Raw genomic sequence first — 72,089 nt, 5'->3', positions numbered from 1 at the left:
GAGACGCAGCCTCCGCAGAAAGAAAACTTCTCGTTGGGAGTGGCATCTCTCGGATGACGTCCCTGACAGATAAGTCTTACCCCTGCTCACGCTCACGGGGCCCTGTCTGGATAGTCCACGCCTGCTGCTGCCCTGCCATGGGCTCCCAGACCTTCTGCTATGTGGTTCTCTGTATTCTGGCAGCAGGTGCGTCCTCAGAATATTCAGCTTGCTCCTGTGAAGTTTTCCTATTAATGACTCCCTGTGTTTCTCTTATCCTTTCTGCCAATTCCATCTTCTTTTGTAGAGCCCACCGATGCTGGGGTCATCCAGACACCCAGGCACACAGTGACAGAGAAGGGACAAGCGGTCACTCTGAGGTGTGAGCCAATGTCAGGCCATGCTGCTCTTTTCTGGTATAGACAGACCTCGGGGCAAGGACTGGAATCTCTGATCTACTTCAACAACCAGGCTCCTATAGACGACTCAGGGATGCCCAAGGATCGATTCTCAGCCATCATGCCTAATGCATCGCTCTCCACTCTGAAGATCCAGCCCACAGATGCCAGGGACTCTGCCGTGTACTTCTGTGCCAGCAGCTTAACCACAGCACTGCACAGTCACCCCCTCCCCATGCAGAAACCCTGGGGCTGCCTTCTCTCTCCTGCTCCCAGCTCCCAGCCGTCCTGGAAGGCTCCCCTGTTCCTCCCTCTACATGGAAGATAAGTGGGTCTGAAGCATGGCAAAGACAGAAAATATCACAGAGAAATAACTTAGGAAATGGACTCCAGCGGTCCCTAGGAAATTGTCTCAAAACCTGCCACACACGAAGATAAAGTCCTCTGGTACTCACACTGCAGGTTCCCCTGCCTCCCTGTACCCGCCATCCCCATCTGAATATAGGAGCTCCCGATGATGGCTGTGACTGCCACACTACTGCGCCCCTCCAGTCCCTTCTCACTCTGAGCTCGGAACAGAATTCACCCCTCTACCAGCTTCCCAAATTGTAAAATGAAGTTGTTTACCATGATAGTGGACATTCCTGTTTAAATGCTAATTTCAACCTAACGTTCATGTAGGGATTTTTCATCCCACTTAAGGAACGTCTCCACTGTGGGTACTGCAGGCAGTTTAATGCTTTACACGTAATTTCCACTACCAGAGTCAGAGATCCATTTGTCGCTACCCTGCACATGGAGAGCCTGGTGCTAGCTGAAGGTTGTGTGGGCTCAGAACACTGATGAGGATTCCCTGAGGGTAGCTGCCGGCTCTGGAGCAGTCAACATGGAGCCACAGGCCTGTCCAGTCTCAGCTCGTTCTCTTTCCTTCTTGATCTTGACACACAAATCTATTTTTCTTCTGATTAATGTTGGAATTTCTATACTGCATGCAGTTATAACTTCTCTTTTCTATAGGCTTACATACTGACTGCTACTCAACCTCTAACAGGAAACCGTTGCCAACTGATACAAAAGATGCCTGTGTTTTGATTGGCCAAGAGGATGCAGGTTTACCTGAATTCTGCCACACAGCCTAGTTTCACTTTTCACGATCCTGTTTTGCTACTGATGGGCCCTGAGTTTCAAGATGAAAACAGTGCAGGCTGAAATTCCTGCAAGATGAAAACCCACTGACCTCCCATGTGGAGGGAGGAGCAGGGGAGCCTTCCAGGACTGCTGGGAGCTGGGAGCGGGAGGGAGAAGGCAGCCCCAGGGTTTCTGCTTGGGGAGGGGTGACTGTGCAGTGCTGTGGTGAGGCTGCAGGCACACAGGTGCACGGCAGAGTCCCTGGCTTCCTGAGGTACTCAGCATCCGTGTGTGGTTTCAGTTTGTTCCTGGTTCTCCTGGCTCCCCCCTGCTGTTTTCAGAGCATTTGCCTTCCTCCTAATTTCAAGCCCAGCTCCTTCCTTTACATAGGACATGAAGTTAGTGCCCTGAATGGTCACACTTAACCTCTTTTCATTGGAACCCTGTTCTCATCCAGTCTCTCCCACCCCTACTAGCCTGTCATCAGTCCTGATGGCCATGCCATTGCAGGGACAGTCTACACAATGTTGGCCTCTTTATTTCTTGACTCCCCCTCACTTCTGAGAATTCTTCCCTGAAATCCTTATCAGACTCCCTTCCATGATTATAGCAAGATTCTACTGAACAGATAACTGTCCATCTCCCTCATAAGCAACTTTTCTGAGGGTAAGGATTTGACATTTTCTCCAACATTTGTATTAGACAAAGGAGGTATTCAATACATATATTTTGACTAAATGGACTTAAAGAGACAAAGACCAAATAAAATTGGCCACCATTCTATAATGGGTGCCATGGTCAACATTCTTCTAACCAGTCAGCTTAATAACAACACAACCACATGTCGGGGTTCTCAGTAAAACAATATGGGATCATTTGACTCTGTTTCTCCAGTATCTCCCAGTCCCCCTGGCTCTTTTAACTTTGTTGTTGTTTGAAGAAGCCTTTATTTATTCTACTAATGTGTTGCAATAATGTTAAGACACACTTTCCAACTTTTGCGTGTTCAATGACTTTCAATTGATCACAGGATACAAGTCCCACTTGGGAATGATTTCTTGAATTTTAAAAGTCTGGACCATATGTTTCATAGTATTCGTCTTAGTAAGTAGTCAAATACAACTCAGCCCCTGGCAAAACATTCTTACGTGATTTAATGTCTCTCTACTCTCTTGTTGATATCACCTTCTCCACTCTCTCCAATCCTTCTGTTGAGAGCTAATGGCACTGTTGACTCCACTTTGACAATGGGGCGTAATAGATACTTATTTTGTGAAAGGAACAACCACGTAGATTGATCAGGACATTGCCCATCGATGGTACTATTTTTAGATCATTTGAGCTCTGCTTGCTCCTACAGAATTCTACAACCCACACCACCTGGAATCTTCTGAGAGACTTTCCTCATCAAAATTTGAAATATTTGTTTGTGAAAGACTCAATTGAGAGGATACAAACAAATGTTACAGAAGTGGAGAGAATTGGTAAACCACATGTACAACAAAGGGTTAGTATCTGCAATACTGAGCCAAGATTCACAGAACTCTTAATAAGTCCATAGACTCATAAGCAGTAATCATTGGTGGTTATTGGAAACCAGTGAGTTTTGGGGGGAGTTTGTCATACGGCATTATCTGAGTTCCTGCTTGGGTGTCAAGTGTTATGAATAATTTCTGATGTCGCTGAGTGACTTCCAAGTAATGTCACTAGCTTTTGCTGAAGAAGACTCTTCAGCTCTGGTCATTTTCAGACATATAAGTACAAATTTAATAATGTTCTCACCAAAAATGTAACGCAAACATAAAATTTAATAATGTTTTTCCAAAATAATAAATAAAGCAGAATTAGAAGTTCATTGGGTGCAAAAATAGTTTTTGAAAACCATGCACACTTTTCTCTGTAATACACATTTTCCATGAAAGGGAAAGGAATTGCCCAAGTCCAGAAAATAAATTTTTAGGAGAAGAGGAAATACATTCAGGTTCAGTTGCTACCAGAGAGTATAGTAGAAAAGGGAGGTTTGCTTTAGTCGTTATTAAGGCAGACGAGATTACTGGGCCCAAAGAGGCCTAGCAGGGATACAGATGCGGGGTCAGATGGCAGACAGGAAGGATTCCCCAGAGGACAGGATTTGGGCTATGTTAAAGAAAGACTCTAAAAATCACGACTGACTGAAGGGTTACATAGGTCAGTTTTGTCATGGGATGCCTGGAGAGATCAATTGAAAATACATCATTTGTGATCTTCAGCTTTATCCAGTGCCTGCCTAATCCATTGTTGAAACTATGACCATTAGGAGCATCTAAGGTGAAATGGGACACAATAAAAGGGAAGCAGGAGAAAATGATGAGAACAACTTGTAGGTGAAATTGCTCAACAAAGAAAACAGAAGATAATCAATGGCTTTAATAGTGTTTGCTTAAGAAACCCAGACACCTTTCACTGGGGAAGATTGTGGGGATAAACTATAGCAGAATATACTAGAAAGACCAATAACATGGTCCAGAATAAAAGCTTAAAATTAAAGACGCTGGGGTGGGTATTGTGGCTCAATGTGTTAGCTGTTGCTTGGCAAGTCAGCAACCCATACTGAAGCGCCAGTCCTGGCTGCTTCTGGTCCAGCTTCCTGCTAATGTATCATGGGATGCAGCACATGATGGCTTCAGTGCTTGGGTCTCTACCACCCACATGGGAGACTTGGATGGAGATCCAGGTGCCTGACTTCATACTGGCTCAGTTCTGGGTATTGCAGGCATTTAGGAAGTGAACCAGTGGATGGATATTACTATCTCTCTCTTTCTCTTCTCTCTCTCTCTGCCTTTCAAGTAGATGAAAAAATAAATATTTAATAATTAAAGAAAGTATTCAATGCCATTAGATATTGTTAATATGCCTTGTGTTTGAGAAGGAGTAGGACAAATTTTAAGATGATTTTAGAAAGTTCAATTTGATCTAAAGAATTAAATAACATCAGAGGAAATAAAGTGAGTAAATGGGTGTCATTTTAGTGGAAATAAGAAGCTGTGATGAAAATAAACACATTTAAGAGTTGAGAAGAGAGAGTAGTTGAATTTCTAAATGGAAATAGTCTATATTCAAATTTGGGGCTTCTCTGGGTGTTGGCATTTTATTATTGGTGGTTCATTATCATGTCAAACAAAAGCCTGGGAGTTAGACTGGGGATTCTAATGTCCATATGAGAGAGGTGGCACAAAGAATCTGCAGTCACAGCTCTTGCATTTATCCCAGACCCTTAACAAGGTCTCACTCTGTGCATACTGAAATTATTACAACCAAAGACCCAGAAAAGTTCTTAGGAAATTGGATGTTTGGTCAGGCTTTGGATTATAGAAAAAAAGAGAAAAACAGCAGGAAGAAATTGCAACTGCAAGCTATGTCTTACATTGTATGGAAGGACATTTTACAGTCATGGAGTGGAATGGAAACCATGGCAGTTAGTCCACAAAACTTCTCATAGTCAATCTCTAGTTGTCTCCTTCAAGACAAAAAAGGAAATGACACCCTTGAGATGCTCCCATGCATTCAAGCTGTCAGAACCAACTGAACATTTTCTCATTTCTCACAATTCTGCAGCCTTCTGCTTTGTGCATTTTTCTCTAACATCTGTAAAGACCCTTAGTCGATTGCTCCTGAAAATTTAATGCATATATAAACCATGACCTTGCTAAAAATGCAGTTTCTGATCCAATCAGTCTAGGGTAGAGCCTGAGAGTTTCGTTTTTAACAAGATACAGTTGATGTCGAAGCTGCTGGCCCCTGGATCCTCAGAGTGGCCAAGCCTTACACAATATCTGCAGTAAATTCTGGACATGCTGCTGCTCTTCGTTTTGCCTAGCCCTGCACAAATTTGCTGTAGACACTATTTACCACACATATCTCTACATTCCACACTTTATGACATCAGTTTTTCCAAATCCAGGCTCTAATCTATTCTCTAAAAAATATATTGACACAGCATAAATAGAAGTTCTGTTTCTACAGTAAACAAAGTAAGCGCATAATTGCATTCTGAAACTCATTTCTGGAAGTCTGAGACAGCATGACTATAAGAATAAAAGTGTGTTCAAAAGGGTCACAGAGCGCCTATGTACTTGTTTCTAGAAAAGCCGTCTTGGACTGAAGTCTTTTATTTAAGGTAATAGACATCAGGTTGTAAAAACAAAACAAAATAAAACCTAATCTATCAAATTTCTGTTCCATTTCCCTTGATAAAATTTTAAAAATCAGCTAGCAGGACTGCAAACATGTAATTTGTGAATCTGAAAATACTTAGACGGGTCACCACTGAAACGCCTCGGCACCGTGCATAATAGACTCACAGATTTTCACACCTGAGTGAGGTGGTATTTTTTAACAATCTATTTATTTTATTTCCAAGGTTTCTTCCAGTTCATCAAATTCTCTACATCTTATTTCAATCTTATCTTTAATATCAATTTCTCACCTCATCAAGCCTAGATCAATAGCAACAAAACCAATGAGAATTTTAAAAGATATTTATAAAATATCTAGAACATAAGAGAGTAACTGTAGTATATACTTATATAAGAGAGTAGGATAGGAAATGAATTTGCCTTGTCAGCTATTTTAAGACCCTCAAGGTCTTTTCTCAAACTCCAGAAAAACATAATTTTAATCCAAACTAGTGCATGAATATGAAAGTAAGCCCACTTGGGAACTGATATTTTGCCATATACTGGATTACTGCAGATCTGCAAGAGAGCTGTGTTTCAGAAAGAACCAAGAAGAAAACCTACAGTGTATAGGGAATCTGTGCCACAGGAACTGGATAGAAAATTGCCACTCCTGAAGATCTGGGGTTATTTAGGTGACACTATAGTCTGTTTCCTCAAACATTTGAATGGACACTGGGCATGGAGACAGACAAGTCAGATGTAAAGGAACAACAGAAGGAGCTTGAAGCTTTAACCACTTTGTCCCACTGGTACTGTGATGGTGTTAAGGATACAGGTCTGGTAGGATCAGAATAAGAATGAAATAGTTTCTAAGCCATGTTGTGCCTCATCCGATGGCACAATTTGCCCAGAATATAGTCTCCTTCTATGTGATTTTCTGCTGACCACAAAGAGGCATTGAGTTATCATGATAGGCTTGAGTTGTGGAGAATTTTTTTTGATACTCTGAAAAGTGGATATAAAGGAATTTCTGGGTTTGCTTTCTGTATTAAGGTAGGAATAAGCTGCCAAACTAGCTCACCCATCTGTGATGTGAGCAGCAAAATACAAACTGGAAGTGAGATTTTACCATAAGCTATGCATGTGTGCAGGAACCTCTGAGCTGACCAGGAGTGAAGCAGAACACGGAGCAGAGACAGGGACAGCAACAGATACTCAAAGTAGCAGCAAATGACGCAGATGTCTGCTTCCTAGCTGACCCAGCCATGCTCATACCCTCTTGCTAAGTGGAAAGCTGTGTGTCACATGGGAAGGAGGAGTGACCCTTGCCTGGTGAAGGCAAACAGGCAGGTAAAGCAGTAGGGATCTGGTGTTCTGCAAAGCCCCAGCTCTCGATCCAGAGGTCAACGTCTGGGACAGACAGATGCCCCGTTTGTGTTCCGGCCATGCATGGGTCCTGGGCTTCTTCACCATGTGCCCCTCTTTCTCCTCAGAGCAGGTGAGGCCTGGGCAGAAAGGAAATGTTGGACTTAGACTGTCTGGTCCTTAATTCTGTGTCTTTCATTCCATGGCAACGACATTTGTCTCTTTCTTAACTCTGCCTCTAAGTTCTTCTTCCTTCTCTACAGGGAACAGAGGCCATCCAGAAGCCAAGATACAAGTTGACCAGATTGCTGTAAAATCGGTGACCCTGAGTTGTCCTCAGAATCTCAATCTGAATGCCATGTACTGCTATCAACAGAAGCTGAGCAGGGCTCCAAAGCTGCTGCTCTACTACCGCGATAAAGAATTTAAGCAATGAAACACATGCTTCTGAAACGTTCCAGCAGCCTAATCAGCACCCACTCCCCAGGTGTGGGAGACAGCTGTGCACCTGTGTGCAGCGGCAGTCACAGAGCTGGAGCGTGACTTCCCTTCTGTTTATAAACCTCTGTTTCCAGATCTAAGGGCTTTCTGGAGGACCCCTCAGTCCCTTCTTAGAACAATAGGCTGTCTGCCTCATTTATAGACAAGAGTTGGTCATAAATCTACAACACCCCTGAGAGTTATGCCACGAGTGAAGAAGTGGTTACATTTGCCTGATACTCCGTTTGTGGGATTTTCCCAGGATCACCTTAAAAACTCACTCTGTCCTTTTCAGTAGGACGCTTCTTTCTCTTTCTCTCTCTCTTTCCCTTCCATCTTCTCTTCCTCCCTCTCTCTTTCCCTACCCCTCCAACCTTTCTCTCTCTCTCTCTCTCTCTCTCTCTCTCTCTCTCTCTCTCTCTCATTATTTTCATTTAATTTAGAGGCTTAAAAACCACAGGGGATGTTATCCTAGGAAATGTGGAGACCCAACACACTCAAGACTAGCATTCAACAAACACACAGAATGAAATATCCCGGGAGAATTCACATGTTTCTGCCCAGACTTACCTCCCTTATGGAAGGATGGAAGTGCCCATGCCCCAAGATGAGTATCTCTCAAAAGAAAACCACTGGAGGGGAATCATTGTGGAGAGGTTTAAGTCAGGGCTTGCAACACCAATACCCCATATCAGAGCACCAGTTCAAATCCCAACTGCTCTACTTCTGATCCAGCTAACATACCTGGAAGGGAGCAGAGGATGACCCAAGTGCTTGAGTCCCATCACCTGTGCCAGATATCAGGATGGAGTTCCAGGCTCCTGGCCTTGGACCAACCGTGGCTTTTGTGGTCATTTGGGGAGTGAACCAGCAGGTGGAAGATATCTTTCTCTATCCCTCTCACTGTCACTCTGCCTTTCAAATAAATAAATCCTTTTAAAAAGAAGCATCATGGAAATATATATTAATCTGTGCATGTCTGGATTGGAGGTGTAAATGGCATAGAAAAACTAGATTAAAAATATTGATAAGAGTATATTTGAAGATGAACATCACGAAGTCATCACATAGAAGAAGGTAATGATGCCAGTAAGATACAAAAAGAAAAACTACAGCAATGAGGAAGATGAGAGGCTCAGCTTTCTATGAACAAAGTAAATAAAAGTGCTAGCAAAAATATATTGCAATCCATTAAAAAAAGGAGGGGTAAGGGGAGCTGGCACTTTGGCTAAATGGGTTAAGCCAAGACCTCCAAGACTAGCTTTCCATATGAGCGCTGGTTTGAGTCCCAGCTGCTCCACTTCAAATCCAGCTCCCTGCTAATGAGCCTGGGAAAGCAGAGGAAGATGGTCCAGGTTCTGGGGCTCCTGCACCCATGTGGGAGACCCAGATGAAGCTCCTGTCTCCTGGCTTTTGGCTGGCCCAGCCCTGGTTGCTGTGACCATTTGTAGAGTGAATGGGCAGATGAAAGATCTCTCTCTTTATCCATGTCTCTCTCTGTAACTCTGCCTTTCAAATAAATAAATCATTAAAATGTTACAGGCTGTCCTAAATGGTCACATGGGAGTATAGAATTTTATACAATTTCATATCATGATGAGTACACCTGGATGAGATCGGTGCTCTGGAGGCAGAAATGTAGGAGTGAGCACGCTGTCTTAAAATGCACAATTCTGCACATTTGAGAAGGAAAAGCTAAGAAAACTAAGACAGTCCATCACAGAAGATATTGATGATAATTACTAACATTTACTAGAAACGTTTTATACACCAGACTAAGTTTTTTCTTTGACTTCTTTTATTCTATTTACACATCATAGTACCTGAGAAACAATGAAACTTTGTAATATCTCTTGTGCAACTCCTTATTTTTATTTTTTAAGATTTACTTATTTGTATATGTATTTATTTGAAAGGGAGAGAAAGAGAGAGATCTTCCAACCACTGATTCACTTCCCAAATGCCTGCAGTGGTCAGGGCTGGGCCAGACCAAGATCAGGAGTCAGGATCTCCAATGGGGTCTCCTCCTTGGCCTGCCCAAGTGCTTGGACCATCTTCCACTGCCTTCTCAGGTGCTTCTGCATTTGCTGTATGTCCTTAGGATAAATTTCAGAGACCTCAACGGGCTTTGAAAATTTTCCTGCGGTCATGGCTTTTCTCTGGGCAGAGCGTGTTCAGAGCTCCCCACACTGTCCTAGAAATGCTCTTCCTCCAATAAAACTGGTGACAGAAGCAGGTGGTCAGTCTGTGCACTGCCAATGCCAGCCCTTGCTGCTGCTGAACTTCACCCCACTGCTATAGCATGCCTGTTCTGTGGGCACCAGCGAGCCCTTTCTAGGATTTCTCTCTTATTATCATGAGAGAGAGAGAGAGAGAGAGAGAGAGTGCTACTGTCTACTGGTTCACTCCCCAAATGTCCATAAGGCTCAGGGCTGGCTCAAGGCTGGAGCCAGCATCTGGGACCACAACCCAGGTCTTCCATGTAGGTGGAAGGAACTCAGCCAAGGGTCTGAATTAGCAGGAAGACGGAGTCAGGAGCCGGAGACATGGATACAAACTGTGACAACATCTGGAATTCTTTGTGAGCTCCTTCCTCCCTGGTAGCTCCCTATGCAAATTCTAGCTGCCTCAGCTTCCTCTAGGCTTATTTATTTATTTATTTATTTGACAGGTAGAGTTATAGACAGTGAGAGAGAGAGAGACAGAGAGAAAGGTCTTCCTTCCGTTGGTTCAGCACCCAAATGGCCGCTATGGCCGGCGCACTGCGCCGATCCAAAGCCAGGAGCCAGGTGCTTCCTCCTGGTCTCCCATGTGGGTGCAGGGCCCAAGCACTTGGGCCATCTTCCACTGCCTTCCCGGGCCACATCAGAGAGCTGGACTGGAAGAGGAGCAACTGGGACAGAATCCAGTGCCCATGTGGGATCCCAGCACCGCAAGGTGGAGGATTAACCTAGTGAGCCAGGGCACTGGCCAGCCTCCTCTAGGCTTCAAGCCTCTGTCTCCTAACTCAGAATTTCCCATGCCTGCGTCTCCCCTTCACTGATGGTGGAAACTGTTCCGTTTTATCTTGTTTTATTGGAATCAAAGTCCTGTGTTGCTTGCTTTGCAATGGTTTCACACAGTTGTTTCATAAATTCTATTTTTAATATTGATATCATTTATCTGAGAGAGAGGGAGAGGGAGAAGGAGGGGGAGAGGGAGGAGGAAAGGGAGAGGGAGGGGGAGAGGGAGGGGGAAAGGGAGAGGGAGGGGGAAAGGGAGAGGGAGGGGGAGAGGGAGAGGGAGGGGGAGGGGGAGAGGGAAGTGCAGAGCGGGAGAGGGAGAGGGGGAGGGGGAGGGGGAAGTGCAGAGGGGGAGAGGGAGAGGGGGAGAGGGAGAGGGAGAGAGATCTTTCCTTTGCAGGTTCATTCCCCAAATGGTCACAATAGCCAGAGCTGGGCCAGACCAAAGCCAGGATCCAGAACACCATGTGGTCTCCCATATGGCAGCAGGGACTCATGTACTTGAGCCATCATCCATTGCCGCTCACTTGCATTAGCAGGGAGCTGTCATGGAAGTGGAGTAGCTAAACTCCAATCAGCACACTGATATAGGATGCAGGCAGTTTAACCTGCCGTGCCACAGCACCTGCCCCCACAACTTCTATTTTTGTTCCTGTACAGAACAGGACATCAAAGACTACAGGATTCTAAGAAGTGATCATAGCACGGAGAAGCTGCTAATAGCGACAGGCAAAGCTTCAGAGAAAGCCACCTGCCTCCGCTCTTTCCCTAATTCTGCCATGTGCCCAACATTCCCCTGCTTTGTGGTCCTGTGTCTCCTTGTGGAAGGTAAGCCCCCTGCTCCAAGCCTTTCATCCGTGTTATCAGACCTCACTCACGGGCTCAGTCTCCAACTTCTGTGTGCTTTTTTTACAGGCTCTTTCAATGGCGAAGTCATCCAGACTCCAGGGCATTTGGTTAAAAGGAAAAGGACAGAAAGCAAAACTTATTGTCTCTCAATCAAAGGACACAGTTTTGTGTTCTGGTATCAACAGATCCTGCACAAAGAGCTCAAGTCATTGATTTCCTTCTAAAATAAAAACGTCTTTGATGCAATAGATTTTCCCAAGGAGAGATTTTCAGCTGAGTGTCCCCATGTAGCCTGGAGATTGAGCCTGCAGGGCTGCAGGAGTCAGCTCTGTACCTCTGTGCCAGCACTCAATCCACAGTGCAAGACACTGGCTAATCTCAGTGCACAAACTCAGCCAGGCCCCCTCAGGAAGCAGGTGAAGTGTTAGGTTGGAAAGAAACAGCAGAAACAGGGCTAGCTTAAGCTGAAGGAGAATTTTTCAGGGATGGAGAACTTTTATCCTGCCAAAGGCAGTGTGGATATCTGCACCATCATTTGCGGGCCAAATAAAGTTATCAACTTGAAGGTTAGCCTGCTACAGATTTATTGAATTTTGAGCCCACCTACCGTTGCCCTGGCAGGGCCAGGCCAAATGATTCTGCAGGTCTTCTACAGCCAGACATTCCCCACCCCTGCTCATCCCACGGAACTCCAAACAGAGAACACAAGACTTTCTCAGAAACAAACTGGAAGGAAGTCTTGGCAATGGGACATGGCTGATTTGACAACTCATTTCTTTTCCAATGGTTGGCCTCCTTATTCTCTCATCTTATTAATTATCTTTTCTGCTTCTTTGACCTCACAGTAATTCAAAGATTATGCTTCACACGTCAGCCCTCTTGGCATGTTGAGACCAACTTGACTTTTATCATGCTAGATGACAACCCAGAACACATATACAAAGTCAACCCTGTTTTACTCAGAAACATACGCCTGGAAATATGGACATTATCCACGGAGGCTGGGTTATTTTGAACAACTTGGCAGCTGGAGACCTGCCCCTCTGGCCTTAAGGGGTATGATTCCATGGAGAGGAATCCCCTAATTAGGGTACAGGACGTCTAATAAGTCCAATCACAAGTGATGAGTGAGGGAGAACTAATAAATGTGCTAGGGAAAGGGAAGGGATTGGAGAAGATACCAAAATCTTAGCTCTTAGAACACTATCAGGCCAAATAAAGGCTCTGGGGGATCTCTTTTAAGGAATTAAATGCAGTGACACAAAAAGCATGTTCATTTTGCGTGTGATAACTTCAGGTCCCACAGATTCACTAAGAGACCTCTACGGAGCTGAATAAGCCAAGATTTGTGTATCCTCAGGAGGAAAAGCATGCCGGATGTGTACACAATTAAAAAAAAATCTCAGGTATGTGATTGACATGGTCATGAAGGAGAATGCATTCAGCGGCTGGCGCCGCGGCTCACTAGGCTAATCCTCTGCCTTGCGGCGCCGGCACACAGGGTTCCAGTCCCGGTCGGGGCACCAGATTCTGTCCCAGTTGCCCCTCTTCCAGTCCAGCTCTCTGCTGTGGCCAGGGAGTGCAGTGGAGGATGGCCCAAGTGCTTGGGCCCTGCACCCGCATGGGAGACCAGGATAAGTACCTGGCTCCTGCCATCGGATCAGCGCGGTGCACTGGCTGCAGCGCACCGGCTGCAGCGGCCATTGGAGGGTGAACCAACGGCAAAAGGAAGACCTTTCTCTCTGTCTGTCTCTCTCTCACTGTCCACTCTGCCTTTCAAAAAATAAAAAAGAATGCATTCAGCATCAATGCAAGCCTAAGGAAGCATCAGGTACTGACCAAGCAGGTGGGAGACTGCAATGAGAGAAAGCAGATGCAGAACTCAAAATACTTCAAGTAACAAGTGATGATCCATTCTGTGAACAAAACTGGTTACCGCCTACCATTAATCGGATAAATTTATATATTCTCTCTAGCCTCACCTGCTCTAAAGAGAAGCTCATCTCAGTTGTCTTACTCCCAGAATCTCAAATTGACTTCTTTTCTGGGGGTGGGGAGAGGGTGGGGGAGCAAAGCTTCATTCTAACCCTTGAAACAGAAGCTCTTCCTGGCTTGTGTAGTATTACGCTTTCCCATTTCAGGTTCCTTTCTAGAAATGGAGTGTCCCTAGGGTTTCATCCTTGCTACCCGCCCTACCTCCACCCCATGCTAAGTTCAGTCTTGCCCTGCACCCATGCATTCTACCCTGAAGGCTGTTCTCGGTGGCTCACGCCTTTGCCTTCCTGGTACTGCCAGGAATGGAGCTCCTGGTTTCCTTTCCAAAAGGAAACAGCTCAGCTGAGTTGGGGAAGCCCAGAGAAATGATTCTCCTGAAAGACCTGCTGGGCACCCTCCACCCCACAGAGCCCGGGGACCCAGCTGTGCACCGAGCCCTCCCACCTCTGGAGGCCATCTCCAGCTTTTTCCTGGAGTGTTTCCATTCTTACAAAACCATTCTCCTAAAGACTGAAAGTGTGCACTTACCTAACAAAAGATCCGCTGTTTCTTTGCCTGCTTGATGTTTCTGAAGCATATGGCATACTGATCATGCCCTAAAGTCTAAAAATTTTTATTTTCATTCACAACATCCTCAATTGGATTTCTTATTTCCTCTCTATTCATTTTAGTTCAGTTATCAGAATCTAGTGATTAAATATTTGATTTTCCAGGATAATTCTTGTTTGATTTACATTTCAACACCCTGGTTTAGCCTTTTAAGAAAAATCTCTGCTAAAAAAAAAAAAAAAAAAAAAAAAACACCTTTAGATGCAGTCTGAGACAACTCCCCTTGGTATCACCTGATGTGTAGATTAAGCAGAGTTAGAGTTCCAGAGTCAGGGTTTCCGGGGGTGAGTGATAGGAATTCGGATAATTTTACCAGGTCCCAAGTGTTCTCTGCTCATCTTAGTTTCTGGACAGCTGCCAGGAGGACGTTAGGAGGTTAATGACAACAGCAGCGCTCCCGCCCTGTTCTATCTATTACGTTGTTCTGCCTTTTCCCTTCAGTCTCACCCTCTCCTTTTCCCTTGTCGACTTCCACTGATGTTTTCTCTGATCTCCAACTTGCCTGAGCACCTGCAGGTGGATTTAGAGCCTCACTTAACATCAGCCGTGTTACAAAGCAAAGAGGAGATTAACACCTGGACCAGCGACTCCCCTCCTCTTACAGAAGGGGCCCTGAAGCCGGGAGTGTCGCTGGGGATTGTGTGGCATGGCCAGGCCCAACCTCACGGGACCAAGGGGTCCAGGAACATCCATTCCTCTTTGCTAGTGCACATCAGAAACTGTCGCTGGCGCAGCAGCTCACTATGCTAATCCTCCGCCTGCGGCGCCGGCACACCGGGTTCTAGTCCTGATTGGGTTGCCGGGTTCTGTCCTGGTTGCTCCTCTTCCAGTCCAGCTCTCTGCTGTGGCCCGGGAGTGCAGTGGAGGATGGCCCAAGTGCTTGGGCCCTGCACCCCATGGGAGACCAGGAGAAGCACCTGGCTCCTGGCTTCAGATCGGCGCAGGGCGCCGGCCACAATGCATCAGCCGTAGTGGTCACTTGGGGGGGTGAACCAACAAAAAAAGGAAGACCTTTCTATCTCTTTCTCTCTCCCTCTCTCTCTCTCTCTCTCTCAATGTCTAACTCTGCCTGTCAAAAAAATATAAAAAAAGAAACTGTCACTAGCAAATCTTTGTCCTGTCCGATCCTGCTGTGGACACCCGGCTTCTCTGCTGGGTGACTGTCCCCTATGAACACGCAAGTTCAGGTGTGCACAAGAAACACTGCAGAGGATGCTTTCCTGTGGCTCCCTTTTTATCACTACAGCTTCTGCCTCCTCCCACAAGATTCACAGAACCTGGAGTCATCCAGAGGACCAGCCACAGCACCACAGAGGTGGTGCAGCAGGTGATTCTGAGGTATGATTCAATTTCTGCTCACATATTCACTTCCTGGTGCTGACGGAATCTGAGACCAGAAGTGCAGTTTCTGATTTTCTTCCAATACCAAAATACTACAGCTGAGTCAAGAATGCCCAAGAAATGATGCCCAGCTGAAAAACCTTCTGGAAAACCCTCCACTCAAAGACTCATCCCACAGAGCGGGGGACTCAACAGTGTCTTCCTGCGTCGACAGCCGTGGCACCCTTCTCTCGGGGGTACAGACCCTTTGGCTTCTCTCCTCCCTCTGACCTGAATACGACACCTGAAAAGGCCCTCTTCATCCTGTTGCCGCAGGAGAAAGAAGCACACCTACTATTGTGACTGCTGCTACCAGGAGCAAGCGAGACCATGAATGCTGTCTTCAGGGTGTGCTTTGGGACACAGGCTCCTGAAGCTAACAAACCGCACAGACACAGGCTTTCTGTGGATTATATTTTAGAAATGAAGACCCCCAAAGCCAATATTTAATGTAGGGACCAGATTTCTGAGGTTCATATTACCTTATCAAAACACCAAAACATCTCTAGTGTAGCTCCCTTGCCAACCCTTCCTTCAAGTCACCTTGCAGATACAACAGGAAGGAGGAGGGAGGGGTAGACCGAGGGAGAGAGGGAAGGCGTGAGGGTAGGGTGGGAAGTGTCACTAGGGTCTTGAAAGTGTATATATGAAATTTGACCCCTTTATATAAATAAAGAATTCAAAAGGAACTTTACTTTTGAGTACTAGGCGTTTACTATCATCCTAGGCATTTACTATCATCCTTTTATCACAGATCTGCCCTCGAGGGCACTGATCAACAGGAGCCACAGCAAACAGCCCCTCTGCAGGGAAGGATACAGAGAAACACGGATGACAAACCCAGTCCAGGCTGTTCCAGGAAACTCAGTTCTTGGCACAACTGTGCAGGGGAGCATGCAGCCTGACTGGTGTGAAACACTCCGCGGTTCCCTAACCGTTCTTGCAGCCCCAGATCCACAGACCGGAATGGAAGTCAGGAAACCTGATTCCTACTCCAAATTCCGGCTTTCTAGAGCTTGTTTCTAGCCGGCAGACTGCTGCAAGGGCCCTCACTCCCGGGGAAGCAGCACTCTTATCTCCAAAACTGGAGACAAACCATTTGGTCTCTATGATCCGATGTGACTATCACTATTATAAGTTATAAATATAGGCATATGCTTGTCATTCAACTATGCTCTTCTGATACGTGTGAACCACCACCACCTGACGGTATCTGAACACAATCAAGCATGTCAATGATACAGACCCAGAGGCCACCTGGTGGCAGGGGCATCGCAGGCCATCCCTGTATTCCACAACCCTGAGGCTGATGTGAAAGACGCTGCGTCAGAGAAACGTCACGCACGTCCTGCACTCACCCAGCTGCTGGTATAGGGGTGCACCTGTAAATCAGCTCTGGAGGCCACTCCTTCCCGCCCTCAGGCCAAGCAAAACAGAGCATGGCTTGGAGTAAACCAGTTCTCACCAGTGGCAAGACTTGGAGCCAAAACATGTGCGAATTAAGATATTAAAATCCACACAAACTGTATTTCTGACTTTAAAGAGAGTAAATATGTAAGTCCTCTGGGTGAAAAAGGACACTCTTCAAGAGGAAACAAGTACGATGGACATGAGGCCTCCACTTGCGCACACACACACACACACACACACGCGGGGGCTGCAGAGTTCATGAAAATTGTTCATCACCTTTTAATTCCAGTCATCCAGTAACCTTTTGAAACCCTGCTAAATATACACATATTTTATTTTTTCACTTAAAATCTGTTTATATAAATCTGTTCAGAAATCAGAAAAGCACATATGCTATCAGGCTGTGGGTCTTGTTTCTTGGGTCGGGGTTAGGATTAGAATTAGCAGCAGGGCCAGGGCAAGCGTGGCTCCTGGAATCCAGGGTAAATGACAAGCTCCTGGGTGCGGACAGGCGGCAATGGGTCCAAGGTCGAGCCGGCCTGTCTCAGTCAGTTTCTGTTTTAGACAACGTAGCACCAGAGTCTGGGCCTCTTTCACAGGAGGCTGGCCTCAGATCTGTGGCCTGTCTCTGTCACGGTCACAGCTTCCTCTGGCCTGTGGACTCAGATCTGGGAGACACATCACCGTGGCATGTCTCTGTCATGGTCACCCGCTTCCTCTGCCCTGTGGACTGGTGCCCGCGGGAGCAGCAGAGTCCTGGCCAGGTACGGCACACCCACGCCATTCTGGTCCTGACGCCAAGCTCTCCTCTGGCTCTGCTTGCAGCTTCTGCTTATCACCTTGCAGGCTCCCTGGATGCTGGAGGCACACAGACCTTGGGCCAACCGATCATATGCCCAGGGGGTGCATGGCATGAAGCTCACGAAAAGCCCTTTGCAGGATCATAACAGCCTGCTCTAGTTCACATAAACATCAATGCTAGCAACTATCATTGCAAAATGGAGAGTGAATGGGGACTCTGCACCTCCATCCATTTTGCAGTAGACTTCTCGGTTGCCCCTTGGTTTCACCTGTGTGCCAGCCCTATGAGCCTATGGACTCTGCTCTGTCGTATCTTTACAGGCCACATGGTCACAGTCCTACAGGTCCTCTTCACTTTGTGCAGATTTCCCAGCCTCACACATCGAATAGCGGAAGCGACTCCGCTGCCCAGATTTCTCACGCTGGGCCCTCCTCCCTCCGCATCTCCTAATGATGATTCCCTTTCCTCGCCAAACCACCTCCAGCACCACTTCCAAGAACAGGCACTGAGACACTGGGGAAGAGGCTCAGCCACCCGACAGAAGCTGCTCCAGAGGGCAGATCCCTACGAATTAGTCCTTGTGCTTGCCGGAGCTTTTCTGATGCCCGTCTCCGTTTGCTGGAGCCATGCAGCCCTCACATGCTATGCAGCTCTGCTTTGGGACTTAGGAAAGATCTTCCCCTCAGGCGTGAGCTATTTTGGGAGCTTGGTTTCAGCCCTCCATGGTGGAGTGTCGGGTCCTATTTGTCGACAGCTTTCCCTTTCTCTGCAGTAATCTAGTTCAGAAATTCGACTTCACATTGTCTTCTACCTGCAACTGAGTTTTCTTCTTATTCTCTGTCTCTGGAACTAGATCTTGGGTTTCTTCCCTGTATTTAACTCCCGGTTCTGACTGTGTGCCCAGAACCCCATCATCTCCAGCACCATCTTGCTTTCCAAGGACCCGCCTGCGTCCACGGTCTTGGGATGCTGCAGGAAGACATTCAAGTGCCCATTGCCTGCCCAGGTCTCTAACTGGTACCTGCCATGAGTTGCTGGGGTAGTACAAGCTGAGAATTAAGTTTGTAGGCGCTATACAATTGCTGGTTGCCAATTTAGAAAGTTCTTTTTAAAGAACATAGGCTGTGGAGTTACAACATGTGGGCTCCAATTCTGGCTCCTCTACTCAGAAGTGATGTGAACAAGAGCAAGACCGAGGGCCTCTCTTTGCCGCCGTACCCTCACTTGTGAAAAGAAGACACTAGCAGCCTGCTTGATGGTGTTGGGTTACATGAAATAATTAATGAAAGTCTCTAGCACAGTTTGTGGAAACAAATGACTAGTGCAGATAGGTTCCATAGTAGCGGCTATTATTATCTAGTACTGTCCAGCAGTGCTATGCCCCGGTTATTTGCTGGGATCCATGTCTTATTCCCTCCTGGGCCACTGATGGAAGCAGCTCTGGGACTGGTTATTCTGTCAGTCCCCGCAGGTGCTCAAACCAACTTGACTTCAAATCAGGAGTATGCACTTCCTTTGCTCACTCCCTCCAGGAGGGAAAGAATCCACCCAGTGATTTCATCCCGCCTCACCCAATTCACCAGTGCCTGGCAATATCCGCATAAATGTCAGAATTAAGATAGTCGGTGAGCATATGCTGATATTTTGACCATATGCTACATGGGACCAGTTCCCATGATTGGGACTAAGAGAGAATTACCAAGGTGGATATGATCCCCATTAATTGGATCAGAAAGGATAATTTACTCAAAGTCATGATAATTAATTATCTTTGCAACAGACATGTAGTGTATCATCACAATGGTTATGTTAAGCCGGCTTGGCAATCTCCCAGGAAACATTATAATAAGCATTAGAGGGAGAATAAACTGGGGAGGGGGGAGTCTCTCAGTGAAGTCCTGAGCTTAGGCACTGCACAGATGGTATCTCATTTCATCCTCACCAGCAGCCCCCAAATATTTCACTGATTCCCATTTAACATACAGCAAAACTGAAGTTCACAGAGGATATGCACAAGGTAACACCAACTGGGCTGGAGAGCAGGCATTTGAAACAAGGAGGGCTTTTAATGGGTTCGATTTGCTCTGCTATGACCATGTTGAATTAAGCATGGGAAAGGAGTTAGAACAGCAGAGATGAAAAGCCCTGAGAGGCAGTAGGGCATCCTGATCTTGGGCTTTCCAGCGGTGGCTCAAAGCCCTTCCTTGATGGCTTCCTGACTGCTGGCTGAGAAGGCTGACTTGTGAGAAAGAAGTCACTTCCAAGGATTTGTTGTCAATGCACCTGACCGTCAAATGTTTACTCACAGCAAAAATAGCAGTCCAAAAAGATTCTGCAAGTCACTCCCACGACTTCAGCTACTCATAGGTACAGTCACCTGGTTGCAGTAGTAAGTGGTCCTGGCCTTGGGCTACGGAGTGGAATGGGAGTCGACATCAGTCTCAAAGTTCTGGAGAATGTTTCTCACCCCAGATCCATCAGAACTCGGAAACCCACACCACCATAGCATTCAGGCAACTTCTCAAGGAGAATGACAAAGTAAGAAAAAGAGAAAATAATCTATACTTTCTTGAAGATAACCTGCTTAGGAATTTCAGGCAACATAAATTCAACCTTGAGTAAGGAAAGTTTCATTAAAGAATTATTAAAACATAATTCCATATCATGTCACCATAATTCCACATCAGGTCCTATAATAAATGTTATTAAAATGCAAAGAATAATAAGACATATCCTTCTAGAAACTAATGACAAATTCTCTCTCTCTCTCTCTCTCAAACATAAGCAGTAAAGACTATGCCATAGATGATAGACATAAATAAAGTACTCTGTGTGCTCAGGTGGAATCCGAGAATAGTTATGGAAAGTAGTGTTTTAATATGACCCTAACTAATCCTTCAGTTTTGGATACTGGAACTGAAAAATGATGTTGTAGGCTGAGGGAAGAGCAATGGAATAACAAGGGTGGGAAAGTGCACATGGAAACATTAAAATTGAAATGCAATGTGAGTTTAAGTGGGGGTTATGCCAACAACAGAAGCTTAAAAATCAGACTTCAGAGAACAAAAAAATTATTTTGATTTCAAAAATAGCCCCTGAACTTTTTTAGCAAAAGCATGAGTCTGTCGTCTCTGCATACTGGATGAAATTACCAACAGCAAAAAGATGCACTGGATGTTGATATGGGAAAGACAAAGGCAGGACACTGCATCTATGGTTAGCAACACTGCTTTGTGCTCTTATAAACTTGTCAAAATGGAGGTGTCTACCCCAGCAGTTAAAATGCCAATTAAGATCACAGCATCTCACATCTAAGTGTCTGTCTGGCTCCTGACTCCAGCTTCCTTCCAGTTCAGACCCAGGGAGGCAGCAGTTATGGCTCCTGTAATTGGGTTACTGTCTCCCACATGGGGGACCGGGATTGAATTCCTGGACGTGCCCAGTTCTGGCCGTTGCTGGCATTGGGGAATGAACCAGTGGATAGGAGCTCTCTCTGTCTCTCTGCCTTTCAAATAAAATGAAAATAAATAAACATTTAAAAAACTGTCCAGAGGGTTAAACTCATGTCAAATGTTCTTACCATAAAAAAAGAAAAATAAATACCAAAATTATCAGCATAAATTTATTAAAGACAAAAGGAAATTAATGAAACAGTCTAGATGGAAATTATGAGAGTCTGAACTGTAGCAACAGCAGCAGAAGTAGAAAGACAGAAGTGGGTTCTTGAAGTATAGAATGAGCAGGATATCTCACATTTATCTGTTGTAAGAGTGAGGGAGATTAGAGAGATTAAGATGACCCTTAGATTTCAAGATTAACAATATAACCAACAAACGCAGATTAAATAAGGTACAACAAAAGAGAGTACAATTCAGTCCAGGTCGTTTTCGTATTGAGTTACGTTTGATACACACACATGTCTATCCTTGAAACGAAAAGAAACTGCCTGTCCTCTACTGCCCTGGCCAGTGGCCACAGCAGCTGCTGCCCCACACACATGCACACGCACACAGGGTCACCAGCAGAGGTGTGCGCCTCAGCAGTCCCTCCATGTCTCCAGCAGAGGGCAGAGGCAGATTAACAAAGCAGCCTAGTCTAGTTGGTCAAAAAGGATTTTACTTTACTGCTGGCTGGTTACGTAAATCCCACGTTTAGAACCACACACACACACACAGAGATTTCAGAAAGCTCATGAAAGCAGAATCAAAAGATACGTTTTTTGGATGCAAAAAAAATCCTGAAACCCATGCATAGATTGTTCATGATATGCATTTTTATGACCATTTGAAGACTATATATATATATGCACTTCTTATTCGGCTCCTTTCTAGTGCACCTGGAAAAGCAGCTGAATATGACACAGCAGACCCAGATGAAGCTCCTGGCTCCTGGCTCCTGGCTCCTGGCTATGGCCTGGCAGAGCCCAGAACTTTGCACGGCATTTTGGGGGAGTGAATCAGTGGATGGAAGATTTCTCTCTCTCTCTCTCTCTCTCTCTCTCTCCTCATTCTCTCTATAATTCTGCCTTTCAAATAAATAAATAAATCTTGTTTATTAAAAAAAAAACTACCTCATCATGGTCATTAAGCTAAATGAGATATAAGCAAGGTGGATTTAATTTTTTTTTTTAATTTTTTATTTTCTGACAGGCAGAGTGGACAGTGAGAGAGAGACAGAGAGAAAGGTCTTCCTTTGCCATTGGTTCACCCTCCAATGGCCGCCGCGGCCGGTGCGCTGCGGCCGGCGCACCGCGCTGATCCGATGGCAGGAGCCAGGAGCCAGGTGCTTTTCCTGGTCTCCCATGGGGTGCAGGGCCCAAGCACCTGGGCCATCCTCCACTGCACTCCCTGGCCACAGCAGAGAGCTGGCCTGGAAGAGGGGCAACCGGGACAGAATCCGGCGCCCTGACCGGGACTAGAACCCGGTGTGCCGGCGCCGCTAGGCGGAGGATTAGCCTAGTGAGCCGTGGCGCAGGCCCAAGGTGGATTTAATTTTGACCAGACTCAATAATATGATGTGCACAGGGATTTGTTAACCCAGGACACATAGGAATAAACACTGACTGACTACCATGCACAGGACTGAAAATACATGTATAATCTGATCCCATCCAAGTACCTATGATTGTCCTGTGGAAAATCAATACATAAATAGCTCAAAATAATTAAAGAGAAAATAGGCCACGCTGAATAAAGATCTAAAGACACGCGTTTCATCATTTCTACCACCTGCCACTCAGCCAAATCAGAAGAAATGCTCTGCAAAGCTGTTAGAGGCAGAAGAAAAAGCACACATCTTCTCAGGGACAAAATCAAGGACCTGCCCTCCATCAGATGCCAGCCTTGGCATCCTGTCCTTTGATGTGATAAATAAAACCTGCACAGGAATCTCTGCGGAGCTCCGAAGTTCAGCACGTCTCACCATTCTCAGAGCTGGCACTTGGGGCTGCAGGTCTGCATTCCTACCCCCACCCGTTCACGGGTAGATGGGGAATCTGCCACGCAGCTTTTGTCTCTTGGGGGTAGGCAAGTCTAGGCACGTTGGGAAAAATCTTGTCTGAAATACACAGTGGAAAAAAAAGAAGTAATCATTTTTTAAAACACTGTGAGGAAAGGCTTCCATAGCCTTGGCAGCTCATGACAAGAGCCTCAGGTGATGATTGACGTCATAAATAAGATTGTCAATTGTTGGATCAACAACAGGAGTCACTGTGCACATACTCCCCATGTAGGACCTCTGTCCTTAATGAGTTGTACTATGAGAATCAACGGTAAAACTTGTTCTCAAACAGCACGTTATACATTGTATGTGTGTGGGGGTGCAAACTGTTCAAATCTCTACTTAGTACAGAGTTGGTCTTCCGTATATAAAGTTAAACTAAAAAAGAATCTTACCAAAGAATGGGATGGGAGAGGGAGTAGGAGGTGAAACGGGAGTGGGGTGGGAGGGCAGGTATGGGGGGAAGAACCACTACATTCCTAAAGTTGTACATATGAAATTTGCATTCATTGAATAAAAGCTTTAAAAAATTGTAAGAAAAAAAAACTTACCTTATAACTCTAATCCCAATTAAAATGTCCCTCAAAACCAGAATTTAAATATATGTTCAGAAATCCAATAGGGACACCAATTTACCACTAACTCTTTTCTAGCCAGTTAAACAACAGACAGACAAAAACATCCAGGCTGGAAAGACAAACATAAATTACCTCTAATTACAAATGACACAATCTTATATCTAGGAAAATCCTAATGAATTCATACACACACAACTCCACTAGTTCCAATAAGCAAGTTTATCCAGGAACAAGACAAAAATTCAGATATATTTCTATACAATAGCAGTATACAATACAAAAATAAAATTTAGTGCAAGTCCCATTACAATTGCATCAAAATTTCGGGGCCGGCACTGTGGTGCAGCAGGTTAACACCCTGGCCTGAAGCACTGGCATCCCATATGGGCACCAGTTCGAGACCCGGCTGCTGTACTTCCTGTCCAGCTCTCTGCTGTGGCCTGGGAAAGCAGTAGAAGATGACCCAAGTCCTTCGGCCCCTGCATCCACATGGGAGACCCGGAAGAAGCTCCTGGATCCTGGCTTCTAATCAGTGCAGTTCCGGCTGTTGCAGCCAATTGGGGAGTGAACCATTGGATGGGAAGACCTCTCTCTCTCTCTCTCTCTCTCTCTCTCTCTCTCTCCTCTCTTCTCTCTGTGTAACTCTGACTTGCAAATAAATAAATCTTTTAAAAATTAAAACAAAATAGTGCTGGGAAAGTTGGGTATCTACTATGCAAAAGGATAAAGTTACAACCCTACCTTGTATGCTACATAAAACTAATTCAAAATTGATCAAAGACCTAAGTGTAAGACAGTGCTATAAAATATTTAGAAGAAAACATAGATCTAGGTCTCTAGGACCTTGTGTATGCAAAGCAGATGCTCTGTGCACTGGCTGCTGGTCACAGAAAAGACCTCTAGATGCAGGGAGGATAGCAAAGTTGTCTCCATGCCAGTCACTAGGAGTAGGAGACAGAACGCTTCAGCCCACTGCATCTCAGGCTGCCATTTCTGCCACCTACATGAGTCCAAGAACAGGGAGCAGGCATACAAATGTAAGGCAACTTTTGCATCAGCAAGACATAGTAGAAACCCATTCGCGGACAGCTTTCCCCCCAAGGCTAGGGAAAACCGTCCAGGGTGGGTGGAAGTCTGTCTGCATCTGTCTTAAGTTGCACTGCAGTTGGGGGTCTCTGAAAGTGCACCCAGCCTCTGGACGTAAATCCCAGGGCTGCTTTTTCTGGGGAAAGCATGTACAGAATATCCCGTTCCAGGAGAAATAAGAACAGAATCCAAGTGGTTCTGGCCAGTTGCTCCTTATCTCAAGATGTTGCATTCCCAGCACATCCTACCGTTATTCTTGAGAACTAAAAAGAGAAAGAGCAGACGAGCTGAGTCACAAGACCATCTGGGGACTTGTCTCACAGGGCAGACAATGATTTCTTAAACGTGAAACCCAAAACACAGGCAACCAAAGAAAAAAACTAGATAAGTTGGACTTCATCAAATCTAAAAGCATTTGTGCTTCAAAGCACACTTTATTTTTTAAAAAGATGTATTTATTTATTTGAAAAGCAGGGATACAGAGAACAGAGAGAGGGAAAGAAGGAGAGAAAGATACACACACACACACACACACACACAGAGAATTTTCCATCCCCTGATTCACTCCCTAAATGGCGGAAATGGCCAGAGCTGGGCCAGGAACTTCGTCTGGGTCTCCCACATGGGTGCAGGGGCCCAAGCCCTTGGTTACCCTCTGCTTCTTGTAGGGAACTGGATTGGAAGTGGAGCAGCCAGAACTTGAGCCAGTGCCCATTTGGGTTGCCAGCCTCATAGGCATTGGCTTTACCTCCTGCACTGCACCACAGGCCCCCAGGGGAAACTTCCAAGAAAGATAAAGATAACCTCTGACATTTTCCAGAAAGATAGAGATAGCCTCCAAGTGGAATATTTATTTCCAAATCATATATCTCACAGGGATTTATATTCAGAAGAAACAAAGAAAACCCACAACTCAATAATATGAACACAAAAATGGGAAAGGGTATGAATAAACATGTTTCAAAAGAGGATCCAGAAATAGCACAAAGCACTGAAAAATGGCAGCATCATTGGTCATTAGGGAAATACAAACAAAAATCATAATGAGATGCCACTGAAGACACACTAGACTATAATAGAAGAGGCAGACAACAATACACGCTTGCACAAATGAGGAGACGCTGGGGTCCTCGTGCATTGCTGGTGTGAATGTAAAGTGGTATAGTCATTGTGTAGTTTGGTATTTACTGAAAAGTTGAACATAGCCCAGCCATTCTAGTCTGAGGTATGTATTCAAGACAACTGAAAACATGTGCCTACATAAAAGTTTACACACATGCTCAGATCAGCATTGCTCATATTAGCCCGAAAGTGGAAATGTCCATCAATTTGGGAGTGGATTCACACAAATCAGTGTATCCATAAAATGGAATCAGTCGTGAGTAAGCAATAGAGCAGTGATACATGCTGCACTGTGGATAAAAATGTGCTTAATGATAGAAACCAGACACAAAAGGGCATTTAATACATAAATACATGTATATGTGTGATTTCCAGAATATCTAAATCGTTAGGTACAGAAAGTAGATTCACGGTAGACATGGGCTGTGAGGAGGACTGAATGGGGAGTGACTTTCAGTGAGGCATGATTTCTTCCGGGGGGTGGTGAAAATGTTCCAGAATTAGATAGTGGCAATGACTGCATGGCTTTGTGAATACACAAAACAGCAAGGAATTACACACTTTCAAAGGGTGAATTTTATGAGTTATACTTCAATTTTAAAGAAAAATCTGGTACCACCACCTAAAAGGATTCAAACATCAAAAAAAAAAAAAGAGTATATTTTCCAAAATCAACCTTGTGAATAGGAACACGTGTTGCCTAATATTTATTGTGTAACAACCTTGTTGATAAATGAACCAATCTTATAAAAATATAACACACTTTACAATCTTCATAAATGTACTCTGAGCCCTGAGAGATGGAAGACAGGTAACCGGCAGCTGATGGAACCATGTTGCACTGTTGAGAGATGGGAGACAGGTAACCGGCAGCTGATGGAACCATGTCGCACTGTTGAGTGATGGGAGACAGGTAACCGGCAGCTGATGGAACCATGTTGCACACAGGAAGAGCTGCAGTGGGCCCTGGGTGACACCTCAAAGGTGATGAGCAGACCATTCATCCTCCCCGCTCTGTATAAACCCCAACAATGCTCTAGGAGCCCGAGGACGAGCACACTGGAGTCACCCCACAAAACCCCTTCAGGACAGGCACAGGTGTTCAGGGAGGGACATTTCCATCAGTGGCTTTGGTGGATGATTTGAAATATTCCCTGGGGGAAGGACGGTGATGACACCTGCGTTTTGATTGCAGAACCTAAGTGGAGGCCCACTGGGTCTCTGCAGAGTGATGGAGACCCTTTGAGAGAGGCCTCAGGGACCCCTGGGAATAAGATCTTGAACCACTGCTTGTGAGCACAAAAATTGAGCAAGACGCCGGCGCCGCGGCTCACTAGGCTAATCCTCCGCCTAGCGGCGCTGGCACACCGGGTTCTAGTCCCGGTCGGGGCGCCGGATTCTGTCCCGGTTGCCCCTCTTCCAGGCCAGCCCTCTGCTGTGGCCAGGGAGTGCAGTGGAGGATGGCCCAGGTGCTTGGGCCCTGCACCCCATGGGAGACCAGGAAAAGCACCTGGCTCCTGGCTCCTGCCATCGGATCAGCGCGGTGCGCCGGCCGCAGCGCGCCGGCCGCAGCGGCCATTGGAGGGTGAACCAACGGCAAAGGAAGACCTTTCTCTCTGTCTCTCTCTCTCACTGTCCACTCTGCCTGTCAAAAAAAAAAAATTGAGCAAGACTTAGTCAAGCATGGAGTGTCCTAGACACACAATGCACACATTTACTTCTTCCAGGGAGTGTGTAGATTCTAGTGGCGTGGGACTGGGTCTCGATCTTTGTATCTTTCTTTCACTATGTCTGGAATAAAGTAGACTTTCAAGTAATTTATATGCAATGCTACAGTGTAAGGAGGAAGAACAGAAAACGGAAAAGGGGAAAGATCTCCCAAACATAGGCATCCCATGCGTGATTACAGAGAATAATGCAGATGAGATACTAGAGGGAGGGGACATGAGGTCTTAGGGTGAATTTATAGTTTGTATAATGTTCTTTCTTACATCAAAAATTCAAATGGAATAACAAAAGATGAGAAAAGTGAATGAAAATCTTAAAATGAAGTTCCCTCAAAATGCTTGAAACCATTGCAGAGCTGAGGTAGGGGAGAAAAGAAGGAAGCAGAGAGAATGTCAAATCACTTCCTGCCTCCATTCCCCCCTCAAGGTTGGTGCCCACTTTCCTGTCTCTTATCTGTATATCTTGATGTCTCCTCTGGTCAGAATCTTTATTCAGCAGAAGCAAAAAAAAAAAAAAAAAAAAAAAAAAAAGATGATTTGAGTAAATGAAAGGAAGATAAATGAACAAAAGACAATAAAAACTGGAAAGGGAAAGGGACATATAAAACATGTTCAGATATGTTTCACATATGAAAAAGGATTACTATTACTAATGAACGTGATTTCCTCGAAACACTCCCTGCACTACACTACCCCCACAAATACACACCAAGCCAGGTTGTGGGAATAGCTAAGATCGCAAGATCAACCATTCAACTGACACATAGGTCCATTCTAGAGAACAGAACCCGTTAGAAACGGTGAACTCACGGAAGACTCGCCTTCGCAGGAAGCAGCTGTGAGGGCTGGCTCCCTGGTCTGCTCTGGAAAGCGTCCGACTCTGCGATGGGCACCAGACTCCTGTCCTGTGTGCTCATGTGGCTGCTGCGGACAGGTGAGTTTTGGACTAACAGATCAGCATCACGGGGCTTTGTCTCTGGCTTGATAACTGTGTCTCTCAAACACACTTAGAACTCTGTGTTCCCTAGAGCTTTTTGGAAAGGTATTGACATGTAGAAAGAAACAATTGTATTCTGTAGGAAAAGCAAAATCCCTGTGAATTTTTAAACAGATGTGGAAGACTTCAAAGACACTGGACCTCACTTTGGACTGCTTCACGGTAGGAACTCATTGTTTTGCCATTATGACCCTGCCTCATGCAATATTTTTTCCTCTAAGGTCTCATTAAAGCTGCCATTCAGAGCCCAAGACACCTGATCAGAGAACAAGGCGAGGAGGTAACCCTAACGTGTAATCCGACAAAAGGACACGCTCACGTTTTCTGGTATCGGCAGCACCTGGAGGAAGATCTAAAGTTCATGATTTACCTCCAGAAAGAAATGGTCATAGATGATTCGGGAATGCCAGCCCAACGGTTTTCTGCTGGATTTCCCAGAGAGGGACCCAGCAGCCTACAAATCGAGCCAGCAGAGCCACAGGACTCAGCGGTGTATTTCTGTGCCAGCTCCTCCTCCACATCAGTGCAGAGTCAGGTCCTCACCATGCAGGAACACCCCCAGCCCTGCCTGGGAAACAGCAGTGGCGGGGACAGCTGACCTGCTGCCTGGCTAAGCAGCTAATCAGCTTCAAGGCATTTTGCAGGTTGAGGGTGGAGAGTGGGGCAGCCTATAGAAATATTACCGGCCGGCGCCGCGGCTCACTAGGCTAATCCTCTGCCTGCGGCGCCGGCACACCGGGTTCTAGTCCCAGTCGGGGCGCCGGATTCTGTCCCGGTTGCCCCTCTTCCAGGCCAGCTCTCTGCTGTGGCCAGGGAGTGCAGTGGAGGATGGCCCAAGTGCTTGGGCCCTGCACCCCATGGGAGACCAGGAAAAGCACCTGGCTCCTGACTCCTGCCATCGGATCAGCGTGGTGCGCCGGCCGCAGCGCGCCGGCCGCGGCGGCCATTAGAGAGTGAACCAACGGCAAAGGAAGACCTTTCTCTCTGTCTCTCTCTCTCTCACTGTCCACTCTGCCTATAAAAAAAAAAAAAAAGAAAAGAAATATTATGGAACATCCCAGCCCCTGCTCAGAAGCTGAGACTCTGTCATCCAAAAACTAAAATGATACTTTTTAACAAGTGGACATCACCTGTCAAGTCTAACACTAACGGAGCAATAGCAACTCTCTTGCTTGTACTCCGCGCTGTATATCAAGATTGACAAGACCATCAGCCAAGGAAATACTTCCCTCACTCTCACCCTGAGACAATATGGCTTATCCCTCGTGTTATCTCATTGCTTTTATTAACCTTTTGAAAGATAAAATGCAGGCATTTGGACTAGCACTTAGCACGCCAGTTAGGATGCCCAAATCCCATGTCAGAGTGTCTGGGTTTAAATACTGGCCCCAGCTCCTGATTCCAGCTTCCTGACACTGCAGACCCTTGGGAGGCAGCAGGTGAGGGCTCAAGTAGTTGGGTTCCTGCCACTTACCTGGGTGACCTAGAATGAGCACCAGGCTCTGGATTTTGGTCTGACCCAACCCAGCTATGGCAAACATTTGAGGAGTGCACCAGTATACGGGAGCTCTCTCTGCCTTTCCATAAATAACTGAAATTATTTTAAACGATTTCTTTTAGAAGAAAGAAGAAAAGGGAAAACAACAAGAGGCAACAGAGATAAGATTCACATCCAGGTTTGTCTCACTCACAGACTGTTTGCTTCTCACATCACACTGCCTGGTGTTCTTCCTGGCATAAACTTTGTTTTGCTCCTTGCCTCGTGCCTGTGCAGGTTTGTGTGGAAGCCAGGACTAAGAACTCCTGCTATAGGACCGTAGAATGCTTAAGATGTGGTGAAAATGGAGTTGTACATTTTCTTCTGGCATTTAGGAGAAATGTCTTGTCCATAAATATTGTTTGTTGGGAACACACCCCCTCAATTTTTTATTATTTCCAATATTATCCTTTTATTATCACTGCTCAGTAAAGATTGGGCACCTACAGAAAGGATGTACTAACATTTGATTTAGAAACTTAAGAAAAAAATCAAAAGGCAGACACATGCAAAATCACTGGAAATACACAAGGAACAAGTTAAGCCCAGCATTACTGCACGGAGCATAAAACATGCTGTGCCACTGCGTATTCCGCCTTTTGACTTTTCTGAAACTGTTTCACTCATTCCCGTCTCTCCCTCACTCCACCTGGAAGGCAGAACCTCAGAAAATTGGCCAGAAGACGTGAGGTGGATAAAGGCAGGGAAGGTCCCAAGGAGAGCTGGAGAAAGCACCAGAAAAAAGACCAGGTCCACCTCACTTATAGCAGGAGGCACACGACTTACAGGAACAGTCTTCCGAAAGTATCATTTCTGAGGGAGAAAATAGCCAGAAAGGAAAGAAGTTCCCCCAGCAATTGGTTCAGAAGAGAATGGGGAAAACTTAGAGTCCTACAACATACAAGAAAATCGCAAACTAAGAAGACTCAACCACCCCCAGCATGAAAACACAACACTTACTAAGGCATCTGGACTTTGCCAGAATGATGGAAAAGAATGCTATCAAACAGTTTTGCTAAATGTTCCAAGGACATAAGAATGAACAAGAGGAAAGTAAAGCCTACATAACAGAGGTGCTCCCTCAGAAATCTGCCCTGACTCCCTCCACAGTCAAGAGTCAGAAGAAGTTATAAGCCTACACATCAAACTGATTTTTTTTATTTTTTTAAATTTTTATTTGACAGGTAGAGTTATAGACAGTGAGAGAGAGATACAGAGAGAAAGGTCTTCCTTCCATTGGTTCACTCCCCAAATGGCTGCTACAGCCAGCGCTGTGCTGATCCAAAGCCAGGAACCAGGTGCTTCCTCCTGGTCTCCCATGGGGTGCAGGGCCCAAGCACTTGGGCCATCCTCCACTGCACTCCCAGGCCACAGCAGAGAGCTGGCCTGGAAGAGGAGTGACCGGGACTAGAACCTGGTACCCATATGGGATGCCGGTGCTGCAGGTGGAGGATTAACCAAGTGAGCCATGGTGCCGGCCCTCAAACTGATTTAAATACATTCAAGAGAGTAGCTGAGGATTGATGACCACCTAGAACCACGAGTCCAAAAACTAACAGCAGAAATGACAAGTGCTGGGAGACATGGAAAAAGAAGTTGACTGAAATCAGGAAAGAAATGAAAGAAAAAGACAAAATTATCCTAGCAATGAAGAATGAAGTAAAAGCTGAGCAAGGAGAATAAACTCAATTGTAAATTCAGGAATAGCATCAAAGGCAGGGCAACAAGTAGAAGAACCAAGACAGCAAGAACAAGTAGCACCAGCCAGCCAGACAGTGATTGCAGGAGGTGAGGCTCAGCATGCATGCACAGAGGGTCTAGAACGGCTCCCACACTCTGTGCAGCAGCAGGGCCAAGCAGGTGTTCCCACAGCCTCCTCAGACACAGACCACCACGGTCACCCTTTCTCCAAGAGACCTGATGTCATTGAGGTGAATTCTGTGTTCTCCCACCACCAGGTATCTATTCTAGGATCAAAGTATTAGGGTTGGCTGGTGACACTGCTCAATAGGCTAATCCTCCGTCTTGTGGTGCCGGGACACCGGGTTCTAGTCCTGGTCGGGACGCTGGATTCTGTCCCGGGTGCCCCTCTTCCAGGCCAGCTCTCTGCTGTGGCCAGGGAGTGCAGTGGAGGATGGCCCAGGTGCTTGGGCCCTGCACCCCATGGGAGACCAGGATAAGTACCTGGCTCCTGCCTTCGGATCAACGTGGTGCGCTGGCCAAAGCGGCCATTGGAGGGTGAACCAATGGTAAAAGGAAGAACTTTCTCTCTGTCTCTCTCTCTCACTCTCCACTCTGCCTGTAAAAAAAAAGGCATGAGGGCTGGGGTGGACATTCGGCCTAGTGCTAGGATGCCACTTGCGATGCTCTCATCCCATATCAGAATGCCTGGGTTCAAGTCCTGGCTCTGCTTCTGGTTCTAGCTTCTCACTGGCATTGAGTTCCCAGCTCCTGGTTGGGTTGAGTTCCCAGCTCCTGTCTCCAGCCTTGGTCAGGCCTTGACCAGGCCTTGACCAGGCCTGTCCATTGTGGGCATTTTAGAGTGACCACTGGGTGAGAGATCTATCTGTCTGCCTCTCAATTAAATAAATAAACTTTTAGATTTAAAAGCATTAAAGCAACTGGAAAGGTAAAACCAACAACAGTGGAAAGGAAACCCTTCTCAGCCCAGGTGCAATGCGATGTGATGTGTGAGTGACTCAGCGGTTCTCTAGCCCATCTGCTCAACCACAGCGTTAGGGAGCTTGCCTTGAATAACACCAGTATCCTAACTGTTCATCTCACCTCCTGAATTAAGCCAGGGGGAGCCCCAGAGCTAAGTTGCCCTTGCTTCTCTTCCAACAAGTACTTAAGCGTTATAAGGAGATCCTCTTTGCACTATGAGCAACCAGGTGCTGTGTTGGGTGATTCTCTGTCTCCTTCAAAGAGGTGAGTCCTGAGTTCAGGGAGCAAATCCCTGCTCCAAGCATGCCAAGCCTCAGATCTTTACCCAAGGACAGAAGCATTGATTTCGTACCTGTGCTGCATTTACAGGTCTTGCTCTTTCTTCCTCAGGAACCACAGATGGTGGAATCAATCAGATCCCAAAGTACCTGATCAGAAAGGAAAAACAGGCTGTAACCTTGGAATGTGAACAGAATTTGAATCACGATGTCATGTATTGGTATCGACAGGACCCAGGGCAGGGACTGAAACTCATCTACTACTCACAAACTGTCAAAGATGTTCAAAAAGGAGACCTGGCTGAAGGCTACAATGCCCTCCGTGAGAAGAAGACATCCTTTACTCTTGCTGTGACATCGACCCACGAGAACCAGAGGGCTCTCTATCTCTGTGCCACTAGTGTGAACACAGTGAAGCACAGCCCCCTCTTCTCCATGCATAAATGTGTCCCAAGCCCTGTTTCCCCACCAGGTGGCTCTTCTCGCCCAACATGCCCATTCACAAACCTCCATCAAGCATCCAAAGAAGCTGCTGCCATCATTACAATTGATTGGCATGGAACTTTGTTGGGGTCTTGCGAAGCTTCATGCATTCACAAAGTCGGTTTAGAAATTATACACACCCTACACATATATACACTCATACTTATTTATCATATATACTTATATATCTCTATATAGCTATATCTGTCTCTCTATAATGCATATCTTGATATAAAGATATATATCTAGGACCACTGTTGTGGTGCAGTGGGCTAAGTCATTGCTTGCAATGCCTGCATCCCATATCAGTGGGCCAGTTTGAGTCATGACCTCTTCACTTCCAATTCAGCTCCCTGTTAATGTGCCTGGGAAAGCAGAAGAGAGTGAGCCAGGTCCTTAAGACCCTGAAAATTGTGGAGGAAACCTGGATGGAGTTCCTGCTCCAGACTAGACTAACCCTGGCTATTGTGGCCATTTGAGAAGTAAACCTGCAGATGGAAGATCTCTTTCTGTCTGTCCCTTCCTCTCTCTGTCAGTCTGCCTTACTTAAATAAATAATTTAAATGTATATATCTGTATTTTTATAAGAAATAATTATTTCTTTGAAAGATAGTGTGACAGAGAGAGAGAAGGAGAGAGGGAGAAGGAGAGAGATATCTTCCATTTACTGGATCATTCCCCAAATGCCCACAACAGCCAGGATGGGGCCAGACTGAAGCCAGGAGACAGGAATTCCATCTGGGTCACTCACATGGGTGGCAGGGACCCAAGCAATTGGGCCATCATGTTCTGTCTCCCAGCTACACTAGCAGGAAGCTGGATCAGAAGTAGAGTAGCTGGGACTTGAACTGGCACTCTGATAGGCAATGTGGCTGTCCTAGCAGTGGTCCAAAGCACCACTCCACAATGCCCACACCTATTTATCTGTCTTTGTCTCTTCGTGTGGAGACAGAGACATAGATCAAGATAGATAAGTTGAAAATGAGATATAGATGAATGATAGATTTATAGAGGGAGAGAGCCACATACATACGGAGAGGTAGATAAGCAAAGACAGAAGGAAGAGTGAAGAGAGGTTAAGTTCACAATACAGAACCTATTTTTCTACTTTTCTGACCACTAGGAAAAATGAATGGAAAATTGTCCCTTCCTAAAAATTATAAAAACCTAGTGTGGAGGGAGATAGGTAGAAGACAAATACCGGAATCAAGTATCATAAAATGGGTGCTTTAATCAGAAGTGTTAGTAGCGTATAGGGAATAACACAACCAATTCTGTCTGATGACATCGAGAAGGGCTCCAACGCGACAGGGAATTTTGAGAGGAAACCGGAACGATGAGCAGGATATCACCAGATGGGCAAGCACCGAAAGGCTGAGTCAGGCTTAGGCACTATGAATGCAAAGAGTAATTTCAGAAGGAAAATATCAGCACTTTCCTCCACCAGAATATGGCCATGGGAGAAAATTTGGAAGACTGAATGAAATAAAGTTATGGAGAAAAACTGAATTGCAGTTCTAGTGGACCTCCGTTGGCTATCTGCACAGAAATACACTGGAAGCCGGTGTGGATATATTTAGGGCACTCAGGAGATGGTAGGGCTGGACGGAAACATGTGAGCAACTGATCAGCAGACAGGTTTCAGTAAAACTCTCCACATGATCTCCATGCCCTGTGTAGCTTTCGTCCTCAATTAGGCCCTGACTGAAGACAAGTGGTGTTATTTCTTGGGACTGTGTTTACAGTTGTTTCTCTGTACCTATGGAAGATTGAGTCCAGAATTCCCCAAGGATATCCAAACGAATGCTCAAGACCCTTGTACGTCATGCTGAAATTTGCATATATTATGCACAACTTTCTGCATACCTTGTCATATCTGGAGTTTATGATACCTACCACGATGTAATAGCTTTGTAAATAGTTATATCCTGTATTGTTTAGGGAATAATGAGAGAGCCTGTGCATATTCAGTACAGATGCAGTATTTTTCTGAATATTTTTGAACCATGATTGTTTACACACACAGGTGTTGAGCCCATGGATACAAAAAGTCAGGTTTTTTGTTTGTTTGAACACATAATTCTGTATCTATAAACGGTAACAGTCTAAACCATCCACTGTATATAGGTAACACTTCTGGTTGAAGTACTTTTTAAAATTCTCAAAAGTATCGAAGAACCCTAGTGTGTTCTGCTGTGTGGCCCTTTGTCTCCCAGTACAAGGACTATCAGGAGTCCCTGTCCAAAGTCTTGGCTCTAAGCATCTCTTCATATACCTTCCTGGAATTTAGATTTCCTCTCCCATGTATTCTGTGGGAACTTGACTTACACATAGTCATCCAGAGGCCAAAATAATAGAAAAGGGAAGAGACACTCATGTCTGAATGGGATCTAAAACATGCTGAGGACATGGCACAATGAGATTCCACGCTGTCATTGAAACTCATGTCCCAGACAGCAGCAAGGAAAGCCCTGAGACTGGGCTGAAGCCAAGTGCCTTACGGGGAACAAGCAGCCCGTGCTCACTGATACCTCTATGTCACTCTCTGAGACAGACGAGGTAGTGCCTTACTGTGACTACACAGCCCACGCTCACTGATACCTCTATGTCAGTCATTGAGACAGACGAGGTAGTGCCTTACTGTGACTACACAGCCTGTGCTCACTGATACCTCTATGTCAGTCACTCTCTGAGACAGACGAGGTAGTGCCTTACTGTGACTACACAGCCTGTGCTCACTGATACCTCTATGTCACTCTCTGAGACAGACGAGGTAGTGCCTTACTGTGACTACACAGCCTGTGCTCACTGATACCTCTATGTCACTCTCTGAGACAGACGAGGTAGTGCCTTACTGTGACTACACAGCCCGTGCTCACTGATACCTCTATGTCAGTCACTGAGACAGACGAGGTAGTGCCTTACTGTGACTACACAGCCTGTGCTCACTGATACCTCTATGTCAGTCACTGAGACAGACGAGGTAGTGCCTTACTGTGACTACACAGCCCGTGCTCACTGATACCTCTATGTCACTCTCTGAGACAGACGAGGTGGTGCCTTACTGTGACTACACAGCCCACGCTCACTGATACCTCTATGTCAGTCATTGAGACAGACGAGGTAGTGCCTTACTGTGACTACACAGCCTGTGCTCACTGATACCTCTATGTCAGTCACTCTCTGAGACAGACGAGGTAGTGCCTTACTGTGACTACACAGCCTGTGCTCACTGATACCTCTATGTCAGTCACTCTCTGAGACAGACGAGGTAGTGCCTTACTGTGACTACACAGCCTGTGCTCACTGATACCTCTATGTCAGTCACTGAGACAGACGAGGTAGTGCCTTACTGTGACTACACAGCCTGTGCTCACTGATACCTCTATGTCAGTCACTCTCTGAGACAGACGAGATACTGCCTTACTGTGACTACACAGCCCACGCTCACTGATACCTCTATGTCAGTCACTCTCTGAGACAGACGAGGTAGTGCCTTACTGTGACTACACAGCCTGTGCTCACTGATACCTCTATGGTCAGTCACTCTCTGAGACAGACGAGATACTGCCTTACTGTGACTACACAGCCCACGCTCACTGATACCTCTATGTCAGTCATTGAGACAGACGAGGTAGTGCCTTACTGTGACTACACAGCCCGTGCTCACTGATACCTCTATGTCAGTCACTGAGACAGACGAGGTAGTGCCTTACTGTGACTACACAGCCTGTGCTCACTGATACCTCTATGTCAGTCACTGAGACAGACGAGGTAGTGCCTTACTGTGACTACACAGCCCGTGCTCACTGATACCTCTATGTCACTCTCTGAGACAGACGAGGTGGTGCCTTACTGTGACTACACAGCCCACGCTCACTGATACCTCTATGTCAGTCATTGAGACAGACGAGGTAGTGCCTTACTGTGACTACACAGCCTGTGCTCACTGATACCTCTATGTCAGTCACTCTCTGAGACAGACGAGGTAGTGCCTTACTGTGACTACACAGCGCACGCTCACTGATACCTCTATGTCAGTCACTGAGACAGACGAGGTAGTGCCTTACTGTGACTACACAGCCTGTGCTCACTGATACCTCTATGGTCAGTCACTCTCTGAGACAGACGAGATACTGCCTTACTGTGACTACACAGCCCACGCTCACTGATACCTCTATGTCAGTCACTCTCTGAGACAGACGAGGTAGTGCCTTACTGTGACTACACAGCCTGTGCTCACTGATACCTCTATGGTCAGTCACTCTCTGAGACAGACGAGATACTGCCTTACTGTGACTACACAGCCCACGCTCACTGATACCTCTATGTCAGTCACTGAGACAGACGAGGTAGTGCCTTACTGTGACTACACAGCCCACGCTCACTGATACCTCTATGTCAGTCACTCTCTGAGACAGACGAGGTACTGCCTTACTGTGACTACACAGCCCACGCTCACTGATACCTCTATGTCAGTCACTCTCTGAGACAGACGAGGTACTGCCTTACTGTGACTACACAGCCCACGCTCACTGATACCTCTATGTCAGTCACTGAGACAGACGAGGTGGTGCCTTACTGTGACTACACAGCCCACGCTCACTGATACCTCTATGTCAGTCATTGAGACAGACGAGGTAGTGCCTTACTGTGACTACACAGCCTGTGCTCACTGATACCTCTATGTCAGTCACTCTCTGAGACAGACGAGGTGGTGCCTTACTGTGACTACACAGCGCACGCTCACTGATACCTCTGTGTCAGTCACTGAGACAGACGAGGTAGTGCCTTACTGTGACTACACAGCCCACGCTCACTGATACCTCTATGTCAGTCACTCTCTGAGACAGACGAGATACTGCCTTACTGTGACTACACAGCCCACGCTCACTGATACCTCTATGTCAGTCACTGAGACAGACGAGGTGGTGTCTTACTGTGACTACACAGCCCACGCTCACTGATACCTCTATGTCAGTCATTGAGACAGACGAGGTAGTGCCTTACTGTGACTACACAGCCTGTGCTCACTGATACCTCTATGTCAGTCACTCTCTGAGACAGACGAGGTAGTGCCTTACTGTGACTACACAGCCTGTGCTCACTGATACCTCTATGTCACTCTCTGAGACAGACGAGGTAGTGCCTTACTGTGACTACACAGCCTGTGCTCACTGATACCTCTATGTCACTCTCTGAGACAGACGAGGTAGTGCCTTACTGTGACTACACAGCCCGTGCTCACTGATACCTCTATGTCAGTCACTGAGACAGACGAGGTAGTGCCTTACTGTGACTACACAGCCTGTGCTCACTGATACCTCTATGTCAGTCACTGAGACAGACGAGGTAGTGCCTTACTGTGACTACACAGCCCGTGCTCACTGATACCTCTATGTCACTCTCTGAGACAGACGAGGTGGTGCCTTACTGTGACTACACAGCCCACGCTCACTGATACCTCTATGTCAGTCATTGAGACAGACGAGGTAGTGCCTTACTGTGACTACACAGCCTGTGCTCACTGATACCTCTATGTCAGTCACTCTCTGAGACAGACGAGGTAGTGCCTTACTGTGACTACACAGCCTGTGCTCACTGATACCTCTATGTCAGTCACTCTCTGAGACAGACGAGGTAGTGCCTTACTGTGACTACACAGCCTGTGCTCACTGATACCTCTATGTCAGTCACTGAGACAGACGAGGTAGTGCCTTACTGTGACTACACAGCCTGTGCTCACTGATACCTCTATGGTCAGTCACTCTCTGAGACAGACGAGATACTGCCTTACTGTGACTACACAGCCCACGCTCACTGATACCTCTATGTCAGTCACTCTCTGAGACAGACGAGGTAGTGCCTTACTGTGACTACACAGCCTGTGCTCACTGATACCTCTATGGTCAGTCACTCTCTGAGACAGACGAGATACTGCCTTACTGTGACTACACAGCCCACGCTCACTGATACCTCTATGTCAGTCACTGAGACAGACGAGGTAGTGCCTTACTGTGACTACACAGCCCACGCTCACTGATACCTCTATGTCAGTCACTCTCTGAGACAGACGAGGTACTGCCTTACTGTGACTACACAGCCCACGCTCACTGATACCTCTATGTCAGTCACTCTCTGAGACAGACGAGGTACTGCCTTACTGTGACTACACAGCCCACGCTCACTGATACCTCTATGTCAGTCACTGAGACAGACGAGGTGGTGCCTTACTGTGACTACACAGCCCACGCTCACTGATACCTCTATGTCAGTCATTGAGACAGACGAGGTAGTGCCTTACTGTGACTACACAGCCTGTGCTCACTGATACCTCTATGGTCAGTCACTCTCTGAGACAGACGAGGTGGTGCCTTACTGTGACTACACAGCGCACGCTCACTGATACCTCTGTGTCAGTCACTGAGACAGACGAGGTAGTGCCTTACTGTGACTACACAGCCCACGCTCACTGATACCTCTATGTCAGTCACTCTCTGAGACAGACGAGATACTGCCTTACTGTGACTACACAGCCCACGCTCACTGATACCTCTATGTCAGTCACTGAGACAGACGAGGTGGTGTCTTACTGTGACTACACAGCCCACGCTCACTGATACCTCTATGTCAGTCATTGAGACAGACGAGGTAGTGCCTTACTGTGACTACACAGCCTGTGCTCACTGATACCTCTATGGTCAGTCACTCTCTGAGACAGACGAGGTGGTGCCTTACTGTGACTACACAGCGCACGCTCACTGATACCTCTGTGTCAGTCACTGAGACAGACGAGGTAGTGCCTTACTGTGACTACACAGCCCACGCTCACTGATACCTCTATGTCAGTCACTCTCTGAGACAGACGAGATACTGCCTTACTGTGACTACACAGCCCACGCTCACTGATACCTCTATGTCAGTCACTGAGACAGACGAGGTGGTGCCTTACTGTGACTACACAGCCCACGCTCACTGATACCTCTATGTCAGTCATTGAGACAGACGAGGTAGTGCCTTACTGTGACTACACAGCCTGTGCTCACTGATACCTCTATGTCAGTCACTCTCTGAGACAGATGAGGTAGTGCCTTACTGTGACTACACAGCCCATGCTCACTGATACCTCTATGTCAGTCACTCTCTGAGACAGACGAGGTAGCCATGGACAGAGGTGATGTATAGCAAGTTTGCTTACCTTCTCATTCCAGAAAAGGTAGTTGTGGTGTGAGTGGCACCCATCTAAAGAGGTCAACACAAAAATAGAGAAAGATAATGCAGCCGCAGGAACATGCAAATATGCTCCTACAGAAACACCGACATTCATGTACTGCAATGGCTGTTCTATTATGACAGAAACTACTGCACCATAGTACAAATGTAATTTCATGGGCTAGATCTTAATCCCAACTTTTGCGTTAAAAGCTACACACCTTAGAAAAAACAGAACTAACCATTAAGTGAAAGCACAACCATTAGGCTGTTAGAAAAATGAAAATACAAAGATTTTGCAAAAGATTTTTGGCTCTTTTTTATTATTATGTATTTCCAAGATTGGTCCATTGAAGTAATTATCCCAGCATGTTCAGAGCAGAAATGATTCTTTACTCCTACTAGAATGTTTCCATTTGCCAATACATCACCTGATCTTCATTACAGGAAAATAACTTTGATAACTTGAATTAAATTTTCCTCAAAACCTTCCCAGTGACTTATATAGAAACATGTATGCTAAATAAATACATTTTTAGACTTTTTAAAACTATTTTTTATTCATTTAAAAGGAAGAGCTACAGAGAGGCAGATGTAGAGGTAGAAAGAGAGGGGTCTTCCATCTGCTGGTTCACTCCCCAAATGGCTGCAATAGCCAGAGCTGGGCTGATCTGAAGCCAGGAGCCAGGAGCTTCTTCTGGGTCTCCCATGTGAGTACAGGGGCCCAAGAACCTGGGCCATCTTCTACTGCTTTTCTTGGCCATAGCAGAGATCTGGATCGGAGTGGAGCAGCCAGGACTAGAACTGGTGCCCATATGGGGTGCTGGCACTGCAGGCAGTGGCTTTATCCACTATTCCACAGTGCCAGCCCCCATTTTTAGAATTTTTGTAACGAAGTCCATCAACATACGAATGGGATTATCATGAGACCAACATCTCCTTGAGAACATGAGGAAACGTCTTCATCGTGACTATGGCTTGGCATTGCTGACATGTCTGGGGATGTCAACCTGTAAGTCTAGTGATTGACAGAGCTGAGTTGTCTTGTTGCGATTGCCTTGGACACTGCGCAGAAGCAAAGAATTGACGTGAATGTCATTCAGTCTCCAGAACAGGCCCTGCTGCACAGACGCTCTCACGTGTCATCTCCATGTTCTGGGTCTGAGCGCGTAAGCTGGATGGGGAAGACTCGGATCTTCTTCAGCAAGCGTGCTTCTGTCAGGGAGAGGAACACATCCCACATCAATGGCGAGGAGCACCAGCAGGGGGCAGATGAGGGCATCCTGCATGTTCTATGATCAGGTGCCCACTCCCCGGACTGGGAGAGGAAGGTGGAGTGCGCTGTCCTACCGGTGTGAGGCCGCCCCTGAAGATGCTAACGCTTCTGCTGCTTCTGGGGCCTGGTAGGAGCCCTGTTACACCGGGGAGCCCGTGTGTGTGTGTGTGTGTGTGTGTGTGTGCAGGAATGAAGGATTGGCTGGGCATTGTAGATTGTTTACACTGATCACAGGACATGGAGTGCCCCTTCTTCCTAGGGGTACAGGGTAGGAGTCACCAGTCAGTGAAGATGGGGCTGAGAAACCCCTAGGGTGTGAGAGGAAGCATGCACTAAGCAGACGGAATTCTCCAGCAACCAGGAGGAAGGGGCAGGAGCGAGGCTGAGGCTGTGTCTGACCCTGCTCACATTGTCCCCTTCCTGCTCTCTGACCTCTGTTTCTGCAGGCTCTGGGCTCGGTGCTCTGGTCCTGCAAAACCCCAGCAGGGCTGTCTGTCAGAGCGGAGCCTCTGTGAGGATCGAGTGCCGTTCTGTGGGTCTGCAGGCTCTAACTGTGTTGTGGTACCGTCAGCTGCCGAAACAGAGCTTCATGCTGATGGCAACTTCCAATCAGGGCTCCGACGCTGCCTATGAACAGGGTTTTACCAAAGCCAAGTTTCCCATCAACCATCCAAACGCAACCTATTCAAGTCTGGAGGTGACAAATACACAGCCTGAAGACATCGGCTTCTACTTCTGTGGAGCCAGTGACACGGCGCTGGGCTGAGATCTGAGACCTCGGCAAGAACCTGTGGTGGCCGCTCGGCTCCTCCCACACACCAGTGCCCGGGAGCTGGGTGGAAGGAGCTGTGAGGATGGAAACCACAGCTTCTCAAATTGAAACATCTGAGTGTGTGGGGGGGGGGGAGGGGAGAAATAGGGAGAGAAGGGAGAGGAGAGGAAGGGAGGGGAGGGGAAGGGAGGGGAGAGGAGAGAATAGGAGGGGAGGGGAGGGGAGGGGAAAGAGGAGGAGAGGAGGGGAGGGGGGGAAGGGAGAGAAGGGGAGGGGAGGAGAGAGAAGGAGAGGAGAGGGGAAGGGAGAGGAGAGGGGAAGGGAGAGAAGGGGAGGGGAGGGAAGGGGAGAGGAGGGGAGGGGAGGGGAAGGGAGGGGAGGGGAGGGGAAAGGAGAGGAGGGGAAGGGAAGGGGAGGGGAAGGGAGAGGAGGGGAGGGGAGGGGAGAGGAGAGGAGAGGAGAGGAAGGGAAGGGAGAGGAGAGGATGGGGGGAGGGAGAGGAGGGGAGGAAAGGGGAGGGGAAGGGAGGGGAGGGGAGAGGAGAGGAGAGGAGGAGAAGGGAAGGGAGAGGAGAGGATGGGGGAGGGAGAGGAGGGGAGGGAAGGGGAGGGGAAGGGAGAGGAGGGGAGAGGAGGGGAGAGGAGAGGAGGGGAGAGGATAGGAGAGGAGAGGAGGGGAAGGTAGGGGAGGGGAAGGGAAGGGAAGGGAGAGGAGGGGAGAGGAGAGGAGGGGAGGGGAAGGGAAGGGAGAGGAGAGGAGAGGAGGGGAGGGAGAGGAGGGGAGGGAAGGGGAGGGGAAGGGAGGGGAGAGGAGGGGAAGGTAGGGGAGGGGAAGGGAAGGGAAGGGAGAGGAGGGGAGAGGAGAGGAGGGGAGGGGAGGGGAAGGGAGAGGAGAGGAGAGGAGGGGAGGGGAGAGGAGGGGAGAGGAGAGGAGGGGAGGGGAGAGGAGAGGAGAGATTCTGGCTGTGGGGTGTGGAGGAGGTACAGTGTATGCCTAGCAGAAGGGGAACAGAATTGGGCCTGAAAAGTGCCCACCTGCCATTGGAAGATCCCTGACAGGGATAAATCCCGGCTGTCTGCCCTGACCCTGCCACGTGTTCGTCATATGTTCTTGGATAAAGCTACCCTTTATCTTCCAGGTAGCTCTGAAGACACTTCTGCGGATCACCATGTGTTTTCTGTGATCAGCCTTGGTGTGTGGCTCTGCAGAGCTATCCAGCATAATCTTGTCGCCATGCTATGCCCCTGAGATGAGAGGATGGTGACCAGCCAGGCAGAGAGCTACTCACAAAAGAGTTTGATGATGCCTTCCATGGAACTTTGACTGATGAACGGGCAGGTGAGAGTAGGGAACAGGACAGAAGAGCCCCTCTCCACACCTGAGACAAGAGCATCTGCAGAGGAGGTGGCTGTGAACGGTGCCACAGCAAGAGAAGACGGAGAACCTGTGCGGAAGGACTCAGACAGCAGGGCTAGTTGGCTGGACTAGAAACTTCTGCTGGAAGATACAAGGCAATTAGTGGCGCAAGGAAGGTAGGTCATTGAGAAAAAGCCCTTCACAGGAGACACCAAAGGACTACACTGAACACACGTCGGATTAACCCAGTAGAAAATGAGCACATAAACAAGTCTAGTACCTGCTAACACTAACCAATAGAATAAATAAAGGAGAGAGTGATCCAACATGGGAAGTGAGATACTCAGCAGACTCATAGAATGGCAGATGTCCTAAATAGCACTCTGGCCTCAGAATCAGCCCTAAAGCCATTCGGATCTGGCTGAAAAGCCCATGAGAGTATTTCAGGCATGGAAAGCCAAGACACTCTGGCAAAAGATCTCTGTGAGTGAGATCCCAGTGGAAAGAATGGGTCATCAAAGAAGGAGGTACCTTTCTCTGAAGGGAGGAGAGAACCTCCACTTTGACTATGACCTTGTCTAAACAAGATAAGAATCGGAGAACTCAGAGGGCTTCCATAGCCTTGGAAACTCATGACTGGAGCATAGGGAGATTACTGATGCCATAGACAGGAGTGTCAATTGGTAAAGTCAACAACAGGAGTCACTGTGCACTTACTCCTCATGTAGGATCTCTGTCCTTAATGTGCTGTGTATTGAGATTTAATGCTATAACGAGTACTCAAACAATATATTTCACTTTGTGTTTCTATGGGGGTGCAAACTGTTGAAATCTTTACTTAATGCATACTAAACTGATCCTCTGTAAAAAAAAAAAAAAAAAAGAAAGAAAGAAAGAAATTATCAACTCCCAACTTGACTCTCACTGGGATTAAACATGACAATAGGTCTGCTCTGATTTCATCATCATTTAAAAAAAATCATCCATTTTGCAACAAAATGGAGGAATCTGGAACACATCATGCTGAGTGAAATAAGCCAGTCCCAAAGGGACAAATACCATATGTTCTCCCTGATCGGTGACAACTGACTGAACACCAAGAGGGAAACCTGTTGGAGTGAGGTGGACACTATGGGAAATGGTGGCTTGATCAGCATAGCCCTGACTGTTAATGAACAACTTAATACATTATCCCTCTTAGTAGTTTTTTTATCTGTTCTACTTAATATGACTGGTTTAGATCTGTAATTGATGCACAGTTATTCTTAAGTGTTGAAAATTAACTGAAATGTGATCCCTGTTGAACATGGTGGTGGGAATGGGAGAGGGAAGAGATGTATAATTTGGGACATGCTCAGGCTGACTTGCCCCAAGTGGTGGAGTTGGAAGCATACCAGGGGATTCCAATTCAATCCCATTGAGGTGGCATGTACCAATGCCATCTCACTGTTCCAGGTGATCAGTTTCAGTTCACAGTTGGTCATGGTGAAGGGACTGGGAGTCAAAGGGAGCACATAGACAAGTCTAGTACCTGCTAACACTAACTGATGGAGTAAATAAAGGGGAGAGTGATCCAACATGGGAAGTGAGATACTCAGCAGACTCATAGAATGGCAGATGTCCTAAACAGCACTCTGGCCTCAGAATCAGCCCTAAAGGAATTCGGAGCTGGCTGAAAAGCTCATGAGAGTATTTCAGGCATGGAAAGCCAAGACACTCTGGCAAAAGATCTCTGCAAGTGAGATCCCAGTGGAAAGAACAGGTCATCAAAGAAGGAGGTACCTTTCTCTGAAGGGAGGAGAGAACCTCCACTTTGACTATGACCTTGTCTAAACAAGATAAGAATCGGAGAACTCAGAGGGCTTCCATAGCCTTGGAAACTCATGACTGGAGCATAGGGAGATTACTGATGCCATAGACAGGAGTGTCAATTGGTAAAGTCAACAACAGGAGTCACTGTGCACTTACTCCTCATGTAGGATCTCTATCCTTAATGTGCTGTGTATTGAGATTTAATGCTATAACGAGTACTCAAACAATATATTTCACTTTGTGTTTCTATGGGGGTGCAAACTGTTGAAATCCTTACTTAATGCATACTAAACTGATCCTCTGTAAAAAAAAAAAAAAAAAATTATCAACTCCCAACTTGACTCTCACTGGGATTAAACATGACAATAGGTCTGCTCTGATTTCATCATCATTAAAAAAAAATCATCTATTATTTTTCACTTTATGTTTCTGTGTGAGAGCAAACTGTTGAAATCCATACTTAATGTATACTAAGCTGATCTTCTGTATATTAAGATAATCGAAAATGAATCTTGATGTGAATGGAAGGGGAGAGGGAGTGGGAAAGGGGAGGGTTGTGGGTGGGAGGGACGGTATGGGGGGGAAGCCATTGTAATCCATAAATCGTACTTTGGAAATTTATATTCATTAAATAAAAGTTAAAAAAAAAAAAGAACCAGTGAACCAAAAAACAAAAAAAAAAAAAAAAGAAAGAAAAAGAAAAATTAGTTCTCTAGAGGAATACAAGGGTACTTCAAAATGTAGAAAACCAAATTAAAAGATAGCTTTGGTACAAAAATTTTTGAAATCCATACTTAAAAGAGGTCTTCAAAAAGTTCATTAAAATGTGAGTTATGAAAATCTATGCATGGGTTTCAAAACTTTTTTGCAGCAAAACAAACAATTTTTTTTACCGATTTTTGAAGTTACCCTCATATATTTTTGTTTGATTTCCTATTGACTTTGATCAAGGTCCACACTCTGTAATACACCTGTTAACTTGTCAATTTTGTCTAGAAAGGACACAAAGGAAAAGAGCTTTGAAGATTAGAATTTACTTGCCCACTATACATCGGCATTTGAAAATTTTCTCCTACTTAGCACACTTATTTCAACATTTTTGAATCACCTGGTTGGTTTGCTCATTAATGTGTTAAATAAATCTTAGATATGTGTTTAAAAAAAATAAAAAAATAAAAATAAAAAATAAAAAAAATAAAAAAAATCATCTATTATTTTTCACTTTATGTTTCTGTGTGGGAGCAAACTGTTGAAATCCTTACTTAATGTATACTAAGCTGATCTTCTGTATATTAAGATAATCGAAAATGAATCTTGATGTGAATGGAAGGGGAGAGGGAGTGGGAAAGGGGAGGGTTGTGGGTGGGAGGGACGGTATGGGGGGGAAGCCATTGTAATCCATAAGTCGTACTTTGGAAATTTATATTCATTAAATAAAAGTTTAAAAAAAACCTTTAAAAAAAAAGAAAATGAGCAAAAGAAAGTAAGATATCGTAATAAAGAAACATAGTGATCGAAAGCATCTGAAGAGCTACTTTGGCTTCACTTGTGATCAGGAAAATGTGAAGCAAGATACCATGACAGATCCTTTTCAATCCATTTTGTTGTTGAAATGGAAGTTCAGAAGTGTTAGTGTGAGTTCAGATCCACAGGAGCACTTAGAAGTTCCTGGTGGGGGCAGAGTGACACAGTCTCGTTGAGCTGAAAAATGCACAGAGTTTACTAAGAGCTGGAGGAGGACTCAGCCCCAGGCACACAGTGTCAGTTATCCCCTGAACAGACTGCTCCACCTGTTTTGTTGTTGTTGTAAGGACCTAGGTTTTATGCCTTTCTTCACTGAGTACATGCAGAAAATCAGGTCTATGAGACAAATTTAGTTAAGATTCATCTTGTTGTTCTGTAGTAAGAGGAGAGCGCATCTTGTGGCAAATGTCAAGTGAGGTCACAGATTACAAGGGGCTGCATCATGCACTCGCATCCCTGTGTGGCCCATACACAGGAGGAGACAGCCGCTGGGTGGTGACTTATCTTCCTATCACATGCCTGAGACATCAGGCTGACCTTTTCATCCAGTTTTGCTCTGTGCGGCTGGAGCCCGTGTGCCTTAACTGGGAGGGGAGAGGTGGCACTAACATGACTGCCAGGCCCCCTCACAGCACAGCCGATGGCCCATCTCAGGGCCCTGCCGTCCCATTTCATTCTGGGCACTCCATTTAGTTCACAAAACCATTTGGAAATGGCTCTCCATTCTCCCACATAGCTGAGCAGTCCTGTATCCCATGACCCAATGATTCAAACCCTAGGTTTATGTGAGGAGAAACTGTTGCCTGTGTATCAGAAGACGGGAAATGCATGAGATCTTATTAATCTTGTTCTGTGGCTCATAACACAGTCATTACTTGTCTATGTGTGGCTATTTATTTTATTCTATTTATTGTTTTAAAGATGTGTTTATTTATTTGAAGTCAGAATTACAGAGAGAGAGAGAGAGAGAGAGAGAGAGAATCTTCCATCCACTGGTTCATCCCCAGCAAAGGCTGAGCCAAGTCAAAGCCAGGAGCCAGGAGCTTCATCTGGGTCTCCCACGTGGTATCAGGGGCCCCAACACTTGGCCATCCTCCCCTGCTTTTCCCAGGCCATTATCACGGGCTGGATAGGAAGTAGATCAGCCAGGACACAAACCAGTACCCTCATGGGACTCGGCTTCCCAGGCAGCAGCTTTACCCCTTACGTGTGAGTGCCTATGATCTGTAATCCACTTACTGGTTCTATTTTTAAAAGATAGTTCAGATTCTTTGTTTTACCTAATAAAGATGAACTGTGACTAAATCCTTGAATGTCTGCAGCCCTGAAATCATATATTAATGCTTATTATCCTATTAAGAAATGTTAGGAGAAAAAAATGTTAAATATTTTTCCTTGATACTGTACACCAAGATGAGCCAGAATTAATTAAGTGGGACTGGGGGTAAAGAAAGTAACAGAAGCACATTTAAGAAACAGGAAAGAACCAGTGCAAAATTTTGCGGTCAAGACAAAAGTTGGTGTGTTCTATGAATGGAAGGAAGTCAGCAGTATGGCAGGAGCAGAAATCGGAGTGGGGGGATGAGACTGGGGTAGGAAGATTTCACACCAGTCAACACTTTATAAACCAAGGTGAATGAACCAGGGTTGAACATAAAGTTGAGTAGAAACCATTGAGGTTTTAAACGTCTTATTCCTGTAGTAATCAGATAAGCACATGTCACCTTGGCTGCAGTGTGAATAATGGACTGAGCAGGGGAGGCAAAAACATGCCTCTATTTCCTGAGTGTTCTCCTCTGGGCCTTAGAATTAAACAGATTAGGGGCTGACATTGTGGCCCAATGAGTTAAGCCACCACTTACAAGCTGCCATCCCATGTTGGAGCACAGGTTAGAGTCCCCGGCTGCTCTGCTTCCAATCCAGTTCCCTCCCCTGCTTTTGCCCCTGGGAAAGAGCCCTGCCAGCCATTTGAGAGACCAAGATCGAGTTCTTGGCTTCCAGCTTCAGCCTGGCTACGCTCTGGCTATTGGGCTATTGTGGCCTTTTGGATCTGAACCAGCAGATGGAAGATTCTCTCTCTCTCTCTCTCTCCCTCCCTCCCTTCATTTCAAATAAATAAGTTAATCTTCAAAAAAAGGGAATTAAGTAGAGTAACAGGAGATTCATAGGCAAATTTATTTAATAAAGATTTCACACAACACTGGGGCCCCAAAGGGAACAAAGACCCAATATGCAGTCAAAATTGAATATTTATATCCTGAATTGGACAAAGCAGTGACTTGAGAAACCATGACAAGACACAATTGGGTTGGACTAGGTAGTTGGTGGGATACAGAGAGACCTGGAGAATAAAGGTTTAGCTTAACAAGGACTTTTTGTCCAATTTCATCCAACCACCATGCCTCGCCCTTGATATGAATGGTGCTTTCCTTCTGGTATAGGGAGGACGACTTCCATCTGCAAGACCATCTGTGTAGTCATGAAGACATTAATCAAAACCACAAAAGATAGGTTTCCATGAAATTTGACAAAAAATCTAAAATACAAATGGAAATGAAGTAAAAGAATAGGCAAGATAGAAGTGTAAAATGAGGTGAATTCTCCTGTCAATTGTCAAATTACTTCAATATTTAGGATAACGAAACAGGCAGAAATAAATAGCTCACTGGGAAGTAATGGTAGAAGAAAAACAAGCCCATGTATATATAGAAATTTAACAGAGGGTAGAGCTGTTATTGCTGATATATGAGGACGACTTGGTATCCAATAAGTTATCCTGGAACAAGCCATTACCCACACAAGGAAAGATAAATTTAAACCCTTCCTCACAGCCTAAGCCAAAATGGATTAAATGCTTAAATGCAGATTCAAAATGTTACAGATTTTGGTTAAAATGTGTATGTGCGCACACACACACACACGCACACAGAGGAGTGTTTCTCCATGAACTTGTGCTATGAGGGAGAACTTCATACAAATCATTTAAAAAGCACATTTGGAAGAAAAAAATGATACAGTTTACTAAATTAAGAAACTCAAGAGAAACATCACAAGGAAAGTGAAAAAATAAACCACAAATTGCAAAGGTTTTAATAACACATATAGATGACGAAGGTGGGGTATCTAGAATACATAAAGAATAATTATAACTTTTCAAAAAGAAATGTTGGCAAAGGGAAGTTAACATGGGCACCCTATAAAGGTAAACCATGTCTTGGGAGGAGTGACAGTGTATGGGGCATATGGTGGCAGGGTATAGAAAGTGGAAGTAAACAATTAGTTTAGCACTACTAAATCTTGAAATTCATGCATTCTACAAACTGAGTTGAATGATTCATTATCTGAGATAGAAGGGGAGGGACAAAATAGCATTGTTAAAAGCCAATAAATATGTAACATTATTAAAAAGATTTTATTACAGAAAGACTTTATTAGAAATACTTCTTACAAAAAGAGTGAAAGAGTGAGTCTTAGAAGAAAATGAATGTGGGCTAAAATTCAAATCGGTTGTCTTCACTAGATACAGCACAGCCTACCCTCCCACAGCCTATGACCCGTGTGTGGCCCACATGCAGGGCAAGGGTGAAGCCCATGGGAGTGAGGACGTCACAGGGAGGTGACTGCTGGGAGGAGAAAGCCTTGCAGGAAGAGCCCCCTGCCACTTCTCTCCTCCTGCACACACCATGCGCCTCAGTCTGCTCTGCTGGGGGGCCCTGTGTCTCTGGGGAGCAGGTGAGGCCCTGCTCTGCACCAGCGCATGCCAGTCCCACGGGCTGCTCAGCCCCCTGTGGCTGCTCTCCCAGGCTCCCTCAGGGGCTTCTCCTCCAGCTTCTGTCTCCTCCCTCCACAGGCTCCATGGACACAGAGGTCACCCAGACTCCCAGACATCTGCTCAAGGGAAAGGCACAGACAGCAAACATGGACTGTGTCCCTGCAAAAGGACACAGAAGTGTCTATTGGTATCGTAAGAAGCCAGAAGAGGAACTCAAGTTTTTGGTGTACCTCCAGGATAAAGAAATTATTGAGAAAACAGAAGTGATCAATGAGCGATTTTCAGCTCAATGTCCCAAAAACTCACCCTGCAGCGTGGAGATCCAGTCCACTGACCTGGGGGACTCGGCCCTGTATTTCTGTGCCAGCAGCCAATCCACAGTGCTCAAAGTTCACTTTCCTTTGAACACAAACTCAGCCTGCACCAGCTCAGGAAATGAGTGGAGCATTCGGTTGGTAGAAAACACCAGAAACGAAATTGAAGAGCATAGGTCTGAAGGAAAAATGTAAATGACAGTTCTAGGTAGGAAGTTAGGAGTGTCTAAAATAGAGGACGGCAGCAGAAACCCAGAGAATGGGGAATAAGGCAACCAAGGGGTTCACAGTTCTCAGGGCACAGGATACCAGGCAAGTACACCAGGACACCTCTCTCTGTCTCTCTTACTCTTCTGTGATTCTAATAATGTTTAGAAAGTAGATCGTTCTGTGCTGTTCACCTGGGAAGTCTGTGCACTCAGGAGTAAGGATGATGAGCACATCAGCTGTGTCTTTCACGTGGACCCTGAACCTGTGATGCAGCCCATTTCCTTACATGAGCTTGTCATGCCTGCCTTCCACCTCGCGGAAGTTCTCAGCAACGCCTGTCTCAGGAACATGCCAATCATGTAATATGTAAAAGCAGCTTTACTGATTCATAAAATCAATGAAGTAAAATGCACCTACTTCAAGTGTACATTTCAATGAGATTTGAAAAAACTGTATACTTGTGATTACCATGACAGTTACAGATTTTAGCTCCTCTATGTGTCTTTTCTGAGGCCTTTGGATTTTGAAAAAAAGATTTGTTTATTTGTTTACTTATTTCGAAGATCAATTGAGAGAGAGAGAGCGCGCCATCTGCTACATCACTCCCCAGTTGGTCACAACAGCCAGAATTGGGCCACACTGGATATTTTCTTTTGGACAGGCAGAGTGGACAGTGAGAGAGAGAGAGAGACAGAGAGAAAGGTCTTCCTTTGCCGTTGGATCACCCTCCAATGGCCGCCGCGGCCGGCGCACTGTGGCCGGCGCACCGCGGCCGGCGCACCGCTCTGATCCGATGGCAGGAGCCAGGTTCTTCTCCTGGTCTCCCATGGGGTGCAGGGCCCAAGCACTCTGGCCATCCTCCACTGTACTCCCGGGCCATAGCAGAGAGCTGGACTGGAAGAGGGGCAACTGGGACAGAATCCGGTGCCCCGACCAGGACTAGAACCCGGGTGCCGGCGCCGCCAAGGCAGAGGATTAGCCTAGTGAGCCAAGGTGCTGGCCTAACACTGGGTATTAAACATGGGTGGCAGAGTACTTGAGCCACATGCAGCTGTCTCCAAGGTGCATTGGTGTAGAGTTAATGGAAGTTAGTGTTCTTTGTTACTTTCCTTTCAATATTGCTTCATAGTTTTATTATTGTGTGCTGCATATACATTGCTATTTTTGCCTACTTTTTCCCAAGTATGTTTGAATAAAATTATCATGAATGTACTTTTTAAACAATCATGAGGAATTTGCTTACCAACATATATTGTTCTAATTTTTCACCTCAGTTTCAGATTCAGTCTTTAAATGTCTTGGTGTTACTCAGAAGTCAGTGATGGTCAGCAACCTCACGAGAACTCACAATGTCAGTCCCATTTCCCTCCTGAACCCCCTATGTGCTAGTACGCTTGTGCTCAACAGTAAAATATGCGCATCCAAGCATTTCTGATATGCTGTGAAACCCCCTCTAGGTGGACATTAAGATGAGACATGCTTTGTTTCTAAAAACAAACCTATGAGTTAAAAATTAAAGTACGTAGTCTGCATTTCAAATACGTGACACAGAGTGAAGAATCTGGGCGCACCTGCTCTTCTGGCCCAGTCCATGCAGTCTCTACTTCTCCTGTGGCCCACATCCATCAGGTCTGCTGTCTGACAACACTGGAGTCCAGCTGGGAGAGGCTATGCTTTGGGTAGCACAGGGAATTTGGGGACTCTGCCATTTCTGCTCAATTTTGCTGTAAACATAAAATGTACTAAAAAATCAGTTCATTTAAGAAGGTGGTTAGCTAGCAGTTAAGCATACCTGCATCCCTTATCAGAGTTTCTGGATTCAGTAGAAATGGCACCTGTATCGGATGCCAGCACCACGGAAAACAGCTTTACCTGCTACACCACAGCAACAGCCACCAATACTTAAATCTTAATGTAAAATAGCTGATATGTAACTTTTGTAAATGTAGCAGACTCTATGGCTGGTGCATCATACTCACAATACTTAATAGAAAATGGGCATCAAAGATATTTATTTAAGGGGCCAGCTTTGAGGTATAGCACATCAAGCTTCTACCTGTGACTCCTGCATCCCATATGAGTGCTGGTTTGTGTGCCAACTGCTCCACTTCTGATCCAGCTCTCTTTCAATGACCTGTGAAAAGCAGCAGAATATGGCCCAAGTGCAGGGACCCCTGCCACCCATGTGGGAGAACAGATGAAGCTCCGGAATCCTCGCTTCGGCCTGGCCCAGTCCTGGCTATTGAGCATTTGGGAGTGAACCCATGAATGGAAGATCTCTCTTGGTCTCTCCCTCTCTATCTGTAACTCTGACTTTCAAATCAATAAATAAGTCTTTAAAAAGGAAAAGATGTTTACCACAACACAAAGAGATTTTGATAGCTATGTATACTCTGCCTACAACTGTATAACTGATGACATCAGAGGGAAAGAAGGAAACAAAATAGCAATATTGCAAAGCTAAGAAATAAATGACATGAAAATGGCTTTAATGCAAAAAAGTGAAAGATTTCATCACATGAAGGAGGAAATGGGCTAGAATCACACCAGTTGTGCTCATCAGCTAACACACACCCTCCCCTCCCACAGCCTATGACATGTGTGTGGCCCAGGTGCAGGGCAAGGGTGAAGCCCATGGGCAGTGAGGACGTCACAGGGAGGTGACTGCTGGGAGGAGAAAGACTTACAGGAAGAGCCCCCTGCCACTTCTCTCCTCCTGCACACACCATGCGCCTCAGTCTGCTCTGCTGGGGGGCCCTGTGTCTCTGGGGAGCAGGTGAGGCCCTGCTCTGCACCAGCGCATGCCAGTCCCACGGGCTGCTCAGCCTGCTGTGGCTGCTCTCCCAGGCTCCCTCAGGGGCTTCTCCTCCAGCTTCTGTCTCCTCCCTCCACAGGCTCCATGGACACAGAGGTCACCCAGACTCCCAGACATCTGCTCAAGGGAAAGGCACAGACAGCAAAGATGGACTGTGTCCCTGCAAAAGGACATATTCATGTCTATTGGTATCGTAAGAAGCCAGAAGAAGAGCTCAAGTTTTTGGTGTACCTCCAGAATGAAGAAATTATTGAGAAAACAGAAGTGATCAATGAGCGATTTTCAGCTCAATGTCCCACAAACTCACCCTGCAGCGTGGAGATTCAGTCCACTGACCTGGGGGACTCGGCCCTGTATTTCTGTGCCAGCAGCCAATCCACAGTGCTCAAAGTTCACTTTCCTTCGAACACAAACTCAGCCTGCACCAGCTCAGGAAATGAGAGGTGCATTCGGTTGGCAGAAAACACCAGAAACGCTACTTGTAAGAGCATTTGTCTGAAAGAAAAAAAGTTGTAAATGACAGCCCTATGTGAGACGTAAGGAGTGTTTACAACAGAGGATGGGAACAGAAATTCAAGGAAAGCAAATGCAGGCAAAAAAGAGGGTGATGTCGCCGGTATAGAAAAGTACACAAGGTATACCAGCACAAGGCTGTCTTCTGTTTCTGGATTGTAACAATCCCTGTAACACACATCATTCTATGCTTCTCACCTGGGAAACCCAGGTGTTCACAGTAAGGATGATGAGCCCGTGGGCCCTGACCTGGCATCCAGCACATACTGACCTGGACCCAAGCCTTCTTAAAAGGTTTCATGACCGCTTCTCACAGCTGTCCAATGTCCTGGAACCGTAGCGGAGCTCTCAGCATCTCCTCTCCCCTGGAATACTCCCATCAAGCAATTTTGTTTAACTTTTATTTAATGAATATAAATTTCCAAAGTGCAGCTTATGGATTACAATGGCTTCCCCCCCCCCCCATAACTTCCCTCCCACCCGCAACCCTCCCCTTTCCGTCTCCCTCCCCGCTTCCATTCACATCAAGATTCATTTTCAATTCTCTTTATATACAGAAGTTTGGTTTAGCATATATTAAGTAAAGATTTCAACAGTTTGCACCCCCATAGAAACACAAAGTGAAAAATACTGTTTGAGTACTAGTTATAACAATAAATCACAATGTACAGCACATTAAGGACAGAGATCCTACATGAGGAGTAAGTACACAGTGACTCCTATTGTTGACTTAACAAATTGACACTCTTGTTTATGGCATCAGTAATCACCCTAGGCTCTTGTCATGAGTTGCCAAGGCTATGGAAGCCTTTTGAGTTAACCGACTCTTATCATATTTAGACAAGGCCATGGTCAAAGTGGAAGTTCTCTGCTCCCTTCAGAGAAAGGTACCTCCGTCTTTGATGACCTGTTCTTTTCACTGGGATCTCACTCGGGGAGATCATTTATTTATTTATTTATTTATTTTTGCCAGAGTGTTTTGGCTTTCCATGCCTGTAATACTCTCATGGGCTTTTCAGCCAGATTGGAATGCCTTAAGGGCTGATTCTGAGGCCAGAGTGCTGTTTAGAACATCTGCCATTCTATGGGTCTGTTGTGTATCTCACTTCCCATGTTGGATCGTTCTCTCCCTTTTTTATTCTATCAGCTAGTATTTGCAGACACTATTCTTGTTTATATGATCCCTTTGGTTCTTAGTCCTATCATTGCAATCAATTGTGAACAGAAATTGATCACCGGGACTAGCGAGATGGCATTGGTACATGCCACCTTGATGGGATTGAATTGGAATCCTCCCATCAAGCAATTCTAAAGCAACATCATTGAGTCATATGATAAATATGATAAATGTGTGTATTGTAACTGTCCATTTCGCTGAATTTTAAATGCATGTGATTACCATGGCAATCAATTACAGATCCCCAACAGCTCCTCTGTGCGTTTTTACTGAGGTGTTGCGTTTTTGAAAAAGGTTTTGTTTATTTATTTATCTAATTTATTATTTCAAAGGCTAAATGAGGGAAAGAGAAATAGAATGTGTGTGAGAAAGAGAGAGAGAGACAGAGCACGCGAGAGAGAAATTTTGCATCTGCTGGGTCACTCCCTAAATGGCCACAACAGCTAGGTCTCGGCCCTGCTGACGTCAGGAGCCACGATTCTCAGGTTCAAGTACTTGAGCCACCACCTACCACCTCCCAGCACATGATCATGGAGGTGGATTGGAATTGAAGGTCTTCCTAAACACTCACGAGGGATGTCCTTGCTAAAATCTATTTTCCACCTTTGTACATTGTTTTCCAATGTCTCACTCGTTGAGGCTGTCTCAGCATATTCCACCTTATTGCCATAGTCGCAGCACCACGTGGGAGCTCACAATGTCAGTCCCTCGTCCCAGGAGACCCACCTGAGTGCTACTACCCTTGTGCTCTAAATACGCACATTCACACACTTCTGAAACATTGGGTAACCCTGCAATGTGCACAGTAACATGCAGCATACTTGTTTCTAAAAAGAAACCTGTGACGTGCTGCCCGTGCTCACTAGGCTAATCCTCCCGCTAGCAGCGCCAGCACACCAGGTTCTAGTCCCAGTCGGGGCATCGGATTCTGTCCTGGTTGCCCCTCTTCCAATGCAGCTCTCTGCTGTGGCAAGGGAGGGCAGTGGAGGATGGCCCATGTGCTTGGGTCCTGCACCCCATGGGAGACCAGGAGAAGTACCTGGCTCTTGCCATCAGATCAGCGCGGTGCCCCCTCCACATCGCACTGGACGCAGCAGCCATCAGAGGGTGAACCAACGGTAAAGGAAGACCTTTCTCTCTGTCACTTTCTCTCTCACTGTCCACTCTGCTTGTCAAATAAATAATAAATAAACCTGTGACAAAAAAATTAAAGGGTGTAGTCCACATTTCAACACGAGACCTAGAGCACAGAACTGGATGCATCAGCTCTGCTTGCCCCGTCTTCATTCTGCACTCGCTACCCCTGCAGGCTGCCTCCAGCACTCTGCAGACTGATAACACTGGAGGTCAATACAGGAGAGCAACAGAGATACGAGGGCCCTTTGCCACTGATGCTCAAGTTCAAAATGGGATGTGAAAACTAGAGTTTATTGCAATAAAGATGCATGCATCCCACACCAGAGGATCTGGATTCAGGCTCTGCCTCCTGACTCCAGCTTCCTGCTACACAGACCCTGGGAGGCATCAGTGATGGCTCAAGTGCGTGGATCCCTGCAACCCACATGGGAGGCCTGGAATTCGTCCCAAACTTTGATCTGGTCCAGAACCATGGATAACTTTTGTATTGAATCTCTGTCTCTCTCAACTGAAAAAGAATGACAAAAATTATCACTGGAATATGATTACCTAGACATGATGAAGTAAGAAAAATGGCATCTCTAAGTATAACACAGACTAGAAAACCAATGTGACAATTTTCTTTTAATCCACAGAGACATCAATTTCATTATTTCTTTTATGCACAGCATGTTTTCTGGTAGTTCAATATTTAATTCCTAAATGTAAAGTACTGCTCTGTGATTATGATTGGTACAGTGTGCTTCAAATTGTTAACAGAAAATGTACATACAAGGTGTTTCTTTTAGTACAAAGAAAGTGAGCAATCTTTTCATACCATACACTTAAGTGTATGATTCATGGCCAGGGAGAGAAAGAAAGAGACAAACTAGCAATGTTAACCAGCAAATAAATGAACAACATGAAAACGATTTTCATTACAAATAGAATGAGAATAAGTCAAAAAAGAAAATCAAAGTAGGCTACAATTGTCACCAGTTGTGCTCATCAGCTAACACACACCCTCCCCTCCCACAGCCTAGGACACCTGCGTGGTCAACGTGCAGGGCAAGGGTGAAGCCCATGGGAGTGAGGACGTCACAGGGAGGTGACTGCTGGGAGGAGAAAGCCTTGCAGGAAGAGCCCCCTGCCACTCCTCTCCTCCTGCACACACCATGCGCCTCAGTCTGCTCTGCTGGGGGGCCCTGTGTCTCTGGGGAGCAGGTGAGGCCCTGCTCTGCACCAGCGCATGCCAGTCCCACGGGCTGCTCAGCCTCCTGTGGCTGCTCTCCCAGGCTCCCTCAGGGGCTTCTCCTCCAGCTTCTGTCTCCTCCCTCCACAGGCTCCATGGACACAGAGGTCACCCAGACTCCCAGACATCTGCTCAAGGGAAAGGCACAGACAGCAAAGATGGACTGTGTCCCTGCAAAAGGACACAGTTATGTTTATTGGTATCGTCAGAAGCCAGAAGAGGAACTCAAGTTTTTGGTTTACTTCCTGGATGAAGAAATTAATGAGAAAACAGAAATGATCAATGAGCGATTTTCAGCTCAATGTCCCACAAACTCACCCTGCAGCGTGGAGATCCAGTCCACTGAACTAGAGGACTCGGCCCTGTATTTCTGTGCCAGCAGCCAATCCACAGTGCTCAAAGTTCGCTTTCCTTTGAACACAAACTCAGCCTGCACCCAGCTCAGGAAATGAGTGGCGCATTCGGCTATTATAAAACACCAGAAACACAATAACTATCATAAATCTGAAGAGAACAAACTGTAGATGGCAATTCTAGGTGAGCAGAATGTGGTATGAGTGGGGAAGGAAGACTACAAAGGTGCTCACAGTTCCCAGGGTACAGAACACCAGACAAGGTATTCCAGGATCTCTCTCTCTCTCTCTCCTAACAGTCTTTATTAGAATGTATAATTCTGTTCTTTTCACCTAGGAAAACCGTGCATTCAGGAGTAAGGCTGATGACCACAACAGCCCTATCTTTTACACTGACCATGGACCTGTGACCCAGTACAGTTCCTTCACCTGGATGCAGTCCCACATTCAGGGGTAGCGACTGCTTCATAGAGATGTACCTGCCCTGAGACTCAGCAGAATCTCTCAGCAGTGCCTGCCCCGTGGAAACTCCCACCGTGCAGTAATTAAAGCAACTGTTTGAGCCATGCGATCCATGAAGTAAGATGTATCTACTTTCAGTGGAAACATATATGATGCAGTTTGACAGATTTTATACTCATGTGGCTGCTCTGACAATGAGTTAGATACTCTCCATGCGTTCTCATGTGTCTCTTCACTGAGATCTTTGGGTTTCTTAATTAGATTTATTGATGGATTACTTAATTGATTTGAAAGGCAGAGACAAAGAGATCTTCCATCTGCTGATTCACTACTCAAATGGCTCCAGCAGCCAGAGTTCAGCAGAGCTGCAGCCAAGGCCAGGGACTCCATCTGATCTCCTAGAATGGTGAGAGTGACTCAGACACGTCAGGTACCACCTGCTACATCTCACACATTAGCTAGGAGTTGCATCGCAGTTGGAGGTTTTTATTAATTTTCTTCAGTACTACCTCAGTTTTTACCATTAAAAATTTGGGTACGTTTGTCCCATTTGTTTCCATAGAATTATCATGAATGTACTTGTTAAACTCTCATAAAGAATTGTCTTACTAAAATATATTCTTACAAGGTTTAACTTCAGTTCCAATTCCCCCGTGATGTCTCAGTTGAATTCTCTGCCTCAGCCTGTTGCACCAGGAAGCAGTGACCACCAGCAACCAAACTGAAGCTCAACGTGTCAGCCTCATTTCCCGCAGAAACTCCTAAGTGTCAGTGCTCTTCTGCTCTAAAGTGAGACACGCTCACTCACACATTTCACACACCTTGGGAATCAGAGGGGGTACACATCATTTTGCTTCTGAAAATAAACCTGTGAGCTGCAGAATTAAAGGCTGTGTTCTAACCCAAGCACAGGACTTGGAGTGAGGCAGCTACTGTTCTGGCTCCCCTTGTAGCCACACCCACCAGGTCTGCAGTCTTAATGGAAGGTCAGTATCAGGGAGGCAGGGAAGGGGGCAGAGAGGGGGTGTGAGAACTCACTCTGCTTAATTTTGTTGTGAACTTCAAAATGTTATTTAAAATAGAGTTCACTAAGAGGGGCAGTTGGCCTATCCATTAAAGACACACGCATCCCATATCATAATACCAGTTCAATACCTGGCTCCTAGGCTGGTGTTGTGGCAGAGCAGCTTAAGCCACCGGCTGTGATGCCTGCAACCTGTAGGCAGATGGTTCCTGTCTCAGCTGCTCCACTTCGGATCCAGCTGTCTGCTAATGGCCTGGGAAAAGCAGGAAAGGTGGGCCCAAGTGCTTGTCCCCTGTCACACTCATGAGGGACCCGGATGAAGCTCTTGGCTCCTGGCTTAACCTAGCCCACACCAGCCAATGTGGCCATGTGGAGAGTGAACCAGCAGATAAAATCTCTCTATATATATCTCTGTTTCTCTCTGTTTCCACCTCTGTCTCTGTAACTCTGACTTTTAAATATAAACACGTCTTAAAAATATCTAGCTGGCTCCCAACTCCAGCTTCCTGACAATGCAGAACCTAGGAGGCATCAGTGGTGGCTCGAGCAGTTGGGTCCCTGCCAACCACATGGATAGCTTAGACTGCTACCACCTCTCAGCGTTGGTCTGATCCAGACCAAATATGTTACAGGCATTTCATGAGTGAACAGGTGGACAGGATCCCCATCTCTCTCATGTAATACAAGAGCAAGAACAAGATTTTTGGCTCTTTTTTATTATTATGTATTTCCAAGATTGGTCCATTGAAGTAATTATCCCAGCATGTTCAGAGCAGAAATGATTCTTTACTCCTACTAGAATGTTTCCATTTGCCAATACATCACCTGATCTTCATTACAGGAAAATAATTTGATAACTTGAATTAAATTTTCCTCAAAACCTTCCCATGACTTATATAGGAACATGTATGCTAAATAAATACATTTTTAGACTTTTTAAAACTATTTTTTATTCATTTAAAAGGAAGAGCTACAGAGAGGCAGATGTAGAGGTAGAAAGAGAGGGGTCTTCCATCTGCTGGTTCACTCCCCAAATGGCTGCAATAGCCAGAGCTGGGCTGATCTGAAGCCAGGAGCCAGGAGCTTCTTCTGGGTCTCCCATGTGAGTACAGGGGCCCAAGAACCTGGGCCATCTTCTACTGCTTTTCTTGGCCATAGCAGAGATCTGGATCGGAGTGGAGCAGCCAGGACTAGAACTGGTGCCCATAGGGGTGCTGGCACTGCAGGCAGTGGCTTTATCCACTATTCCACAGTGCCAGCCCCCATTTTTAGAATTTTTATAACTAAGTCCATCAACATACGAATGGGATTATCATGAGACCAACATCTCCTTGAGAATGTGAGGAAACGTCTTCATCGTGACTATGGCCTGGCATTGCTGACATGTCTGGGGATGTCAACCTGTAAGTCTAGTGATTGACAGAGCTGAGTTGTCTTGTTGCGATTGCCTTGGACACTGCGCAGAAGCAAAAAACTGACGTGAATGTCACTCAGTCTCCAGAACAGGCCCTGCTGCACAGACGCTCCCACGCGTCATCTCCATGTTCTGGGTCTGAGCGCGTAAGCTGGATGGGGAAGACTCAGATCTTCTTCAGCAAGCGTGCCTCTGTCAGGGAGAGGAACACATCCCACATCAATGGCGAGGAGCACCAGCAGGGGGCAGATGAGGGCATCCCGCATGTTCTATGATCAGGTGCCCCACTCCCGGGACTGGGAGAGGAAGGTGGAGTGCGCTGTCCTACCATTGTGAGGCCGCCCCTGAAGATGCTAACGCTTCTGCTGCTTCTGGGGCCTGGTAGGAGCCCTGTTACACCGGGGAGCCCGTGTGTGTGTGTGTGTGTATGTGTGCAGGAGTGAAGGATTGGCTGGGCACTGTAGATTGTTTATGCTGATCACAGGACATGGAGAGCCCCTTCTTCCTAGGGGTACAGGGTGGGAGTCACCAGTCAGTGAAGATGGGGCTGAGGAACCCCTAGGGTGTGAGAGGAAGCATGCACTAAGCAGACGGAGTTCTCCAGCAACCAGGAGGAAGGGGCGGGAGCGAGGCTGAGGCTGTGTCTGACCCTGCTCACGTTGTCCCCTTCCTGCTCTCTGACCTCTGTTTCTGCAGGCTCTGGGCTCGGTGCTCTGGTCCTGCAAAACCCCAGCAGGGCTGTCTGTCAGAGCGGAGTCTCTGTGAGGATCGAGTGCCATTCTGTGGGTCTGCAGGCCGTAACCGTGTTTTGGTACCGTCAGCTGCCGAAACAGAGCTTCATGCTGATGGCAACTTCCAATCAGGGCTCCGACGCTGCCTATGAACAGGGTTTTACCAAAGCCAAGTTTCCCATCAACCATCCAAACCTAAGCTACTCAAGTCTGGAGGTGACAAACACACAGCCTGAAGACATCGGCTTCTACTTCTGTGGAGCCAGTGACACGGCGCTGGGCTGAGATCTGAGACCTCGGCAAGAACCTGTGGTGGCCGCTCGGCTCCTCCCCACACACCAGTGCCCGGGAGCTGGGTGGAAGGAGCTGTGAGGATGGAAACCACAGCTTCTCAAATTGAAACATCTGAGTGTGTGTGTGGGGGGGGAGGGGAGAAATAGGGAGAGAAGGGAGAGGAGAGGAAGGGAGGGGATGGGAAGGGAGGGGAGAGGAGAGAATAGGAGGGGAGAGGAGGGGAGGGGAAAGGAGAGGAGAGGAGGGGAGGGGGGGAAGGGAGAGAAGGGGAGGGGAGGGGAGAGGAGGAGAGGAGAGGGGAAGGGAGAGGAGAGGGGAAGAGAGAGGAGAGGATAGGAGGGGAGGGGAGGGGAGAGGAGAGGAGGGGAGGGAAAGGGAGGAGAGGGGAAGGGAGGGGAAGGGAGAGGAGAGGATAGGAGGGAAGGGAGAGGAGGGGAGGGAAGGGGAGGGGAAGGGAGAGGAGAGGAGGAGAATGGAAGGGAGAGGAGAGGATAGTAGGGGAGGGAGAGGAGGGGAGGGAAGGGGAGGGGAAGGGAGAGGAGAGGAGAGGAGGGGAGGGGAAGGGAGGGGAGAGGAGGGGAGAGGAGAGGAGGGGAGGGGAGGGGAAGGGAGAGGAAAGGAGAGAAGGGGAGGGGAGAGGAGGGGAGAGGAGAGGAGAGATTCTGGCTGTGGGGTGTGGAGGAGGTACAGTGTATGCCTAGCAGAAGGGGAACAGAATTGGGCCTGAAAAGTGCCCACCTGCCATTGGAAGATCCCTGACAGGGATAAATCCCGGCTGTCTGCCCTGACCCTGCCACGTGTTCGTCATATGTTCTTGGATAAAGCTACCCTTTATCTTCCAGGTAGCTCTGAAGACACTTCTGCGGATCACCATGTGTTTTCTGTGATCAGCCTTGGTGTGTGGCTCTGCAGAGCTATCCAGCATAATCTTGTCGCCATGCTATGCCCCTGAGATGAGAGGATGGTGACCAGCCAGGCAGAGAGCTACTCACAAAAGAGTTTGACGATGCCTTCCATGGAACCTTGACTGATGAACGGGCAGGTGAGAGTAGGGAACAGGAGCAGAAGAGCCCCTCTCCACACCTGAGACAAGAGCATCTGCAGAGGAGGTGGCTGTGAACGGTGCCACAGCAAGAGAAGACGGAGAACCTGTGCGGAAGGACTCAGACAGCAGGGCTGGTCGGCTGGACTAGAAACTTCTGCTGGAAGATACAAGGCAATTAGTGGTGCAAGGAAGGTAGGCCATTGAGAAAAAGCCCTTCACAGGAGACACGAAAAGACTACGCTGACCACACGTCGGATTAACCCAGTAGAAAATGAGCAAAGGAAAGTAAGATATCGTAATAAAGAAACATAGTGATGACAAGCATCTGAAGAGCTTCACTTGTGATCAGGAAAATGTGAAGCAAGATACCATGACAGATCCTTTTCAATCCATTTTGTTGTTGAAATGGAAGTTCAGAAGTGTTAGTGTGAGTTCAGATCCACAGGAGCACTTATAAGTTCCTGGTGGGGGCAGAGTGACACAGTCTCCTTGAGCTGAAAAATGCACAGAGTTTACTAAGAGCTGGAGGAGGACTTAGCCCAGGTACACAGTGTCAGTTATCCCCTGAACACACTGCTCCACCTGTTTTGTTGTTGTTGTAAGGACCTAGGTTTTATGCCTTTCTTCACTGAGTACATGCAGAAAATCAGGTCTATGAGACAAATTTAGTTAAGATTCATCTTGTTGTTCTGTAGTAAGAGGAGAGCGCATCTTGTGGCAAATGTCAAGTGAGGTCACAGATTACAAGGGGCTGCATCATGCACTCGCATCCCTGTGTGGCCCATACACAGGAGGAGACAGCCGCTGGGTGGTGACTTGTCTTCCTATCACATGCCTGGGACATCAGGCTGACCTTTTCATCCAGTTTTGCTCTGTGTGGCTGGAGCCCGTGTGCCTCAACTGGGAGGGGAGAGGTGGCACTAACGTAACTGCCAGGCCCCCTCACAGCACAGCCGATGGCCCATCTCAGGGCCCTGCCGTCCCATTTCATTCTGGGCACTCCATTTAGTTCACAAAACCATTTGGAAATGGCTCTCCATTCTCCCACATAGCTGAGCAGTCCTGTATCCCATGACCCAGTGATTCAAACCCTAGGTTTATGTGAGGAGAAACTGTTGCCTGTGTATCAGAAGACGGGAAATGCATGAGATCTTATTAATCTTGTTCTGTGGCTCATAACACAGTCATTACTTGTCTATGTGTGGCTATTTATTTCATTCTATTTATTGTTTTAAAGATGTGTTTATTTATTTGAAGTCAGAATTACAGAGAGAGAGAGAGAGAGAGAGAGAGAGAGAGAGAGAATCTTCCATCCACTGGTTCATCCCCAGCAAAGGCTGAGCCAAGTCAAAGCCAGGAGCCAGGAGCTTCATCTGGGTCTCCCACGCGGTATCAGGGGCCCCAGCACTTGGCCATCCTCCCCTGCTTTTCCCAGGCCATTATCATGGGCTGGATAGGAAGTAGATCAGCCAGGACACAAACCGGTACCCTCATGGGACTCGGCTTCCCAGGCAGCAGCTTTACCCCTTACATTTGAGTGCCTATTATCTGTAATCCACTTACTGGTACTATTTTTAAAAGATAGTTCAGATTCTTTGTTTTACCTAATAAAGATGAACTGTGACTAAATCCTTGACTGTCTGCAGCCCTGAAATCATATATTAATGCTTATTATCCTATTAAGAAATGTTAGGAGAAAAAAATGTTAAATATTTTTCCTTCATATTGTACACCAAGATGAGCCAGAATTAATTAAGTGGGACTGGGGGTAAAGAAAGTAACAGAAGCACATTTAAGAAACAGGAAAGAACCAGTGCAAAATTTTGCGGTCAAGACAAAAGTTGGTGTGTTCTATGAATGGAAGGAAGTCAGCAGTATGGCAGGAGCAGAAATCGGAGGGTGGGATGAGACTGGGTAGGAAGATTTCACACCAGTCAAGACTTTATAAACCAAGGTGAATGAACCAGGGTTGAACATAAAGTTGAGTAGAAACCATTGAGGTTTTAAACGTCTTATTCCTGTAGTAATCAGATAAGCACATGTCACCTTGGCTGCAATGTGAATAATGGACTGAGCAGGGGAGGCAAAAACATACCTCTATTGCCTGAGTGTTCTCCTCTGGGCCTTAGAATTAAACAGATTAGGGGCTGACATTGTGGCCCAATGAGTTAAGCCACCACTTACAAGCTGCCATGCCATGTTGGAGCATAGGTTAGAGTCCCCGGCTGCTCTGCTTCCAATCCAGTTCCCTCCCCTGCTAATGCCCCTGGGAGAGAGCCCTGCCAGCCATTTGAGAGACCAAGATCGAGTTCTTGGCTTCCAGCTTCAGCCTGGCTACGCTCTGGCTATTGGGCTATTGTGGCCTTTTGGATCTGAACCAGCAGATGGAAGATTCTCTCTCTCTCTCTCTCCCTCCCTTCCTCCCTCCCTTTCAAATAAATAAGTTAATCTTCCAAAAAAGGGAATTAAGCAGAGTAACAGGAGATTCATAGGCAAATTTATTTAATAAAGATTTCACACAACACTGGGGCCCCCAAAGGGAACAAAGACCCAATATGCAGTCAAAATTGAATATTTATATCCTGAATTGGACAAAGCAGTGACTTGAGAAACCATGACAAGACACAATTGGGTTGGACTAGGTAGTTGGTGGGATACAGAGAGACCTAGAGAATAAAGGTTAGCTTAGCAAGGACTTTTTGTCCAATTTCATCCAACCACCATGTCTCGCCCTTGATATGAATGGTGCTTTCCTTCTGGTATAGGGAGGACGACTTCCATCTGCAAGACCATCTGTGTAGTCATGAAGACATTAATCAAAACCACAAAAGATAGGTTTCCATGAAATTTGACAAAAAATCTAAAATACAAATGGAAACAAAGTAAAAGAACAGGCAAGATAGAAGTGTAAAATGAGGTGAATTCTCCTGTCAATTGTCAAATTACTTCACTATTTAGGATAACGAAACAGGCAGAAATAAATAGCTGACTGGGAAGTAATGGTAGAAGAAAAACAAGCCCATGTATATATAGAAATTTGACAGAGGGTAGAGCTGTCATTGCTGATATATGAGGACAACTTGGTATCCAATAAGTTATCCTGGAACAAGCCATTACCCACACAAGGAAAGATAAATTTAAACCCTTCCTCACAGCCTAAGCCAAAATGGATTAAATGCTTAAATGCAGATTCAAAATGTTACAGATTTTGGTTAAAATGTGTATGTGCACACACACACACAGAGGAGTGTTTCTCCATGAACTTGTGCTATGGGGGAGAACTTCATACAAATCATTTAAAAAGCACATTTGGAAGAAAAAAATGATACAGTTTACTAAATTAAGAAACTCAAGAGAAACATCACAAAGAAAGTGAAAAAATAAACCACAAATTGCAAAGGTTTTAATAACACATATAGATGACCAAGGTGGGGTATCCAGAATACATAAGGAATAATTATAACTTTTCAAAAAGAAATGTTGGCAAAGGGAAGTTAACATGGGCACCCTATAAAGGTAAACCAAGTCTTGGGAGGAGTGACAGTGTATGGGGCATATGGTGGCAGGGTATAGAAAGTGGAAGTAAACAATTAGTTTAGCACTACTAAATCTTGAAATTCATGCATTCTACAAACTGAGTTGAATGATTCATTATCTGAGAGAAGGGGAGGGACAAAATAGCATTGTTAAAAGCCAATAAATATGTAACATTATTAAAAAGATTTTATTACAGAAAGACTTTATTAAAAATACTTCTTACAAAAAGAGTGAAAGAGTGAGTCTTAGAAGAAAATGAATGTGGGCTAAAATTCAAATCGGTTGTCTTCACTAGATACAGCACAGCCTCCCCTCCCACAGCCTATGACCCGTGTGTGGCCCACATGCAGGGCAAGGGTGAAGCCCATGGGAGTGAGGACGTCACAGGGAGGTGACTGCTGCGAGGAGAAAGCCTTGCAGGAAGAGCCCTCTGCCACTCCTCTCCTCCTGCACACACCATGCGCCTCAGTCTGCTCTGCTGGGGGGCCCTGTGTCTCTGGGGAGCAGGTGAGGCCCTGCTCTGCACCAGCGCATGCCAGTCCCACGGGATGCTCAGCCTCCTGTGGCTGCTCTCCCAGGCTCCCTCAGGGGCTTCTCCTCCAGCTTCTGTCTCCTCCCTCCACAGGCTCCATGGACACAGAGGTCACCCAGACTCCCAGACATCTGCTCAAGGGAAAGGCACAGACAGCAAAGATGGACTGTGTCCCTGCAAAAGGACATATTCATGTCTATTGGTATCGTAAGAAGCCAGAAGAGGAACTCAAGTTTTTGGTGTACTTCCAGAATGAAGAAATTATTGATAAAACAGAAATGATCAATGAGCGATTTTCAGCCCAATGTCCCACAAACTCACCCTGCAGCGTGGAGATCCAGTCCACTGAACTAGAGGACTCGGCCCTGTATTTCTGTGCCAGCAGCCAATCCACAGTGCTCAAAGTTCGCTTTCCTTTGAACACAAACTCAGCCTGCACCAGCTCAGGAAATGAGAGGTGCATTCGGTTGGTAGAAAACACCAGAAACGAAATTGAAGAGCATAGGTCTGAAGGAAAAATGTAAATGACAGTTCTAGGTAGGAAGTTAGGAGTGTTTAAAATAGAGGACGGCAGCAGAAACCCAGAGAATGGGGAATAAGGCAACCAAGGGGTTCACAGTTCCCAGGGCACAGGATACCAGGCAAGTACACCAGGACACCTCTCTCTATCTCTCTTACTCTTCTGTGATTCTAATAATGTTTAGAAAGTATATTGTTCTGTGCTGTTCACCTGGGAAGTCTATGCACTCAGGCGTAAGGATGATGAGCACATCAGCTGTGTCTTTCACGTGGACCCTGAACCTGTGATGCAGCCCATTTCCTTACTTGAGCTTGTCATGCCTGCCTTCCACCTCGCGGAAGTTCTCAGCAACTCCTGTCTGAGGAACATGCCAATCATGTAATATGTAAAAGCAGCTTTACTGATTCATAAAATCGATGAAGTAAAATGCACCTACTTCAAGTGTACATTTCAATGAGATTTGAAAAAACTGTATACTCATGATTACCATGACAGTAACAGATTTTAGCAAAAGTTCCTCTGTGTGTCTTTTCTGAGGCCTTTGGATTTTGAAAAAAAGATTTGTTTATTTGTTTACTTATTTAGAAGATCAATTGAGAGAGAGAGAGCGTGCCATCTGCCAGGTCACTCCCCAGTTGGTCACAACAGCCAGAACTGGGCCACAACTGGATATTTTTTTTTTTTGGACAGGCAGAGTGGACAGTGAGAGAGAGAGAGAGACAGAGAGAAAGGTCTTCCTTTGCCGTTGGATCACCCTCCAATGGCCGCCGCGGCCGGCGCACCGCGGCCGGCGCACCGCGCTGATCCGATGGCAGGAGCCAGGTACTTATCCTGGTCTCCCATGGGGTGCAGGGCCCGAGCACTCTGGCCATCCTCCACCGCACTCCCGGGCCATAGCACAGAGCTGGACTGGAAGAGGGGCAACCGGGACAGAATCCGGTGCCCCGACCAGGACTGGAACCCGGGTGCCAGCACCGCCAAGGCAGAGGATTAGCCTAGTGAGCCAAGGTGCTGGCCTAACACTGGGTATTAAACATGGGTGGCAGAGTACTTGAGCCACATGCAGCTGTCTCCAAGGTGCATTGGTGTAGAGTTAATGGAAGTTAGTGTTCTTTGTTACTTTCCTTTCAATATTGCTTCATAGTTTTATGATTGTGTGCTGCATATACATTGTTAAATTTTGCCTACTTTTTCCCAAGTATGTTTGAATAAAATTATCATGAATGTACTTTTTAAACAATCATGAGGAATTTGCTTACCAACATATATTGTTCTAAGTTTTCACCTCAGTTTCAGATTCAGTCTTTAAATGTCTTGGTGTTACTCAGAAGTCAGTGATGGTCAGCAACCTCACGAGAACTCACAATGTCAGTCCCATTTCCCTCCTGAACCCCCTATGTGCTAGTACGCTTGTGCTCAACAGTAAAATATGCGCATCCAAGCATTTCTGATATGCTGTGAAACCCCCTCTAGGTGGACATTAAGATGAGACATGCTTTGTTTCTAAAAACAAAACTATGAGCTAAAAATTAAAGTACGTGTTCTGCATTTGAAATACGTGACACAGAGTGAAGAATCTGGGCGCACCTGCTCTTCTGGCCCAATCTGTGCACTCTACTTCTCCTGTGACCCACATCCATCAGGTCTGCTGTCTGACAACACTGGAGTCCAGCTGGAAGAGGCTATGCTTTGGGTAGCACAGGGAATTTGGGGACTCTGCCATTTCTGCTCAATTTTGTTGTAAACATAAAATGTACTAAAAAATACAGTTCATTTAAGAAGGTGGTTAGCTAGCAGTTAAGCATACCTGCATCCCTTATCAGAGTTTCTGGATTCAGTAGAAATGGCACCTGTATCGGATGCCGGCACAACGGGCAATAGCTTTACCTGCTACACCACAGCAACAACCACCAATACTTAAATCTTAATGTAAAGTAGCTGATATGTAACTTTTGTAAATATAGCAGACTCTATGGCTGGTGCATCATACTTACAATACTTAATAGAAAATGGGCATCAAAGATATTTATTTAAGGGGCCAGCTTTGAGGTATAGCACATCAAGCTTCTACCTGTGACTCCTGCATCCCATATGGGTGCTGGTTTGAGTGCCAACTGCTCCACTTCTGATCCAGCTCTCTTTCAATGACCTGTGAAAAGCAGCAGAAGATGGCCCAAGTGCAAGGACCCCTGCCACCCATGTGGGAGAACAGATGAAGCTCCGGACTCCTCACTTCGGCCTGGCCCAGTCCTGACTATTGAGCATTTGGGAGTGAACCCATGAATGGAAGATCTCTCTCTTGGTCTCTCCCTCTCTATCTGTAACTCTGACTTTCAAATCAATAAATAAATCTTTAAAAAGGAAAAGAAGTTTACGACAACAGAAAGATATTTTGAAAGCTATGTATACTCTGCCTAGAACTGTATAACTGATGACATCAGATGGAAAGAAGGAAACAAAATAGCAATATTGAAAATCTAAGAAATAAATGACATGAAAATGGCTTGAATGCAAAAACAGTGAAAGATTTCATCACATGAGGAAGGAGGAAGTAGGCTAGAATCACACCAGTTGTCCACATCAGCTAACACACACCCTACCCTCCCACAGCCTAGGACACCTGCGTGGCCCACATGCAGGGCATGGGTGAAGCTCATAGGCAGTGAGGACGTCACAGGGAGGTGACTGCTGGGAGGAGAAAGCCTTACAGGAAGAGCCCCCTGCCACTTCTCTCCTCCTGCACACACCATGCGCCTCAGTCTGCTCTGCTGGGGGGCCCTGTGTCTCTGGGGAGCAGGTGAGGCCCTGCTCTGCACCAGTGCATGCCAGTCCCACGGGCTGCTCAGCCTGCTGTGGCTGCTCTCCCAGGCTCCCTCAGGGGCTTCTCCTCCAGCTTCTGTCTCCTCCCTCCACAGGCTCCATGGACACAGAGGTCACCCAGACTCCCAGACATCTGCTCAAGGGAAAGGCACAGACAGCAAAGATGGACTGTGTCCCTGCAAAAGGACACAGATATGTTTATTGGTACCGTCAAAAGCCAGAAGAGGAACTCAAGTTTTTGGTTTACTTCCTGGATGAAGAAATTAATGAGAAAACAGAAATGATCAATGAGCGATTTTCAGCTCAGTGTCCCAAAAACTCACCCTGCAGCGTGGAGATCCAGTCCACTGAACTAGAGGACTCGGCCCTGTATTTCTGTGCCAGCAGCCAATCCACAGTGCTCAAAGTTCCCTTTCCTTTGAACATAAACTCAGCCTGCACCAGCTCAGGAAATGAGTGGTGCATTCGGCTATTATAAAACACCAGAAACACAATAACTGTCATAAATCTGAAGAGAACAAACTGTAGATGGCAATTCTAGGTGAGCAGAATGTGGTTTGAATGGGGAAGGAAGACTACAAAGGTACTCACAGTTCCCAGGGTACAGGATACCAGACAAGGTATTCCAGGATCTCTCTCTCTCTCACTCTCTCTCTCTCTCTCTCTCATAACAGTCTTTATTAGAATGTATAATTCTGTTCTTTTCTCCTA

General features: G+C 46.2%; 1 long non-coding RNA gene and 1 gene segment (V, D, J or C); one reads left to right on the top strand and one right to left on the bottom strand.

Moving 5' to 3' along the window:
* Positions 1 to 23,835: 23,835 nt before the first annotated feature.
* Positions 23,836 to 51,676, bottom strand: LOC108175657 (uncharacterized). The gene is made up of 3 exons (XR_011387510.1): positions 51,556 to 51,676; positions 33,117 to 33,192; positions 23,836 to 26,731 (listed from the first exon to the last, which is right to left on the bottom strand). It is a non-coding gene; the product is annotated as an uncharacterized lncRNA (long non-coding RNA).
* A 10,710-nt stretch (positions 51,677 to 62,386) lies between these two features.
* LOC138848890 (T cell receptor beta variable 20-1-like) lies at positions 62,387 to 62,915 on the top strand. The segment is given in 2 exon segments: positions 62,387 to 62,417; positions 62,596 to 62,915. Coding segments are annotated over 2 exon segments (351 nt in total).
* The last annotated feature ends 9,174 nt before the right edge of the window (positions 62,916 to 72,089 follow it).

This window comes from Oryctolagus cuniculus, chromosome 3 (assembly GCF_964237555.1).
Source record: "Oryctolagus cuniculus chromosome 3, mOryCun1.1, whole genome shotgun sequence".
Lineage (NCBI taxonomy): Eukaryota > Metazoa > Chordata > Mammalia > Lagomorpha > Leporidae > Oryctolagus > Oryctolagus cuniculus.
Note: the sequence above shows the minus strand (reverse complement) of the source record. Positions and strands in the feature narration are given on the sequence as shown.